The sequence below is a fragment of the Pteropus medius genome, unplaced genomic scaffold, assembly GCF_902729225.1.
Source record: "Pteropus medius unplaced genomic scaffold, Ma_sr-lr_union100, whole genome shotgun sequence".
NCBI classification, from domain to species: Eukaryota; Metazoa; Chordata; class Mammalia; order Chiroptera; family Pteropodidae; genus Pteropus; species Pteropus medius.
The window spans coordinates 21,403,757-21,475,845 of NW_024351730.1; the positions used below are offsets into that span (position 1 = coordinate 21,403,757).

The 72,089-nt window shown below is 33.7% G+C and overlaps 1 protein-coding gene across 1 annotated transcript; it reads right to left on the minus strand.

Moving 5' to 3' along the window:
- Nucleotides 1-8,720: 8,720 nt before the first annotated feature.
- Nucleotides 8,721-46,487, minus strand: GC (GC vitamin D binding protein). Its single transcript, XM_039845405.1, has 13 exons — nt 46,329-46,487; nt 33,589-33,658; nt 32,879-33,011; nt 30,562-30,773; nt 29,271-29,403; nt 28,865-28,959; nt 25,459-25,588; nt 24,206-24,408; nt 23,299-23,428; nt 22,802-22,899; nt 20,787-20,919; nt 13,957-14,011; nt 8,721-8,859 (listed from the first exon to the last, which is right to left on the minus strand). Exons 1-12 carry the CDS (start codon nt 46,384-46,386, stop codon nt 13,976-13,978), a joined length of 1,431 nt encoding a protein of 476 aa, XP_039701339.1. The 5' UTR covers nt 46,387-46,487; the 3' UTR covers nt 8,721-8,859; nt 13,957-13,975.
- Between the last annotated feature and the right edge of the window lie 25,602 nt (nt 46,488-72,089).

The window sequence follows — 72,089 nt, forward strand, 5'->3', positions numbered from 1 at the left end:
ATGCCATTATAGCCATAGCAGTAGAGGAATTTTGTAACACATCTCAAAGATGCTTATTTCAAGAACAGATTTTTATTTGTACTTTTGGTAAATTTATTTTCCATATCAGGTAGTATACAAAATCCACCACAATAAATTTAAATATTCTTTAAGAACTGGTTTGTTGAATCTGTGCATGAAATGGACAATAAGTTAAAGTGGTGGAGGCTTTACTCTTTGTCATATTTGCTAGTTTGTTTCTTCAGTTCTTTTGTCTAAAACAATGGACTGAATATCTGGGGGTGTAAGAACTGTTTATTTAAAAGAACTGTTGTTGCTTCCATGTCCTGGCCACTGTGAATAATGCTGCTATGAACATCGCTGTGCAAATATCTTTTTGGGTATGAATTTTCAAGTCTTTGGGATAAATATCCAGTAGAGGGGTTGCTGGATCATATGGTAGATCAATTCTTAGTTTTTTGAGGAACCTCCATGCTGTTTTCCATAGTGGCTGTACCAATCTGCAGTCCCACCAGGAGTGTATGAGGGTTCCTTTTTCTCCCCATCCTCTCCAACATTTGTTATTATTTGTCCTGTTGATTATAGCTATTCTAACAGGTGTGAGATGGTATCTCATTGTGGTTTTGATTTGCATTTCCCTAATAGCTAGCGATATTGAGCATCTTTTTATATATTTATTGCCACCTCTTTGATTTTTTGGAAGAGTTTGAGGAGAATAGGTATTAAATCTTCTTTGAATGTGTGGTAGAATTCACTGGTGAAGCCAACTGGTCCTAGACTTTTACTTTTTGGTAGGTTTTTGTTGATTGTTTCAATTTCCATACTGCTGATCGGTCTATTTAGATTTTCTAGTTCTTGGTTCAGTCTAGGAAGATTGTATTTTTCTAAGTACTGGTCCATTTCTTCTAGGTTATTAAATTTGGTGTTATACACTTTTTCATAGTATTCTATAAACTGCATTTTTCATTAAGAGGTTTATTTTTCAGAACATTTTTAGATTTAGAGAATAATTGAGCCGATGGAGAGTTTCCATATTCTCTCCCCCAAACTCGTCTACAATTTTATTATATACTTTCCTAATTCAGGATCCCATTCAGGGCAACACATTACAGTTATTTTTCATGTCTTCTTAGGCTCCTCTTGGCTATGACAGCTTCTCAGACTTTTCTTGTTTTTGATGACTTTAACAGTGTTGAGGAATACTAGTCCAGGTATTTTGTAGAATGTCCCTATATTAGGATTTGTCTGACGTTTTCTCGTTAACAAACTGACTTTATGGATTTTTAGTAGGAATACCACAGTAGTAAAATTTTATTTTCATTTAATCAAATCAAGGGTACCTACCATCTACATACTTTATGACTGTTGATGTTGACTTTGATCACTTGGATGAATGTTTTTTAGGTTTCTCCACTATAAAGTTTCTTTGTTTTCTCCTCCTTTTTTATATTGTTCTCTTTGGGAAGAGGTCACCATGCTCCCTTCCATTAGCGGGGGAATATTTATATAACTCATTTGTAATGCTTCTGCAGGAAAGTTTTGTCTCTTCTCCCTCATTTATTATTTTATGCAATCATTTATTTACATTAGTATGGACTAATTTATAGACATTTGTTTTATACTTTATGTTATAATCCAATACTTCTAAATCTATTCTGTTTCAACTTTGACCACTGGGAACTCTTTACATTGGCTCCCATGTCCCTTCAACTTACCTCAACCTTTTTTTTTTTCTTTCTTCTTTTGAGCACTTCCATTTTTTCTTGTACTACAAGATTCTCTAGGCTCATTTTGAATATTTACTTCCCTAGTCCTAGCATACCCATTTCTCCAAGGATCCCCAGTTTCTCTTATTGGGGAACAGTATTAGAAACCAAGATCTGGGTGCTAAGCATGGTCATTGCTCCTGGGTTACGGTTTCACTTAGGTCATCTCAGGCGATAAAGCAAACAATATTTGTATATTGTTTGCTTTATCGCCTGAGATGACCTAAGTGAAACCGTAACCCAGGAGCAATGATATATATATCGATATCGATAAAGCAAACAATATTGTTTATACTAACTCCTTTACATGCACACATCTATAAATATATCTATGGGTAATCATCTATACTATCTTAAATTAAAAGTCAGTCCTCACAGATGTCTCCAACTGTAATCCATTACCACATGAGTCATTTTAGCCTCATGAGTCATTTTAGCCTCCTCCCTTCACTTATTTGTTCATTTCTATTCCAGTGGTGAGAAACCTGGCTTCTACTATCTTCTATCACTTATTTAATTGTTCAATCCCAGTATATATGCATATATCAAAATTGGTAACATGTAACCCCATGGGAAATAACTTTATTGGCTGCAGTACAGTACTTACCTGCAGTTCCTTTTGCTTTTAGTCTTACAGACTTCATTTATTTCTAAAGTTATGTAAGTCGACACCTTCTTCCCCAACCCCTTCAGTGAGGTTGTCTCATACAATAGTAACACAGTTAGATTCTCTTGTTATGGTCTGCATTCTTTCCTGGGATCCTCAGCCTCTGAAGTGATGTTTTTTAAAGTTGCATACATTAAAGCTCATTATTTGTGTTGTAGAGTTCTATGGGTTTTGGCAAGTACACCTCATTTATCTACCATTACAATATCATACAGAGTAGTTTTACCACCCTGAAAATTCTCTGTGCTTCACCTATTCATTTGATTAATAATTTTTTTTTTTAGAGTTTGTTATATTTTCTACTTTTTAAGGATTTGCTATTTTTAGAATCAAATCTATTTTTTTCTGCACGTGTTTGTGAACTTTACCTATGGTCTCCTTTGTTGAACAGAATTCCTTAACCTTGTTGTAATAATATTCATCAGTATTTTGCCTATAATTTGTCCTTTTTGAATTTTTCTTGAGTAATCTATTTCTGACCCCATGTGATGAATATACTTACCTACATTTTTTCCCCATTAATTCAAAGAATTATCTTTTACTTTAGCCTTTAATCCTTTCGTAGTGTACCTTTGCATATTCTGTTCGATAGGGTTCAAATTTAATTTTTCTATGCATGGTAAAAAATTGGACACCACATCTATGAAATAACCCAATATTTTTACATTGTTTCTGGTGCCATTTCTATAGTATTTTAAGTTCCCATATATAGCTAGATTTCTATTCTATTCTGTTTAATTTGTATGTTATTACATTGTTTATTTGTATGGCTTTGTATTATGTCTTAATATCTGGTTATACACATTTCCACATATTACTTTTTTTATGCTTCTATGTTGTAGATGTTTATATGTCTGCATATACTTTGAAATAAGGATTCTGAGTGACTGATAAAAAAATTCATCTGGAATTTTAATGGGGGATGGTATTTAATATATAGATAAATTTGAAGAGAATTAATATTTTTATGATAGTAAGACATTCACTTCAAGAGCATGGACTATATTTTCACTTATTCAGAATATCTTTTATGATTTTTTTAGAGTTTCATACTTTTCTTAAAGCAAGAGCAAATTTTTGAAGCTTTTGTTAGGAGACAGTTTTCAACAATTTCACTGTATTGAAATAGGGTTTATTTAAAATATTTCTTTGTTTAAAAACACAGAAATTTTAAAAGTTTGGCTTTCAGCACTTATTTAAGCCACTGTAACGGCCTTCAGAAATCTTAGAATGGTAAACATCAATGAACACTAAATCTTCCTTTAGCATAGTATGACAAGTTCCAGTCTAGTACTCTTTAGGGCAAAGTTGTGTCAATTTCATTATTTTGACTTTTTTGCAGTGTTTATAATTTAAAAGATCAGTGTAACATTCCCCTAAAAAGCTATTGGTAAGCATCATCATTACTTAAAAACTGTATATGTAATACTGTATACCAGGAAGAGAAATAAGGATAGAGTTCTGTCGATTCTGCATTGCAAAGAAATAAAACGCTATTAAGATAAAACTCGAAAAAATTATACTAAAAGCCTTTTCATAAAAAAAGTAACAACTTTCTGCTTTAGTGTCCATAAAACCAAGAAACTAGTCTCAAAATTTGAAGCCTCACATCATCATGCCTCAAATTCTAGGTTATTCTTTTGAATTACACCAATTTTGTCTAAGGCTGATTTGTCCCATTTTAAGAATGATCTGAATATAGTGATTTTATTTTTTAAAATAATTATTCAACTGGAAAATCCCTAGGTAAGGCCTAACTCATTGATATGTTAATACTGAAGGCTTTAACATTTAAAATAATATTATCTGAGCAGAAAATTCCCTTTTGCCTTGAAGATTTAACTCCCTAAGTTTCAGAACAAAAGCTCTCATTGCAATGGGATGAAATTGAGAGCTGTGCAGTGAGGACTTTATTTCCCACCTTGATAAAATCAGACTTCTGCAGATCCTGTAGCTCTGTCCTATTGGTGTGGTCTCTTTCAGAGTTTTACCACTTTCTGTTGTAGTTTTCCAGGCAATTTTTTAACAGAACTTTTAATACACCGCCTATTACAAAAGAAGTTGGCAGGAGAAAATTTCAAATCTTTTGCTCATAAATTACACAACTGTATTATTGTTGAAATATTTGTCTCAAGTATAAATCTATTATCAGGAAGTGTTGTCACCCAATATATATGTTCTAAAAAAATCAAATGTTTCTGAGAAACGGAATACCAAATTAAATCAGCTGAAAGTATTAGCTTAATTTTGAGACTAGATAAACATAACAAATAAAATAATAAAAACAAAAATGCATTGAAAATAGCTGAAAAAATATCTTAGCAACCTCAGTGTATATCTATATCTATATCTATATCTATATCTATATCTATATCTATATCTATATCTATATCTATATCTATATCTATATCTATATCTATCTATATCTATATCTATATCTATATATTTTTTCCTTATTAAATTGAGAACTTTTACTTTTTCACTTAAAAGGAGCTCTTTACAGCTTCTCTTTGGCATGTCTAAATTGCCAGCACCAGTAGTCTTGAGCTTTGGGTCATTATTAAGTTAAATGAAGGTTACTTGTGCACGAGCGCTGTGATACCAAGCCAATAAATCTGATAACCTAAATGGCTACTAGGAGACTAAGGGGTGGGGTGTATATACAGTGTAGATATGCTGGACAAAGGGATGATTTACTTCTAGTAAAGGATGGAGCAGGATGGCATGAGATTTCATCATGATACTCAGAACAGTGCACATAAAACTTACAAATTGTTTATTTGATAATTTCCAGCTAATAATTTTGGACCACAGGTCACTGAAACTACGGAAAGCAAAACTTTGGATAAGGGGTAACTGCTGTTGTATATCATAGGAAACTGTGTGAAAACCTTCAGCCACCATATGAAAAGTCTGACTGCCCTGAGGCTGTGATTTGGAGACCACCCAAATGGAAGCACCTTTTGAGAGATGCCCAAGGAGCTCTACCTATTCCAGACCTCAGCTGTTTGGTTCCTCTGAGCCTAGGCCAATGCCTAGACAGATGAGTAAAAGAGGTTTCAAGATGGCCCCGGCCCCAACCACAGCCTGACTACAACTGCATGAATCCCTGAGCCCTGTGAACCCCCAGATTCATTAGCAAATTCGTTTTAAGCTTCTCTTCAGGGTGGTGTGTTACTAAGCAATAGATAAGTGTGCTTGCTATTGTTAAAATGGTCTTTGCTGTTAGTTTTTTAGTGTGATCATCTCACTGAACCTATTTTATGTGTAAATTAGATATATTAGGATCTGGATTATTTGCTTCATGTGACTGTGATGAAGATTAGATAATAATGTACAAAAGTCCTTTGAAAAGTAATACAGTGTGTAAAAAGTATTTTACTATTTTTTTTTTTTTTTTTACATTTTTTATCTTACCTAATCTTAGGTAAGATAAAATTGAGGATATTCATACTCCATTACTAATGCTATCATTACTAATGCTATATTCATACTCCATTACTAATGCTATCATTTAAGAGGTAAAATGAGTCAAATATTTTCTCACATTTTAAAACAGTATCAAGAACTAAATAAAAAATTTAGATGAGTCATTTGGTCTACATGTACAAAGTTGACAAATTGACACAGTTGTTAAAATCTCTGAGAATAGAAGTTGAAAATTCTCTATCTTGTTAACATGGCTTCAAGTTTTTCATGTTGTTCTAAATAGAACTGTAGCACAAAGTAAGCATATTCCAGATATTACACACTCAATTCTATTAAGACCTAGTTTCAGAATAAATTTCTGCACAACTACCTGTGCTGAGACCTGCCAACCACAAGATGGAGGCAGAGATTTTTATTGTAAGCAGCCATGCCATCCTGATGCTTTTCATAGTGCAGTTGATACAATGAATGCAAAGATTCATACTTCTGATATTGAGCGTGAAGACACAGACACCTAATAGTTCATTGTTAGAAACTTTCTTACTTGGGTAGTTGCAATATAGGAATCCCAAAATCCTGATCTATGGATGGGTAAGTAGGTACTATTTTTAATTGCAAACTAGACTTTACCAAAAAGCTTAAGTTATGGGCTGTGATAGAAGGAACAATTAGATACTTTCCTGGTCTAACGGGGGAGAGAATATTTCAGACCCTGCAAGAAAAGGACAAAGATGATGTAGCCTCTGGGAAAGGCCATCTTTTGACTTGATTATCCGTGACTAGGTGACTAGGTTTTCTTTAATGGGAGACGTAAATTTCATTCTATAATCGACACAATTCTCATAGTGCAATGGCACACTGAGGTAAAGCTGTGTTAGAAATTTACCCTTGCGTAATAATCAGTCACTTAGCCAATGGGTGCTTAATTGGTTGATCTTAGATGCTTTTCTTTTTTAATTTGGGTGAGGGTGCCAAGTTTCTAAAGCAGTGATTAGCAGGCTTGGTTGCACAGCAGTTTCCACTCAAGACTGATTAAGTCCAAATCTCCCAGGAGGGGTCCTGGGCACTGTTCTTTTTTTTTTTTTCCTCCTTCAGAATTCTTCAGATTATTTTAATGTGTGGCTAGGTTTGAGAATCACTGGTTTGTAGCTTGGATGAGTATGAGACTTACGTGGTGGGAAGATGTGCCCAAAAGGAAGACCAAAGGCATAAAAAGACAGCCTTCTAAGCCTTCTTATTTATTTTTAGCTATTTATCTCCAAATGGAAATCGAGTAAATTGTCAAGTTGATCAAATTCTTGCTTTATTAGAGCATAATGCTGTTAAATTAAATGAGAAAATAGGAATGATTTTCTCTTGTTATGTTTTTAAATTCAAATCTCCATAAAAAGGAGGTTTGCTTTTTAAGGATTTCCAGGTGAAGTATTGATTAATACACTAACCCTGTGTAGACCATTTAAGGGAATAGTTCTCAGGTGAAGGTTTAAGAATCACCTGTGGGATGACTTAGGAATCAAAAAAAAAAAAAAAACAAGTTAGTTCTGCAACTTGAAAGACTTTAAACTTTGTAAAGGAACAATAAAAACAACAAGGTTTGTGTGATTAAATTTTGAATAAATTTTATGTGTCAACTTGGTTAGGCTCTGGTACCCATTTGTTTAGTCAAACATTCGTCTGGACGTTGTTCTGAAGGTATGTTGTAGGTGTGATTAATATCTACCACCAGCTGACTTTAAGTAAAGATTACCTTCATGATGTGCGTGGGTCTCATCCAATCAGTAGAAGGCCTTAAAAGCAAAAAGTGATGCTTCTCAGAGAATTCTTCCACAAGACTGTAACGTAGAAGCTCTGTGTGAGTTTCCAGACTGTCAGCCTACCTTGTGGACTTTAGACTTGCCAGCTCCACAATTGGGTAAGGCAGTTCCTTAAAATAAATCTGTCCATATCTCTCTACTTCTACTCTATTTTATTGGAGAACCTTGACTGATAGAGATTGTAAATGTCATTCTTATAAAGTAGAGTTTTGTTTGTTTCCATTATGGTGAGGACCCAGGTTTTTGAATGAAGGTGATATGTAAGGTATAAAAAAACTGAGGACTGCTCATATAATAGACGTTAAACAGTCAAATCAGCTATGGTTGGTAGGAGATGGAAATTCAAAAGTGTGTGTGTGTGTGTGTGTGTGTGTATATATACATATATATACACACACACACATATATGTGTGTGTGTGTATATATATCTCATTTATTCTAAAAACACCATGATTTTAACTTTTATATATATATTATATATATATATACACACACACACACATACACACACACACATATATATGTATAATTAAGTTAAAATTATGATGTTTTTAGAATAAATTGTTCTTAGGAGTTATCTGTAGCAAAATTAAACTTGGCCAGGCCATAAGGGTTTTCTTTTCGCAAGGCAGATACTACCTAATTAATGCCATACAACTTGCAGCTGGGAGCAAGAAGGTATTCTCAGAAGTGTGTGTGTGTGTGTATGTGTGTGTGTTTAAGTGAACTGTCTTAGGCCATTTATGGTAGAAGGCTGGCTAACTCTTCCTTAATAGTACTTAAGCCTTAGAAGCAATCCAGGAATGGAGCTTAGTATGTAGGGAATTGTAAAGTAGATGCTTAATGTTGTGAATCTTTTCGAGAGATGCAGCAGAGATCTAGAAGAAAAGCAGGGGCTTGTGATGTTGAAGCTGCCTACTGTAGTATCTGTAAAAAATCACAGGAATAGTGCTGAAGATCAGCATGGCAACATCATCCTCAGAAGCATTTATGGTTTACATTATGTTTCAATTTATTTTGATAGCAAATCATCATACTTATTGTATGAAGATATTATAGCTGGAAAAAAAAAAAAAAGAAATAAAGAAAATCCAGCGATTATCCTAGTTGTTTCCCCAGGAGCTCTGGTTTTGGCTAGATTAGGCCATCAGATGTCATTCCCAGGATGGTTACAGCTCTAGGTCTATGAGAATAATAAAAATAAATGTTAGAAAAACAGAGCTAATTGGCAACAATCATAATATTGTTCAACAGATGCCTATAAAGTCATTATTTGTATGGTTAAAGATAAACCTGTCTAGCAAGACCCATATATCCATTACTGCCCACCCTGATGGGTCCAGAATAAAAATTTAAGAATTTCCCAAGACATACATATAAAGGAAACACTGTCGTTATGCCAAGGTACATCATATACTTTTTTCCCTTGAACTAATGATGTATGTAACTTTCTGTGTTAGGGTGAATGCTCACTGTTGGGGAGGGGGAAAGCAGCAACCAATGGCATGTAAGCCTCTCCTCCCCAGCTCCTGCCCCTCACTCCCTGTCATGAGACTGAGATGATAGTTCAGCAGTTGTATTTTAGTAAAACACTGAGTGAGAGTTTTTATCACATCACCTTCTACTTTGTAATGAGGCAAATGTGTCTCTCCTTTGATTTTTCCCATTTTCTAAGACAGTATAGTCATATACTTCTATTTGCACAGTGCAAGATATTCCGCCTTTCATTGCTCTCAATGAGTTTGTGCCTTGTTTTTTTTTTTAAATTAAATTTATTGGGTGACATTGGTTAATAAAATTATATAGGTTTCGTGGATTCAATAGTACATCACCTGTGTACTGCATTATGTGTTCACCACCCAAAGTCAAATCTCCTTCTGTCACCATACATTTGACCCCCTTTACCCTTATCTACCTGCCCCCTCCCCCTTTCCTTCTGGTAACCACTTAATTGTTGTTTGTGTCCATGAGTCTCTGTGTGTTTGTCTTGTTTGTTGCTTTCAGTTTTATATCCCACATATGAGTGAAATCATATGGTTCTCAACTTTTTCTGTCTGACATTTCATTTAGCATCATTATCTCAAGATCCATCCATGTTGCAAAAGCGGGTATTTCATCTTATGGCTGAGTAATATTCCACTGTATATATGTACTGCATCTTCATCTAATCATCTATCAAAGGGCACTTTGGTTGTTGCCATGTCTTGGCTAATGTGACTAATGCTGCAATGAATATCAGGGTAGATATATCTTTATGGATAAATGTTTTCAATTTTGGGAGGTAGATATATAGAAGAGGGATTGCTGTGTCATGTGATGATGCTATTAATTTTTTGAGGACTCTCCTCAATGTTTTCCGTAGTGGCTGTACCATTACATTCCCACCAGCAGTGTATGAGGGTTTGTTTTTCCTCACAACCTCTCCAATACGTCACTTGTCTTGTTGATAATAGCCATTCTGACAGGTGTGAGGTGGCATCTCATTATGGTTTTGATTTGTATTTCCCTAATAGCTAATGAAATTGAGCATCTTTTCATGTGTGTTGGCTGTATGTCGTCTTGGGAGAAGTGTCTATTCAGTCCTCTGCCCATTTTTTTATTGGAGTGGTTTTTTTTAAATGAGTTCTTTATATATTTTAGATATTAGCCCCTTATTGAAGGCATATGAGCTGCCTCATACAGATTTGCAAATATCTTCTCCCATTTGGATGGTTGCTCCTTTGTTTTGTTGATGATTTCTTTTGCTGTGTAGAAGCTTTTTAGTTTGATATAGTTCCATTTATTTTTGCTTTTACTTCTCTTGCCTTTGGGGTCAAATTCATAAAATCCTCTCTAAAATCAAGGTCCATGAGTTTAGTACTTGTTCTATGTAAATTGTTTCAGGTCTTATATTTAGGTCTTTGATCCATTTTGAGTTAACTTTGGTGAATGACAGAAAGCAGTCTAGTTTCATTCTTTTGCAACTGGCTTTCCAATTTTTCCAGCCCTATTGAAGAGGCTTTCTTTATTCCATTGCATATTTTTGGCTCCTTTGTCAAAAATTATTTGCCTTTATGTATATAAGTTTATTTCTGGGCTCTCAATTCTGTTCCATTGGTCTGTGTGCCTGTTTTTTTTTTTTTGTTTGTTTTTTGTTTTTTGTTTTTGCCAGTACCATGTGGTTTTGATTATTGTAGCTGTGTAGTGTAATTTGAATTCAAGGAGTGTGATACCTCTTGTCTTGTTCTTTTTTCTCATGGTTGCTTTGGTTAGGCAGAGTTTTTTTGTGATTCCATACAAGTCTGACTGTTTTGTTCTATTTCTTTAAAAATGCCACTGGGATTTTGATGGGGATTGCACAAACTCTGTATATTGCTTTGGGTAATATGGCCATTTTAACTGAGATGGAAGACACACACATCTGTGCTTCTCCCACTTATATATCTCTCATAGAGATGCATTTGGCTATGCTAAGTGTGATTCTGGTATTTAAAGTATTTTCCATACAACCTGATTCTGCAATGTGAGCCAACTTCTTTGTCTGTTGACAACCCGGGGAACACAAATTTTCTAAAGCTGAAGGAAAAAATGATAACTGGCTTTGTGGGACTTATTAAGAGATAGTAATTCTTTTCCAATGGACATGCAAATGTGGCCACAATCAACTTTGGGACATGAAGAAAAAAATTGATCAAGGGGACCAATAACTGTCAGGATGACAACTCAGATTTATAGTTACTTTAGTTAAGAATGAAATAGCATCAAACTTTTGACTAGAAGGCATGAATTGTAGATGTATCTAAGCATGGGAACACCTGACACAAAAGCTTCAGCTTCTATAAGCTGTTCAGATCTCTAAAGAGGGTAGGCGTTCAATTATAAGAAATCTATAACCAGCCAAAGTTGGTTTAATAGTTTTAGGAACTGCTTCACACTAAACAACATATGCCACTTCTGCCATTGGGGATCCTACCTGTTATAGTAAGAGAAAAATCATAGAAGAAAGTGGAAATATTCTAAATCAATTTAAACTATGACAAAAGGTCTGGTTTATCTGGGAGGAAAGTTCTCACCACTTAGAGTGGAATCATTAAGTCAAGTCTTGGGTTCAGAGCAGCTTAAGACTGGGACTGCATTGTTTTGGGGGCAATGCTACAGGTAATTGAATGGATTTAGGGTTATCCAATAGAGCAACAAAATTCTCCCTATAGTCCAAGAACCACAGTCTGATGGCTGTGTTCTGGAAACATGACAAAACATTTAGGTTGTGGCATCATTATTTCTGGATATTAAGTGCCCCAGATCCTACAACCTGGTAAGCGAGGTTTAATGTGCTCTTTCAAAGCCACAAAACTACTCCTAATATAACAATGTAAGTACCCCTTTACCACTGCAGATTGTCATAATAATAAAAAGGTATTGGATAAAATTGAGTTCAAGAGTCATTGTGTACTGTTGGAAGTCTATGGAAGGAATGTGTGAGTTATTTTAGGGAGGATTCCTTCCAGTTGATCAAAATGAATTTGAGTGGCCAAACAATTAGGAGATATAGAAATTGAAAGACTAAATAATGGTCATAGAAAAATACTAACATAGAATAAATGATAATGCATTTCTATGGAAGAGTAAAATTATGTTAACCAGAAGAATCAATATAGTAGAATCATTAATCTGTCACTGAAAAAACTGTGTTCACCTATTATAGCATTAAAAGTATTTCTGAAAGTTGTTAATTAAAAAAAATCTTTTTAAATCCATAAAATTTGCGTTGCCTCTCCTTTTCTTAGGATATCTTCTATTTCAGTTTATGCTCCTAGAGTCTGAAACACTACACATGAGACACCAAGAAAATGCACTCTGAATTCCTAAAGAATAACAGTCCAATGAAAACAAACCAAAGGCAAAATTATTATATAGCTTTCCAAACAAATATAATTCTTATTAAAGCTTGAGATATCTTTAAGGGTGGGAAGTGAGCTGTTGTATATTGAGATTTTCACTCTATAGGGATTACATGTAGATTGAAATAAAGGGACACTGGAATAATTAAGTAAAGAATAGCTTAGCAACAGAGACCAGATACTATTTTAACTCTAAAATAATTACACTGCAAGTAACTGGCTTTCAATTTCCCCCCCCAAATTATTGAGATAATTTACTTTTCCTTTAGAATTAATAACTATGAAAAGCACAAATATATAGGCAGGGAAACTTGTTTTAGTTTAGATTCATATCAATCGTCGTCGAAGCAGCAACAGCAGGAACAATTTTGCTGGCTAGTATTACTGCTACTATTTTCTAGGCATTTTATATGCATCATCACCTCAATCAAATAATGCTGAGAGGTAGATATTATAATTTCCTTTTTACAAAAAGTCTTGTGCTTTAGGAAATATAATTTGTTCACATTCACACAGATAGTTGGAGTATGGATTCTAATCCAGACTAATTCCCCAAATGAGTGATTCCCATTGTATTGATGCTTAGAGTGATAATTTTCTTTTTTACTGTTTCTGATGATTCAAATAGTCAATAATTGAAGACTGAAAATAGTTTAATTATTTAATTTCATTAGTCAATGGCTTTTGTTTCCATATCATTTTGGGGAAAGTTGTCAGTAAATTAGCAAAACAAAATTTTTGCGTCATTCAAAAGCCTCAACTCAATAACCTGAGCTAAACAAAAACCATTGTTTTCATCATTTTTTAATCTCAGAAGTAATATCTTTAAAACTAATACAATTAAATCTGGAGAGAAATATTTTTTTTGAAATGTGCAGAGTTGAGGTCATCTTCAGTTTAAGGTATGGAATTCCATCTAAACTACTTTATGCTCCTAATAACTTTAAGCATTAAAAATGGGTGAAAATGTAATATCCGAAAGAAGCAAGTGATAATATTTCAACAGTAGTGCTTTAATTTGAATAATGCCTCTTTCTTCCTAAGAACACTATGGTATTATTTGTTAGATTTCATGAACTCTGTTTTTAAACACATTTTTAAAAAATTTCTATTAAATGCATCAAAATTCTTGAAATAATCTCTAGGCTGTAATTATCTTAGATGTGAAATGATGAATATAGTGCCAGGTCAGGGACACAGATTCTAGTCCTAAATGTGTCAGAAGTTGGTTGTGTATACTTGCGTAAGCTCCTTAAATTTTCCAGATGCTTAATATTCTCATCTGTAAAATGAGTTTGAATAGACAATAGAATAAATAAAAATCTCCTTTCCATTCTATAATTTTAAAAATACGTTGCACAAAGCTAGGTTTTTTTGCTGCCTTTAACAACAATACTTACCTAAGATAATACACATGCATCAAGACTGCAGGGTGTTTTTCATTTCGGCATCAATCTGGCAAAAAAAAAAAAAAGTTATCTAATTATTTGTGATGTATTTTATTAGTAGACTATCAGATCCTGAAGAAAGTATACAAAATCTGAACCTTGATTAGAGGGAAAAATTCTTATCAAAAGGTAGTTTGATATTAAACTTTTTATTGACCATCCTTCACATTTAGGTTTACACTGTCCCTGCCCTTAAAGAGTTTACAATAGTCTAGGAAAAATAGACACAAAAAATGACAATAGAGTTAAAATAAATGCTAATTATTGGGTGTGCACAGAATGTTAAGGGGTAACGGAAGAGCTCGAGTGCCAGGGAAAAATTCTCAGGGGTGATATTTAAATTGAATCCTGAAACTTGATGAAAAATATAGCCAGGCCAAAGAGTCTAGATGGGACAATCATGATGAGTCATTGTGTGCAAAAGCCTTAAGGTAAGAGCAAGTTTAACGTACTTGGGAAAATGACAAAGAGTTCAGGAGAAGCAAAGGAGGAGGAATAAGAAGCAGTGATAGATCAGGCTGGAGAGGAAATCAAGGATCCAAACTCTCTTTATTGAAAGAAAGAAAAATGGACTTCAGTTTAGATGCAATGGAGAGCATTAGAGAAATGAATTCACGATTTTGTGTTTTGCAAAGGTTATTTTAACATCATTATAGAGATGAGATTGGGTGTGAGGCACTGGAGGACTGGAGATAAGAGACCAAGTGGGAGGCTGTAATCCAAGTAAAAGATTGCGTAAATTTAAGTACCAATAATATAGAAAAAGGTAGGGGGTGGGACTGAGTTATACTGAGGAGTTAGAATTGATAGGATTTGGAATTTGATTGGTGTATACAGAAAAGGAAGGAGAAATTAAGGATTGCTGTTTTTTAACTTGGACAATGGGTGAATGGTGTTGATAGTCATAAACTTAGGAAATAATAGAGGAAGTTTTAGGATGAAGATTTTGGACATGTTGAGTTTCAATTTCTTGTGGGACAAGAAAGCCCTTAATACTTTGAATAAAAAGCTTGGTGCTGAAGGGAGAGATGCTGGCTGACAGTAGAGATTTGGAGATTAAAGGCATGTCCATGAATGAGACAACTCAGGGAAAATGTAATGTCATAGAAATTGAGGAAGAACATAAAAAAACTCTGGAAAACATAAAAATTTAAGAGGTGGCTAGAAGAAGACAATATGAAATAGAATGAAAAGCAAAGAATCATAGAAGAATAAAAGGTAGACTATGATAATGGAATTCAGTGACACTACTGATCTGGTGTCATTTTTGCTATTTTAACAATTTTGAACTTTCAATTAATAGTTAATAGTCTTTTGATATCAATTTTTTTTGTTACTAGCTAAATTAGGTCTGAAGTCTAACAACGACATGGAGAATAACAGGCTCATATGGAATAAACTTATGATTTTCCTAACATGTAACCTCTGTGTATCTCATTCAACCCATATGTAAAATAGAAATTAAACTGGTATCTAACGTTTAGAATTGTTTTTATATTATTCTATAAACATATAGACATAGATGTATTTATATAAAAGAATATTCTGCTTAACAAATAGTATTGGCTTAATAAATGCTAGCTATACATTGATCATAAAATTTAGTTATACTGAGATACATAACAAACTATAGTGAATATGCCAGCTTTTCCTGAAACATGAGAAAGGAAGAAAGTGGGGGCACTCAGAGGGGATGAGAGAGGAGAGAGTCAGTCTTCACTTTTCCCAGCTCCTACTTCGCTATTTGCCTTTGTCTTTGTTTTCAGGACTTTAATAATCAATCCCAGCATATAACAATGGCCCTGTGAATACTTTGAGAAATCATAGCTGATGCCTAGCACTCTGTTGGGACATCTTAGAGGAAGCATAACAATGAGTTCTCAGAAGAATGCATAGGGATGATATGCCTGAATGACGGTGGAGAGAAAAATAATTTTAAGTCTAATTTTGCAGCTTAGTTTTTCTGCAGTCAATGGACCTCAATGGCATGATAAAATGAATCAATTCTGAGAGTGCCACAGTGAAGCCAAAAGAAAGTTACACTGGTTGTTCTATTTTCTGGTTATTTCAAGATCAGGGTGAAGGTAAGGCTATGTACAATACCACATAATGAAACAAGAGTATGGTTCAGAAGCCCCTTTTGCCACTCTTTCAGAGACTATGCCGAGTATATGTAGAATGGCAGATAGAGGAAGGGAGCATGTGTTTTGTGTGTAAAGGATCCCAGGATATAAATGACTTCAAATGAATGTAGTGAAGGGACATTACTTTCAAGAAAAAATTTGTCCAACTATAGGACAAGGAGATTTAACAATAAATTATAATCCAAATACTATAAGGTAAGTAAGACAAATATACTAAGCATTGGGGAGAAAAGTGAATGCTATTCTAACAGATTTTGCCCTTACATGAAATCAGAAAACAGGTGAGCTGACTTACCTAGGTATGAGATCAATATAGAAGACAATCAAAAAAGCTGTTAGAAACACCAGAGGGTCTAATCTCTGAGTACTCTGTCTAAATAATCAAATTTGCACAAGTATCTCAACTCTACTCATCTCTCTCTTCTTTAGCAATTACTGAAAGAGTGGCTACTTGGCACTTCTATAAATTTACTGGACATAAAGCAAGAAAAGAGAAAGTCATAAATCTGCCTTCTCATCACTGTAGTTGTAAATAAGTTATTAAATGGCTATATGTTATAGTGAAAAATTGAAAAGGAACTCAAAGAAATGAAGAGACTTGAAAGAAGGGAGCATGTGTTTTGTGTTTAAAGCTCAGTTTGTCTTGTATGATGTCAAAAAGGAAAGTGTATATGTAGATAGAGATAACAAAAGGACTGGGGAAGGGTTACAAAAGTTATTTTGACAGAATGTAAAAAAGTATTTTAGACTTTTCCCCTTTTTTTTAATGACTGAATTAGATACTCAGAGCAAATTCTAATAGCAAACAACTTCTATGTGAGATGATTTTATTTTTCTGGGATAAGGCAACCTAAATTCAGCTGTTGTATTACCAAAGTAAATTAATAGTAAAGGAAGGAACTGCTCAGTTTAATTGTTTAATGCTAAATACTTTAATGGTGTTAATAACCCCAAAATCTCAATACTCCATTTTTAGAAGCTTGGTTTGAATTTTAATAAAAGATAAATATATTTCTCAGTAGCATTTAAAGAATAGGCATTTATTCTACTGTACTCATTTCAGCTGCAATTCTGACTTTACGTATTGTTACAAACAAGATTAGCAATTAGGTTTGGTCTAAAGTGTAAATGTAAATTGGAAGAGAAATCAGAATCTCTAAAAGTATAAAAGAAAAATGAAGAAAGATGATATAGTTCAATTTGTCCAACTAAGACTTTGTTAGGCACTATCCAGTAAAACAACAACAACAAAACTCATTAAAATAATAAGGGAATTGGTATATATAGCTCAAGAAATTAAAAAAAAAAATTTCACTCAGCCTAATTTTTAAAAAGTATAAAAAAGCTGTTATTGAGAACTGAGAATAGACATTTTCTAGTTGAAAGAAAGCAAAACTTGACTCAGCAGAAATTATGAGGGAGAATATTATGTCTTAAATTATAGAAAAATAGGCTTATAAGTGAAGCTACCTGGCAGTGAAATAGACTACTTCTAAGAGAAAATGAATTGACTATAGATATTTAAATGGAAGCTGAATGATCTCTGGAATGAATTGAGTGAAAAAAATTGGATATTTTCAATGTGCTCTAATAGAATAATATAAACAGAAAAAAAATAGAATAAAATGAAATCAGGCTTTGTTGCTTTTATGGTTTGATAAATAAAAATTTGAATTCTTGGAAAAACATTCTTTAACTTAAAAGACTTAACTGGCATTAAATCATTTGGTGGTATTGTCTTTTACATTATAGTTAAATTATTTTATGCGTAAAAATAATGAGTCAAAAAATGTATTATAAGAGATAAAAAAATACATAGAAAGGAATGATAATGATACTACAACATTTCAAAATTTTGGGACATGGCAAAAACGTTAATAAGAGGAAAGTCCATGTTATTACAGGCCTACCTCCAAAAACAAGAATGAGCCCAAATAAACAACCTAATGCTTCATCTTAAACTAGAAAAGGAAGAAGAAATGAAGCCTAAAGTTAGCAGAAGGAAAGAAATAATCAAAATTAGAGTAGAAATAAATGAAATTGAAAACAACCAAAAAATAGAAAAAATAAATGCAACAAAGAGCTGGTTCTTTGAGAAGGTTAATAAAATTGACAAGCCCCTGGCTAGACTCACTAAAGAAAAAAGAGAAAGGACACAAAATCAGGGATGAAAGGAGGAATTATGACACACTGCAGAAATACAAAGGATCATACAAGAATACTATGAAAAAGTGTGTAACACCAAATTTAATAACCTAGAAGAAATGGACCAGTACTTAGAAAAATACAATCTTCCTAGACTGAACCAAGAAGAACTGGAAAATCTAAATAGACTGATCAGCAGTATGGAAATCGAAACAATCATCAAAAACCTACCAAAAAGTAAAAGTCTAGGACCGATGGCTTCACCAGTGAATTCTACCAAACATTCAAAGAAGATTTAATACCTATTCTCCTCAAACTCTTCCAAAAAATCAAAGAGGTGGCAACAAATATATAAAAAGATGCTCAATATCGCTAGCTATTAGGGAAATGCAAATCAAAACCACAATGAGATACCATCTCACCTGTTAGACTAGCTATAATCAACAGGACAAATAACAAGTGCTGGAGAGGATGTGGAGAAATAGGAGCCCTCATACACTCCTGGTGGGACTGCAGATTGGTACGGCCACTATGGAAAACAGTATTGACGTTCCTCAAAAAACTAAGAATTGATTTACCATATGATCCAGCAATCTCTCTACTGGTATTTATTCCAAAGACTTGAAAACTCATATCTGAAAAGATATATGTGATATTCATAGCAGCATTATTTGCAGTGGCCAGGACATGGAAGCAACTGAAGTATCCTATGATAGATGATTGGCTAAATAAGCTGTGGCATATATATATATATATATATATATATATATATATATATATATATACACAATGGAATATTGCTCAGCCATAAGAAGAGATGAAATACTGCCTTTTGTAACAACATGGATGAACCTTGAAATAATACTAAGTGAAATAAGCCAGACAGAAAAGGCTGAAAATCACATGCTATCACTTATACACGGGATATAATCCTAAAAGCAACAAGTGAATAGGACAAACAAGCAGAGATGCATGGACATGGACAATGGACTAGTGGTTACCAGAGGGGAGGGGAGAGCAGTGGGGAAAAATAAATAAAATGTTAAAAATAAAATGAATTCCAGAAAAAATATAAAAAAAGTATTATAAATGGTTCTTCCTCAACACATGACAAACAATAATAAAACCTGGTGAAAAACTCTCAGCTACCACCAGAGAAGGGAAGAATATATCTTAATATCATGAATTTCAGAAAGCAGTGGGCAAAGGAAGAAAATACTTCAGTATGGCAGATTTGGTCTTAACCCTGCTTCTCTATTCCATAAATGGAATGAGTGAGACAGCAACGTTCTTGGTATTGTCATTAATATCTCCAAATTAGTAGTAAAGTGAGATAAAGTGTTATCCTTATCTCTTGACTCTTCCAAATAATTGAATTGACTCCTGGACAGTTACAGGTCAAATGCACGATGTGAACAAATGGACTGAAGGTATCTGAAAAAGGCTAACATGCTATATGATAGATATTGACTTGGAGGAGGAAACCCTAGTATAACACAATTAACAAAATGTTAGAGAAAGCATAAATTAAGTCTGCTCACAGTGGATCTACACAGCTGAAACTGGGCTCTCCTCCCCTTTCACACCTTCAGTCTACATAAAGATGAAACACTACCAGCCTCACACTCTTGTTTATAGAAGAAAACTAACTAGCTCAGATGCAGTGAAAGGGATACACTAATTCACCTACTATCAGAGAAAAGAAAAGATCCTACTGGAATTGCACAAGGTAAAAAAAAATCTGACAACTATACAACTACATTTAAGGGAGAAGGGAATAAAGAAGGAGAAAGGAGACAGGAATGAGAGGGAGCGAGGGGCTAAAAGAGAGGTTGGTCATAATTAAAGAAATATGAGCCCAAGAACTAATAAATTAGGAAGAGTAGGGAGGGAAATTAGAAAATATGAGTTCTAATTTCTTTATCTTTCACAGTTGGAAGCCAACTGATAGTGTCTAAAAGAATGTGTGTAATTGAAAATTAATCCAACATTTTAATATCGATATTTTTTAACTTTTAGAAAATAATTTATGGTAAGAAATATTTGTGTGACTTTTAATAATTGTATTTTTTGTTACATTAAAGCTAAAGTATTCCTTTATCAATCTATCTACTGATACCTGTATACATATATGTGAAATAAAACTTTCACAAAATATTTACCCTCGCTATGTTAGATGGACTAATTTCTACTTTATTCTTTTTTTCTCTTCTTTCATTTCAAAAAGCCATTAATAGGTTACGACCTATAGTTTGAAAAACACTGTACTATACTGTCTGTGTTCACAACTTTTTCTTTAAAAGTGTAAAATTTCATAAGTTTTGAAACTGCCTAATTTGCTTTTAAATTAGCATAGCATGGACACATTTCCCTTTCACTGTAAAGACAACAAAGTTATAATAGCACCAGGAAAAGACTGCCAATAATGAGTAAATCTAAGTGTGTAAGTTTTTAAAAATACTGTGCAGTGATCAGTGGATGGCTAAATCTTACCTCAGAATCACAGTAGAGGGGAGGTGAGTTTAAGGAACAGCACTTGGAGGCAAAGTCTGAGCGCTTGTCAACCAGCCCTTCAAGTTCTGTGGCTGTGGCATCAGGCAATTTTGCTTTTAATCGCTCTGCCAGTCTGAAAGACCATTTTTGTAAGATATTACTTGATGTGTTTTATAAACATTTCTAAGGGAAAATGATAGCCATTTCAGCTATTTTACAATAAAAAAAGGAAAATAGAAATACTTGCACCTTAAGAAATTCTACATATCTGTGCAATTATTTTTAGTGACTCAGTTTGAGATTAGAAAGTGAAATCTATGCCTCTTTTAAGATCATGAAAGTAAATATACAAATTGCTGCTTGAATTTAAGTTCTAGTCTTTCCTCTTTCATTTGCTCAATTATATCAACTTGGATAACTTCCTGTTCTATTTTCCTTGATCTTTCATCTTCTCTCCAGTTCTAAGTTTCAAGATCCTTAAAGAATATTTCCCATATTGGAATTCATGCCACTGTAATGCCTTTTCTTTTCTCTCATATTTTGTACAGTTTTCCCTTCAGTTTGCTTACTTCTCAACTAGCTCTGCTGGAAAATGATGAAACAAAGTCAGAGAACTTTGGTTCTTGTTTTTAGCTCTACTGTTAACCAGCTCTCCAGCTCACTTTCAGGGTGCTGCCAGGATTTGAATTCATTGGATCCTTTTCCAGTTTGAATTGTCTATTATCTTAGTAACTCTCTAGCCTTGTGGTAAACAACTCAGCTTGGTTTTATCACTTTCTTTAAGCATAGTCGCCAGCCAAGTAAAAGGCAATGGGAGGTGGATGCTGGGAAGGGACAAGAAGGTTAGGGGGACAAGGTAACTCTTAAAAGCATTCAAATGAGTTGGTTCCAGCTGGGGGAGGATGCAAGTGACTAGAAGGAACTCAGAGGATGGAAAAATTAAGGGATGGTGGGATTAGTCTTCATCTTCTCTAATTTCATAATCATAAATGTCAGTTCTACTACATATTTATCTGGAATAGAGATCATCTAAATTATCACTTATTTACCTCATGCAATTCGGGAGTTTAAAACTCTGGTAGAGAGCTTAATCTTGCATTATCTGTTTTATATTAATCTATATTATCTCCATAATCTATTAATTATGCAATTTTCTGGTAACTGGTAAATAACAATTTTTAACTTAAGGCTTTCATGGTTTTTCATTTTCTTTCACAGCATTGTTAAGGTTGACTTCATAGGGGTCATTTAAGGAAGTGTCCAACTTTGGGGCTCTTTGGGTATTCTTTAGAGAAGTCTTATGGAGTTCTATTTGTGCTTAATTGAGCTCTGTGTTCAAGATAATTCGAAATGAATTTAAGAAGTCTGCTTAATGAAATTGAGAATGACATGGTCTTAATAGACATTTTTCAGGAACCCAGTAAAACTGTTTTTTTTTATTACCTATTTTAATGTTAACACCTATTTGTAAAGAAAATTTTCTCTTAATTGAGAAAAATGACTGTTGTAAAACACTATGTATGATTAATTAAAATTTATTTTCCAATTTATAGAGAATACATCCTGGTGATAGGTGATACTATACTTAGTTGAAAGTTTGGGTCCTCTTGTTAGACAATATGCCATTAAGTTAGGTAACATTTTCCAGCAGTTTTATAGTATCTCAGTTATGTATAGAGACATCTACTGATTGTTTTAGGACAAGAATATTGATAAACTATGGACTAATTTTTTAAAAATCGAGTCTCTGCAGATCTTGTAATTTATGTTTGTGGCTGTGTTCTAATTGACTCCTCACCTGATATACATGATTTCTTTCTCCTCCCAGAAAAGAACTGTTAATATCTTTTTTACACAGATATTAAATTCTAACTACTTTTTAAAAATTCTTTTAATTAAATCTCCTCTTTTTATTGCTCACTTAGCACATCTTATGTCTTCAACTATACTTTCAAATCACAATATCAGGCTAATATTGATAAATTTGAAAGACATGACCAGGACAAATCCCTTACTTTTTCTTGTACTCAGTAAATGTGTTTTCTGAATAATCTGCACATAGTTCTTGTCCCTTTTCAATGAAAGAAGATAGTTCTTTCTTCAGTTGAGGGACCTGTAAGAAAATAATTATATAAAAATTATTTGTCTTAACACTGTTCCAGGAGACGTTAAATCAGAATTCTAGTATGAGAGTTTATACCATTGACAACTATTTTCTTTATAAGGCCGGATAGTAAATATTTTAAGCTTTGTAGGCCATATATTGTTTCTGTTGTAACTACTGAACTCTGCCATCATGGTACAAAAGCAGCCATAAACAACACATAAACAATTTGAATTTCATATAATTTTAATGTCATGAAATGTTAATCTTTTTTTTAAAAGCCATTTAAAAATTTAAGACCACTTTAGCTCACAGGCCATACAAAAACAGGCATCAGTCCAGATGTGGCCCACAAGCTACAGTTTGCCACCCCTTGATCTAGACCAAGATTGATCTAGAAAATTGTACCTTAGCATTAAAACAGGCAGCAGAATCTTCAGAGTCACAGCAGTCTGCAAGGCTTTTCAGGGTTGGTGCAAGTATTTTACTGAGGAATACTTCTGGAATATGAGTCCTCCTACTTAGTTCAAATGCATACCTGGCATGAGAGAGAGAGGAGATAATACGCTTAATGTGCTTGGGTTTATTTGTGTATATGTATCATGTTTTGAAATTTAACACCTATAAAAAAGGCAGAGTATCTGGTTTCTGCATCTTTAAATAAAAAATAAGATTTAGCTAAAACTAAATTCAAATGAACAGATTTAGGATTAAAAGCACAATTCTCATTGAAATCCAAGTTATTAATAGTTGCTTTGAAGTTATTGTGACTAATAACTGAATTAAAGTTCTGTGTGTACTCTGTATCCATTAGCATACTATATTATACACACACACACACACACACACACACACACATTCAGTTTATGCGATTTTTACCAAATGCATATAGAACTGTCCTTGTGTAATAATAAAATTAACTCTATATAAAGCATCAAGTAGATATTTTACTTGGCTTTTCAGTGAAAATTGATTTATGTAAATTCTTTGATTGTATTATCCTACTACTGTCTATGCATTTACAAAAACAGTATCTAGACAAATATAGTTTCAATGCAGTCTAAATTCTGCTCTCTGATATTGATAAATGATTTTCTGACATGTTAATTTGGGCTACTAGAGAAATATTTTTATGTCATGAGTATGTATATACTATTCATCATGTATGCAACACATGATGTATTTATCTTAATTCTTTTTTTAGTTGGAAGAAACCAGTTACAAGTTTGTTATTTCTTCCCATCTAATTTATTTGTCATTTAACGCTAGTGAATATCAATACTATCAAGAAAAAAATTAGATGAACTCTACTTACTTGTCCATGGCTTTGGTGTTTCCATTACCACACATATCTTTATTTGTGGGCATCTCGACTTCTGGAAGCTCAGGTGGTTGAGCAGCTGGTGTGAAGTATATACACATAAAAATGTCCATGGGTGTTTTTTCTTGACAGCAGTCATTAAACTTACTATTCTTTGTGGATAAGTTGTCACAAATTTTTATTGTGTGTTCAGGCAGCTACAAAAGTAATTGTGGTTTTGTGCACTTAGTCTCCTGGTAGGTCCAATTAAAAATAAGGAAGGTTTACACAGGCTTATTGGCCTCAGCATGATGGATATAAAAGTCAGTGTGAATGCTCTTAGGGAGTAAATTGGTAGAATATTTTTGGAGGGCAATTTGTCACTATACTAAAAGCCTTAGAATGTACAATTCGACTTCTAAGAATTTATCCTCAGAAAATAATTATGGTGAAGAGAAGATTTAGCTACAAGGCTATTAAGGGCAGCATTGTTTAAAATATAAAAACTGAAACAACCTAGACCCAGTGATAGAGGACTGTTAAATAAAATATAGTATATTAGTTAGACAGCTGTAGTACATGCAATAGATACATAGTGGTAGAGTCCCATTAGCCATTATAAGTCAGGTTATAGAAAAACACCTATTAACAGACATATTCTTAATGGAAAAAGACCAGGACAACATATTTATTCCTAAAGAGGTCCACAGACTTGGAGAATGAACTTTGTCTAAAGTAACTGTTCAAATTTGTATTACTTGAAAGATTATATAAACAAAAAATAATGGAAAAATCAAGACGAAGATCAAACTACAACAGATACAATAAAAACATTAGTAGCTCCTAATAGCATAATGGTTGCGATGTGGTCTCACAGACCTTTACTAGGTGATGATGAAAATTATCTATATCTGTACTAATACTATTGAGCATTTGAAATGTGGCTAGTGTGACTTAAATTTTAAGTTTAATTATAATTAAGTAAACATGTACAGCTAATGGATACTGTATTGGGCTCTACAGGTTGACTAAGTTCTTGGGAATCAGATAATGTTTTCTTTGTGTGTGGACTTTGCCACTTACTAGTCGTGTGACTTCAAATTATTGAACCTTGCTAATCTGTTTCCTCGTCTGCAAAATGGAGTTAACAAGATATTTTTTTCCTCAGCTACATGTGAAGATCACTGAGATGATGCATGTAAAAAGCAGCTTAAAAGAATGCCTGCTACTTAGTAAATGGCACATGATGATGGCGATGATTCTCTTACCTCTTTGGCCATGCAATCCTCAGAGGTAGACTCACAGCACTTAGAGAGAATTGTGGTAACATCTTCAGCTAGTGGCAAAACATCCTCCAGATCAGCAGTAGGTACTTTTTGTGCTAATTTTATGAGATGGCTAAACAGTTAAAAAAGAATTTGTTAGCTTACCAGATTCTCAGTCTTCTTGGTTTCATTATGAATACAGTCTGGAGGAATGATACCATAGTTTCAATTCTTTGTTCCCAACAGCTACATGGAGCACATCTGCTATGTGATGGATCCTATGTGCTGAAGCTGCTACGCAAAATTCAATCATCCCCAATGAATCTTTTCAGATTTTCAGTACTCATATGCAGCTTCTCTTCTGGCCAGATCTACATAATTGAAGATTGACTTTAAAATGTTAGATCTTAAAAAGGCAATAAAGAAAGCACTAATGTCTTTCTATTCATAAGGCCAATGTTGTGTTTTTGGGCCCCCCTCATAGTCATCTTAAATGTTTTTATAAATTCACTAAGAAACTATAGTGCAGATAAAAGAAGTAATAAAGATCTATAGCCCTAAACCGCAGTTAATAGATGTTGATGTTTTGGTGTGAAACCCGTAGTATTTTAAAATGTTTACAATGTATTAAATATTTTATAAGGATTATGCTGATATACTATTGACATGTTTACCTATTAACATATCAGGAATATGTTCTATATCATTAAATATTCTTTATTTTGGTAAAAATCATGTAACATTAAAGTTACCATCTAAACTATTTTTAAGTGTACAGTTCAGTAATGTTAAGTAAATTCAAATTGTTGTAACAGATCTCTAGAATTTTTTCGTCTTGAAAAATTGAAACCCTATACCCAATAAACACTGATCCTCCCACCTTGGCAACTACATTTTTACTTTGTTTCTACAATTTTGACTACTTTAGATATTCCATATGGCTGGAATTATATAGTATGTGTCCTTTTGTGACTGCTTATTTTGTTTTGCATAATGTCCTCCAGGTTTATCCATATTGTAATATGTGACAGGATTTTCTTCAAGGCTGTATAATATTCCTTTGTATGTATATACATTTTCTTTATCCATTCATCTATAAATGGACATTTGGATTGCTTTCACCTCTTGGCTGTTGTGAATAATGCTGCAATGAACATGGGTGTGCAAATATATCTGATATCTTACTTTGAATTCCTAGGAATATATATGCAGAAATGAGATTGTGAGATCCTATGGTAATTTCACTAATTTTTTGAGGAGGCTTTGTATTTTTCATAATGTCTGTACCATCCTGCATTTCTACCAACAGTGCACAAGGATTTCAGTTTCTCCACATTATCACTAACACTGTTTTCTGTTCTTTTGGTAGTAGCTATCCTAATGAGTGTGAACTGGCATTGTGGTTTTGTATTTCTCTTGTATTTGTATTTCATTGTATTTTTGATTGATGATGTTGAGCATCATTTCATATGTTTGTTGGCCATTTCTTTATCTTCTTTGGAGAATTCTGTTCAGTTTTTATAAATTGGGTTACTTGGGTTTTTTGTTGAGTCGAAGTTCTTTATATATTCTGAACATTAAACTCTTATTAAATATATAATTTGCAAATATTTTCTCCCATAGGTTGCCTTTTACTCTATCGATTATTTCCTTTAATGCATAGAAGTTTAAGTTTAATATAGTCTCATCTATTTTTGCTTTCATTGCCTATGCTTTGTTAATTCCGAGAAATCATTGCCAAATCCAATGTCCTGAAGCTTTACCCCTATGTTTTCTTGAAGTTTTATAGTTTTAGGTCTTATGTTTAGGTCTTTAATTCATTTGCATAATATAAGTTCATTTTAATATATAGTGTAGGTAAAGATTCAACTTCATTTTTTTGCAACTGGATATCAATTTTCCCAGCACCATTTGTTGAAGAGACTGTCCTTTTTCCATTGTGTAGTCTCATCACCCTAGTCAAAAAGGGTTTTTTTCTGAGCTCTCTATTCTGTTTCATTGGTCTGTATATTATTTTATGCCAGTACCACAGCAACTTAATTATTGTTGCTTTGTAGTATGTTTTGAAATCAGAGAATGAGGTCTCTAACTTTGCTCTTTTTCAGGATCATTTTAGGTATATGATTTTAAGATGCTTTTTCTTTATATTTCTGAAAAAAAAATGCCATTGAGTTATTCATAGGAATTGCAATGAATCTGTAGATTGCTTTGGATGGTACAGACATTTTAACAATACTAATTTTTCCAATCCGTGAGCATGGGATGTCTTATTTATTTTGTATCTTTAATTTCGTTGTTAACATTTTGTAGTTTTTGTTATATATTTCTTTACAATATAATAAACTGTATGGTGTTCTCATATAAATATATCATAATTGATTTAAGTATGCTTTCTAGAGACATTTAGTAAGTCTCTAATTTTTTCATATTGAAAAAAGGAACAGCAATATTTGTAGCTAAGTCTTTGTTCATACTCAATGCTATTTTCTTGGGGTAATTCTTAGAGACTAATGGACGTATAAATTAATGATTAATATGTAAATATATCCATGGTTTTATATTATAAACTTCTATGCGCTACTTGCCAACTGCACCATCTTAATGCAAAAGGAAAACTAAAATGAAGGTTTAGAGAAAATGCCATTTAGTGTTACAACTACTCAAATGGAAGATTATTTTTAAAGGCCTAATGAGAGTAGTTTTTATTCCCATTAGGGAAGCTTAAGATCTGGTGCCAACATGAAATAAATTCTTTATTTCCATTAAAGGAAAAGTTTGTGGATTGGAGTAGAAGGAATTAAAGAGACTGTAAATACTGAAAAGATAAAGCTGACAAATCCTAGATGTCTGAGGAGATATGAGAGAAGTATAAACATAGATGCTGTCAAAATTAAAATATGGAATTAACAGTAACCATACAAAAATCAACACAAAGGTTACAAAGAAAGTAGCTAAGTAATTAGTATAAATTCATAAAGCTTAAATAAATATTATATAGCACATAGCTTCATATAATAAGAATCCAGGAATTCTCATTCCAAGAAGAAAATGGGCAAAGCAAATAACAGGTGATGAACAAAAAAGAATTTATTACTTTTGTATTTGTAATATATGCTAATATAAATTTTGAAGAAATTATTCCTAATGGTCTATCAGTTTTTCTGTGTGAGTACATGGAATAGGTTGATTAAAAGCAAGTCTCATGTTTTACTACACAGCTTTGTTCCTTATTGTTCATATTCTGTGTAGAGAAAAGAACTAGACCATATTTTTGAGAATTATTAGAACATGAGACTTGAGACTATAGTCTATATCTTCTATTACAAACATTTTCTTAGATAATCCTAATATTAAGAATAGATAGTGCAGAATCAAAGAGGTAAACATACTAATGGTGCTTAATCTTTACCTGAGCCTTGATTTCTCCTTTCTATAAGCAGCATATTGTGAACAGATTCGATTTGACATAATGGTGAGAAGTGATAAATGTTTAATCTGGAGTCTCTAGAAAATAAGTTAGAGAATCTCATTAGATGGTTAAGATCCATTGAAATCAAAGTGTAGGAATGGCAAAAAGAGACCAAGTATCATGACTTTTTTTGATACTACAAAACTGAATTCTGACCAAAGAAATGTATTGCTATTTCTTTCTCAGAGGTGGTGGTTTGTTTGTTTTCCCAATTTACAAAATGCAAAAGAAGCATGTTAGAAACTTATTGATTCCAGAATCTGAACTTCTACAATTAAAAAAAAAAAAAAAAAAAGGAATAACATTAATAAAAGGGGGAAAGAGCTACGTAATAAATGACACCTACCTCTTTCAAAAAGCATACGGTTGGGCTTGATGAGGTACAGCAGGACCCTACCATAGAAAGATAACTCTTGGTGTAACCGACTAAAAGTGGCAGAGGAGCTTGGCCATAATTAATGGAATAGTCATACATAAATCTGGGGGGGAAAATAGCATCGGTCAAAATGTTTGTAGGAAACAAAATCCACTTTTTCATAAGTATGTTGATAGAGAAAAGATGCATGTTAAGTTAGTTTATAGTTTTAATATCTAAAAATCACTAAGTATTTACAGAAAGAGTCATAATACCAGTCACCTTTAATCATTTTCATTAAACAAAAATAGATTATTTCCTAAATTCTCATGCAGGCTGCTTGAGAGGAAGCATTATTTGTCCCTTTATTAACTTAGTGTCTCAGGTGCATGGCCCACAGTAGCTGCTTATTAAGACTGATTAAACTAATTAAAATGAATGTAATTAATGGGTTTACCTTTCATTATTTATCTTTACTGTTTCAGATAATTGTTATGTGTAGGTTTGCTCATTTATTGAAATCTTTTTAATTTTTAGGAGCATAAGCCCCTATGGGCCTAAAAGAGACTCTGAAATCTAGGGCAAAATTCTCTCTGAAAACTTACAGGGATGGGCAAGTCAATCGATTATTGTAAAATTGTGACCTAATTTCAGCCAGTTTAAATAACATTGCTTTTGATTTTTTGTATATATATTTTCAATTATTATTGATTTCTCTCCCTTTTTTTTTTCATTTTTGATGAGTAGAGGCTAACATAAAGAATCAATGTATAATCTGGCATCTTATTAATGTTAAACAACAAGAAGGTCAAAGTAATTTGTTCACTTATATAATACATGTGTCATATCACAACTGTTTCTGGGGATGTATTTTTGGAGTAAAGAAAAACATGTTTTACTGACAATTAAGTATTAAAAATGTGCACAGCAATAAAATTCTATCAGATAGATTTTGCAAAAACCTCTAGCTTAAGAGGAGTCACACTACTGCTGTCAAATATTTGAAAATATGTCATGAGGTCAGGTGATCCAAGTGGTTCTGCTTCAGAGAACAGGATAAGTTGAGTGGGAGTTTGGAAAAGTTGATTTCATCTCTGTCTGAAAAAGGCATTTATAATAATCACCACTGAAAGATGGACTGCCTTGGGTGAAAGTCAAGTCCTTGTTACTAGAAGCTGTCCAAGTGGCTGTAGAAGAGGAATTTGTATAAAATAGGGGTTAGATTAGATACATTTCTGAGATTTTATGCCCTCATGTTCTACTTCTGATGAAAACAGCTTACTGGTTAGCAAATCCCTTGGGATCTTTCCTGAACGCCTCACAGATTTCATCATTAGTTGGCTCTACGTAGGTAGGAAATTCTTGTGGCCGGTGCTTCAGGGAAGCCATACAGAGTTTCCTTTCGAGGCCCTCCTGGGTACAGCACTCAGCAGTTCCTGGGTGGACTGGGAATGGAGCATCACTTTCACAGGACTTAGCAGACAGTGCTGAGGTCTAGAATGAGAGAAGAATAAAAACAAGCAAACTCATATATGTTTCCAGGCTTGCAGTTCTCCATTTAGTGTAACGTCTTTAGCCTTAAGTTTTAAAATTCTCATTAGTATCAAACTGTTCATCCCAAAGGCTTCATGAGATGATTTGTCAACATGGTAAGTTGCATAATCGTAGTTATAGGCACATACAAGATCTTATTTATGTTAATGACTTTCTTCAGAGGATAACAAAAATAGAACCTTCATTAGTAAGTGAACTATGTTTAATTGCAGCCATTAAAAGCTTTATCCTATAGCCCAGTGTTTCTCCATGGGGATATTAATGTCTCTGAGGATAAGGGAGGTCATTTCGAAAAGCTCTGATATGATCTTCTACCTGCTTTTTTGCTGCAAATGCCCAATGAGAATGAGGACCTCCCTCTGCCCTTCTCCCCTCCCTTTATTACATGATCAGACTCTTAATTCTTGACTGCTTCAGTCCTTTACATTGATTTGCATTCTCCTACCCAATTGTTCTTGAGCCTGATTTTGCATCAGAATCTCTCATAGCATGTATAAAAATAGAAATGCCTAGGCTGCACAATACAGAAATTCTGATTCAATAGGTCAAAGATGAAGCATGACGATTTGTTTTTCCCCAAACTCCAAATTCTAATATGTAGCATGAGTTGAAAACCACTAGTAGAACTTAATCTACTGCCTCAATACTTATACACGTGGACAAACTAAGTCCATAATAAGAGTACAACCAACACAATTGTCACAACAAAAGGTTCTCTTTGGAAAGAATTTGAAATAAAAATATAGACTAGAAATAGTCATCATGGAAAAATAGTTTTACATGGGAAAAAATACTTTGACATCCTTACATTTATTTTACATGTTAGTTATCTAACATGTAAGGAAAAACTTCTAAAAATCTTCCTATCAATGAAGAAAAGCAACATGATAAATTAAGTTTGTAAACCAAAGAATAACATCTTGTCTCCCACATTTACCTTTGTCAGACTCTCAGGAATCTTAGAACTCTATATCTCTTTTTAGTGAATCTCCTTTTCCTTTCCATTTCTTTCCCTGATAATTTTCTTGTTTCTCCTGTTTTATTCCTTCCTTTCAAATAAAGATGTTTAAAAAGTGTCGACACATTATAAAAAATCTGCTTTGAACTAGCAGGAAGAGGAGGAAGGTGATGTGCAAAAAATGTGTGTCAACTCTGTTCTTTTGTAATCTGTTATTACAGTCCTACACTTATCTCTAATCAATGGATGGGTTTGCAAATATATAAAATAAAAATATGTTCTGTTATTTTTATCATGGTTGGTAGTTTAATGTTTGTTTATTTTAAGAAAGTCAGGTATGAAATGGCAGTTTTATCAACTTGGATGATGGGAGAATATGATTATAAAATTGTTAGAAAGTAGATGAGAATCAGATAAAGCAATTAATGAGTGAGAGTAATCATTGCCTAGAATATATTCTAGTCAGATCTTCAGAGCATTCTTTCTGCAGGCTAATTGCTGCAGGCTCCAACAGGAAATACTTGTCTGTAGAGGTCTCTGTCAAGATGCATTTAAAAGTCATTTGCATCAGGCCTGATGACTACATTAGTAAATGGCTAGAAACACCTGTCATTTTACTTTCTTCAGCTACATTTAAGTCTGTATTTTGAACCCTGTCATTGCAGCATTTTAATTTCTGCATACTTCAGGGGTGAAAACATAGAACCTAGTAGTGTGTATATGTAGGGAAACTTTCGAACCCCAAATTAGTTTGAGGCCAACATTAAATTGTTCTGTGGCAGTCAGTAACAGGCTTGGCATGATAAAGGTATGGGAAGACTTTTAAGATACATGGAATACATTAGAATTATTTTAAGAGGTTTATGAGTCAGTATATGTCCCAGTTTTCTCATTTGAACCAGTAGGACTAATGGGCAAAATTAATTGTGCTAGAAAACATCTGGGCTCTAGGAATAATAAGGCTCATATTTCCTCCAAAATTAGACTAGGTTGAGTTGCTGTCTAGGATTTCCCCAAAAGATGGCATGAAGGCCTATCTGGGCTTCCTTCTGTGGACCACTAAACAGGCCAGGCCACATAAACCTACCCTGTTGTCATAGCAGTCAGGGTCAGCCTCTTCAGCACAGCAGGCTTCCGTCAAGGAGACAACTTCCTTCACGAGATGACTGACCTGCTCAAATGTGCCACTCGGAAATTTTCTGCTGTATAGGACCATGGATCTGCGGAGAAATATAAAGTCAATACGTTAATTAGAATGAAATATTTTTCACGTGTTCACGTTAAAATATAAAATCTGTTCAGTTTTTTAAAGGAATATTTCACTCATTTTCTTGACTAATGAAAAGAATATGAAATTGCCTTTTAAAATCAGTTTTTGTCATAGGTAAATTTACCTTGTGAAGTAGAAATTAGACTTGAGGCTGATTTGATGGAACCCTCGTGTTTTTCCCTCTCTTGAGCCTCTCCAAATGAATCTGTTCTGTACCTTGTTGCTTTGCCAGTCTTAGCACGTACTACTTACATTTTAATTTTCCTTTGAAAACGATACTTACTTATTCTCTTTTAACTCATTACTAAATACACTGATGGATTCTTAGAGCATAGTAACAACAGTTCAACTGGAATCTTTGGATGTCCTCCATTTGCCTGACATCTCGGCCCACGTTGACCCTGGGCTCTGTCCTCTTAATCTTAGCAGAGATCAGTTCAGACCTTAATGCTGAATTGAATTTACCTCAAATGCAGTTTCATTCAAGGTCAGGTAACCAAGAGAGTGAGTAAATACCTCATACTTACAAAGATGTGAAGTCATCTTTTCCCAGATTGGAGAGTTCCTTGCAGACTTTATCCTTCTCATAATCTCGGCCTAGGAACCAAAAATGGAAATTTTGTATCTATTCCCTTTTAATAAATATTACATTAACTGCACATTTAAAGGAGTGCTTCATACAACCTATATATAGTGAAATGGGCATTTTCTCACTGTTTATATGCAATTTCATTTTTTGATGACTTTATAGCTGTTTTGTCAAAATGAATCAGAATTTTAATGTAAACAATAGATTGTAATGGATAGGAGAAAAAAGTGAACTAATAAAGTAGATAAGTCAAATGGTATATACCAACTAGTGAATCAGAACCTATTGAGATGACAATTATTCTTAGATCCTATCTTTATAATAATGCTAAAGTAGGACATTTTATTCCTCCTTTCTTTATATCAGTTTTACCCAAGGTCTTGAAAGAAACAAGAACAAAAAATAAATGGAGAGTATGTCTAATTCCAAAGTGAAGAGCTAGCCCCACTAATGTAGGACCTTAAAGGAGGTGTGTGAGAGTGTTGCCACCTTTACGCCATTACCCACCCCCACACTCTGTAAGGGAAAGCTAGGAATTCAGCTGAGGAAAAATATGAAAATTAGGCAAAATATTTTTTGGAGAAAGTTGGCATTGTGGTGGGTTTGGAGGAATGGTGGGGAATGCTTAGTTTCACTTAACGCGTGCTGACAGGGCTTCACAAAAGACATTCGGACCTCAATAGGTGACGCATGGAGTATAGGGTACAAGGACAGATGTCTGATTCAAACTAGAGAAATCTAAAGAGTGAGAGGGCTTATTCAGTGGCCTGGGGTAACAAAAGAGAGGGCTGTGAGTGGGAAACTGTGCTGTGGCTTTTGGACCGGATGTAGAAAAAGCAGGAGAGCAAACCGACCTGACGATGTCTTAACCATTCCCCTCCATTTTCCCTCCCCCTAAAAAAAGAGAGATGTCTAGAGGGCTGTGGGCTGCCAACAGTGGGACACCTCTGTACAAAGGCAGAAAGTTTGAAAATCAGAGGGCTAAAGGAAAGTTTTAAGGTGCTAGCTGGATGTGAAAGATCCCCAGGCATAATGGAAAAGAGATCTCCGAAGAAGCCACGAAGAGAAAATGTCAACATGGAACATCTCCCATAGCCAGAGGAAACTGCATAGCTCACAAACTGCCCCCTGAACAAGTTTTTTCACCTCTCCTTCCCTGTGTTTGATGAGGCAAAAGCAGCCTAGCAAGTGGGAGGAAGGAGAGGCAAGCAGGTAGAGAAAGAGAGGAAAGTATACATGTCTTCCTTTCCCACCACAGGCAATGGCCTGAAACCAGTAGCTTCAACTTCAAGCAAATTTACAAAGTTTTGACTATTAAACACAAGCTGTTAGTCCCATGACTATTATGAAGTAGTTATTTCAACATTTACAAGACCAAAGGACCTTTTATTTGAGAGTGAACAGAAAAATCATAGGAAAAATCATAGAACCTATTCAGAGCTAGTTTGTATAGAAGATAAATTTTCTATTGGTGAAATCCACTTGTTCAACACACCTATTGCAGATATAATGGGGGTGGACACGTGGAAGGTAGTCAATTTTTTTTCCTCCGATACGTCATTTATGCAAATAAGTCTAAGAAATTTTCTAATCTTTTATGATGCTATAGCTTTTTTAAAAAATGTAAGAAGTATATTATTGGTTCAGTTTCTTTTCTAAAAGTGGTTTTAACCTTTAGTAACTTCCTAGCTTCAAATATTAGAAAATCCATCTCGGGTAATGGTAATTGCTATTATTCCTTTTTATTCCCAAAATATTTTCATCTCCCTCATAGTTACAATTCTGTGGAAGAATGACTATACATAAGCCAGGGTAGAATTTTTTGTTTTATGGTTTGGAGTGAAGCGTGGGGGTGATCGGATACAGGCTAGGGAAGAATTTCTTTTTAGAAAGATTCTCTTTAGGATTTATTAGATTTAATGGTGAAATGCCTAATACTGGTATAAACTGCCCATAGAGAAAGCTGTGGCACTCTGTGTCTTTCATGTGGACAACTCAAAGTATATTACTGAGGCGAGAAGGGTTGGAATTGAGGGACAAAGTCATTTTTTAAGCAACATTTTGTAATAAGGGACCTACTCAAACGCTATCAAAATCACATAGAAGAAGCCACATGTTCAAATCTCACATTATCTTGGAAACAAGGACAAACACAGCAGGATTGATAAAGCTAATAGTTGATGGAGTACAAAAAGCTGTTATATCTGAGAACCTTCACGTCTAGAACACTTTCTGGAATTTATTGACTCGTTTACAAAGCTGTATATTGTCACAGTTTCAAAAGGTCAAAATGGGGCCGAAAATTTCTATTAATCATTAATGGTATTCTGTAGGACTGGCGATTAGAACATAAAGGGGAAGAATTTAAGGTAGATCTGTCCTCTTGTAATAAAAAGCTGTAGAATTAAGGTGTCAATAGAATTGCCTTATGTTGCTCCTAAAATAGAGCTAGGAAAAATAGCTGGCAGTGGATTTTGGTTCAATATGAGAACTTTACTATAACTGTGTCTAATAACTGAAATGATGAACAACTTCTTGAAGAAGTGAGTTTGTTTCATCACTGGAAATATTCAAATGGAGTGTAATCATATATATTTAAGATTCCCAATTTTAGTACAAGATTATATCCTTTTAATTTTTAGGATAACTTTCAGAGGATTGTAGAATAATTCCTTTTAAGAGTAGTTAAACTATATGGAATCTTTTTCCCCCTAAGCTTACTGTGTTTATAAAAAAAAAAAAAAGTAGCTTTAATGAGAATGTCTTTCTCTTTTTAATGCATAGGAGCTAACTTTAATAAAATCTCTCTGTGAAACTGCAGAGATTATTTTTGTAAATACTTTTTATATTGACAACTCAATAATATTCAAAGAAAAGGGCTGTATTTAAATGGAGCACCTCTGGTAAACATTTTTTGAAATATTTTGTTTCTAGCCTTCCAGGTTTAGATTTTTCACTTCACCAAAAATGTAATTTTCATTCAGTGTGTTATAAGAATGTGTGAGTACATGTGAATGTTGTGTAAATGGCCACTACAGATTATCTCTTGTTAAATAGCTTTAAGTAAATCAACTACTTGTGTTTGCACAGAAGTACATTAGAATCCACAGGTGTTATACACTGCTTTAGTTAGAATGCAAAATTATTAGAGAAAAGTGGAAAACTAGATTGATTACACAAGACAAAATGGTTATGGAACCATTTTTGCTGGAACATTCAGCCTTGGGAATGGCAGAAGCAAGGAGGACCCCCAAGGGAAGGCATTGAGAAAATTCAGAGCACACAATAGAATATACAGATGTCAAAATATAATCTATACCTGAAAATTCTGTAATTGTATTAACCAATGTTATCCCAATAAACTTAATTTTTAAAAAGTTAATATATATATATATATAAAAGGGTAAAACTGCTCTTAGAAAACTGACCTGTAGAGGAAGCTGTTGTATCATGTATCCTTTAGGTAGACTACTCAAAATATGTTTCAGATTAAAAAATTCACTTATTTATCCACAGAGAGGATATACATCTTATAAGCCTAGGCAAATATGTTAGTCATTTTCTCATCTTTTAAAAAACAACAAATACTGAAGATAATTTGCAGTATGGTTGTTACAAATTGCATTCTCATTCCATGGAGTACTGCTTAATAAATGTTTTTTTCCATACTAGCTGAGCCACTTTGATTTATATAATTAAATTCTATCTTGAATGAATTGCAAATGACATACTCCATTCTTTAATGTGCCATGTGGTTATAAAGAAGGCAATCTGGACTTTGACATGGCCCCAGTAAATATTACATAATCTAAGTGACACTGGTGAAATCTTCTTCACACAGTGACCTCTCAGCACTAAATGTTTACACATTTCATTAGCAGAACTCTGGCTTTTTTTAATAGCATGTCTCATTTCTATCTGTATTGTGAAACATTCTGGGAAGTCACGTCTCATTCTGGACTTTTGTTTTGAAAACAAATTTAATTTACTTTTGGGAAATCTTTAGTGTTCTCTCAACACAGCTGAGAATATTCATTCATACATGCAACATAGATGTTTTGAAGACTTGCTTTGTGCTGAGCACTGGATTCAGTATTAAATATACAATGGAGAGCAAAATAGAAACATCCCTACCCTCATGGAATTTTCAATCTGGTGGGAATAGACAATAAGATACTCACTGTCTTGGTACAGACTTTACTAAAAAAGTATTTTAAATGCTTTAACTATTGTTATAATCTTTCTCTAAAACCAATTTGGTCACCTAGAGAAGCTGTTTGTATACCAGGAGCAACTGATGGACCCTAAATAATACCGAATTGCATACATGCTTATACAGAATGCTAAGAACTGTCTTAAATTGCTATTTTCCTCTTGTGTTCTGAAGAATCATGGAGGTTCAGAGCTCTGTTGGGCATTTTATATTTTTGCAATTTTATTTCTTTGGCACTTTTATTTCTATTCTATGTTAATAGGTTCATCTGTGTCAGAAAGATCAGTATGTTTGTTTTTGCTTAAAAAAAACTTTGCATTTTAAGAATATATTTTGTAGTGCTTATTCAGTCAGGCTAGATATTGGTGACTTCAAAGCAGTGGTTTGACTTGATAAATTAAACATTGCTGGGCTGGTTTAGGAAGCTGACCTGATTATTGGAGCTAAAGAAAATGATATATCACTAGAAACACTGTCAATGAAGAAATGTCAATTGAATTAAAATTTATTTTATTTTCAGGCTTTAAAAAATTTCATTCCTATGGATATTTTTAAACCACTATATATATAAAGCATTAATCTGGTTTTTCATATTAATATTGATGTATGCAGGCAGGAGTGCAGTTTTTTGAGTTTGAATCAATGGAAAGAAATTCAATTCTTTTAATACTAAATGTAGAGCTCTACATTACATCTATAGATTAACCTAGAGGAAATTAAAGGCCCCTGTTGGGATGCTGTCAGTGGAACAAGTGAAGCTTTGTTTCAAATCTTGAAAATTCAAAAACAGAAGACATAAGGTTGATGAGTCAGTTGCCCAGAAACTGCAGTTGCAATAGAGGTGGACTGATTGATAGTCACTCAAACTAATTGTCTGGGTTTACCACGGGTGGTAGACTATATAGATGCTACATTCACCAAGTTCCCAAAGGAGGACCTTTGCATTCTTTCTTCATGCATCTCATTCCACTTCCCCTTTTCTTCATAGATTGGCTACCTTGTCATCTGCAAATGTTTTCGCAGGGGTGAAAATAGGAACAAGTTTCCCTCTCCTGCCTTTGAATGGATGAGGGTGATGTCCCCTACATCCTTACTTGGAAACTTAGGATGCATTGCAGGGCTTAGTTTTTAAAGCAATATAAGAATAATATTATGATAATGCTTCACATTGAGTGCCAGCAATTTGGCAGATAGTGTTCCAAATATTTTACATATTATCTCATATAATCATAAAAATCTTATGAGATTTGTAGTTGTCACATTTTACCTCCAATCTTACATATTTTTGTGAGTCACTTTAAGAACCTCATTTCTGTATAAATTGTTTCTATGGAAAAATGTTAACATTCAAATAATCAAATAACATTAATTTTTTGAGCATATTTTATCTGCAAGTTTGAGAATTATTCTTAAAATTTAGTAATAGTCTGTTTATTGTACTGAAAGATTTGTATTATTTCTGCCCTTGTGAAGTCTTAATTTATAACTACCAGTACTGGAAAAGTTCATTCTTCCTCTCCATATTCTGTCCCCAGTCCCTTTTTTAAAAAAATAAGCTTGCAAGTTTTGTTAAACCTTGCAAATAGAAAGGTGAACAGATTGGCTGAAAGTCTCAGTCCGGTGCTTTGGTCTTTGTATAGATGATCATATAGTATTACTCTCTAGGCATTTGCTAATCTTAGAAAGGACAATACTAATCATGTTCTGTTTAAGCAAAATTGTATTATTTTCTATGAAAGTTCTTTCAATACAAAGATCATATTTTTAGGTCTTGAGTACCTGGCACAATTCTGAATAGACACAAGTGTTCAAAAAGCCAATTCGCTAAGCATTTATTATGAAATCTCAGAAAGTATCTAATAATGGCAAAGCCATATTGTCATATTACATTCCTTTGAGCTGATACAGAAGTGGTGATGATTCTGCTTCATTAGCTAGCAATGCACTCTATCTCTTGATTAAAATAATTCAGAAAATATTGGACACAGATGATTTTCTTTCATTGTTTCCTATCCACACATCTTAATGGCTATTAAAATGATGCATAATTTCTATTTATACAGTTAATCCAATGACAAGGCTATATTAAACATATTTATCACTATCTGTCTCCATCAACATACAGGGTTTTTGTCAAACAGAACTTTTGAGCCATTTAAATACATTTTTAAGTCCAACAGATGCCCATACATGGCATTATTTTATATGTGGAAAATTCCTTTTCGAAGGTTGGTGATCACTCTTTTTTATTATAAAAACTATTTGTATAAACTTCTTACAAGGCCACAACAATTCTATAACATATAATTGTTATGCTAAAGTGCTAACAACTTTTTTCCCCCTTAATGGAATATAAATTTCTAATTATCAAATTTCTATGAGAAACTGAAGACTCATTGTTGGAGACCATCCAAGACACTGAGGATAGCAAATTCAAATACCCTTAGGATCTAGGAACCGTGTAACTTAACACTTGATCCAGGTGACGAAAGGAAAATTCCGTGTTGGTTCCATGGTTCTAGTCAAAAGGAGGCAGCTGTAATTTAGCTCCAAGTCGTTGCTGCCATGTGAAAATTTGACCCTTTTGCCACATCTTCTCATGCTTCTAGAAAAGCTGAAAACCTGGAATTTTATGTGAAGTCTTCAGATTTTAAAATGTTGACAATGTCAAGTTAAACCGTAAAGACACTTTGCTGGCCCAAACCATAAAACCCAAAGAAAACACACATGGGAGGCCACATTTTGTCATGGTTTAGGGAAGAGATTCTGGATCCAGACCACACGGATTTGAATTCCTGCTAATAAACCAAGGGCAAATTCCTTATCCTCTCTGTTCCTCCTTGGTCTTCTCATTAGTAAAATGGAGACAATTGTATCTCATAGGATTGTCATAGTGGTTATATTAGTTAATATATATAAAATACTCAGAACTGGCCTGACCCCTCCATAAACAGTGTGTACTTGTCAGTTATTAGTTAAATCAAGTTGCTTTGTGATCATCATCATACATATGCGTGAGGCAAATTTCTGTTGACCATATACCAAGAGCAAGGTACCATGCCAAAGAAAACTTTAAAGCCATCAATACTTAAAGAAAGGAATTCTGAGAGTAGAGATAAGTATACAACATAATAGTGATCATCGCCATAGGAGAGATTGAAATAAAGCTTTATGAAATTTTAGAATGGAAGAAGGCTTTGAGAGAACTTCATGAAAGGAACAATTACTTGAAGTGGACCGTGAATGACAGACAGGTAGAATTTCAACAGGACTAAATGAGTTAAAGGAATTTTAAGTGGAGAGGACAACATGAAAATATATCTGAATTTGGAAAATCACAATTCATATCTGGAGAATAATGAGTAGTCCAATAAGGCATCTGGAGTATGGGGACTTAAACACAGAAAGACTTGATAGTCAAAGTGTTACTTAATTTTTTAAGGTAATGGGTTATCTATTGACATATGTTCCTGTAGGGGAATGACCAATTCAGCTGCATTCAAGGAATAGTAATCTTAAATTTAGGATAAATAGTACCTTCTTTATAAGGCTGTTCTATGAAACATGTTAATCTATATAAAAATGCTTAGCACATCTGCTGCCTAACATGTATAAACACTTAATGGATATTAGCATTTCTTACAGTAAAGTCCAGTGATAATATATAGTATCAGATTTTACATAACTTAGATATGGATATGTGATTCTCCCTTGTCCTTCTCTCAGGGGATGGCTAAATTATTTCTGGTCAGAGGAATGTGGACTAGAAGGTAAAAAATGAAAAAATCCCAGGAAGCAGGGAAGTTAATTAACATGTACCCTGTTCATCTCCTGGCCAACTATCTTGGAGCTGGCCAATAAAATGGTAGTCTGTCAACAGTGAGAGGCCTTGGCTCAGTGCTCCTTTCCTTCAGGAAGACCCAGCTGTATTACATTTCTATTGCTGCTGTAAGAAACTACCACAATTTTAGTGGCTTAAGCAACACAAATTTTAGTACCTTAAAGTTCAGTTGGGTAGTCTGACACAGGTCTCAGTGGGCTAAAGTAAGTGTGTCAGCAGAGCTGTGTTCCTCCTGAGGGCTCTGGGGGAGAATGCATTTCTTTGCCTTTTCTAGCTTTTAGAGGTGGCCTACATTTCTTGGCTCTAGGCCTCCTTCCTCCATCTTCTAAACCAGCAATTTTGAATCTTTCTGTGTCCCCATCTCTTTTTAAATAACCTCTTCCTCTTTTGCTTCTCTCTTCTACCTTAAAGACCCTTGTGATTACATTGACTTATCCAGATAATTCTGATTATTTTTTCACTTTAAGGTTAGCTGATTAGCAAACTTTCTTCCACCTGCAACCTTAATTCTTCTTTGCGATATAACTTAATCTATTCATTTAAGGGCATTAGGATGTGAATATTTTTGGAGGGCCCTTGTTCTACTAACCACACTCTCATTAATATTTAAGCCTGATACCACATCCATCATCAGGTGACTCTGAACACAGACTAGAATTGGAGTGGGTTTGTATCAGACGGCCTGATCCCTGGAATTCTACCAGCTAGCTACACATGCTCAATCCCATCATTTCATTAACCTCACAGTAGTAATCCTGATTTTTTAATGTAATCAATTCATTTTGGATTCCATTCATCATATCATGACAAGTTTTATATTGCATTTTAATAATATGAATTGATTAGGCAAGGAAAGGGAGGTAGAGATTTGGTCAGGAAGGCATTACAGTAGCCAAGTAAAAGACAACAAAGGCTTGGACAAAGAGTGTTTAGAAATTAAGAGGAACAGTAGGTTTGAGAGGTGGTGTTCACAGATCTGGAGAACCAGGCCTATGCAAGAGATAAAGAGGAGACAAAAGGAATACTGAGGAGGTTTTTACAGTAGAATGCTTCATATAAGGCTGATCTATTTCAAGGCTGAAATTTATAAAATGTAGAAATGATTGAATATAGATAATAAAAGTAAGGAAAGCCAAGAAAGCTCTACATGATTAAAGATAAATGATCCAGATATGATGGTGCCAGGAAAATAGGGAAGTTAGAAGACAGAACTAATTTCATGGGATTGGACTAAACTGGCATTTGGACTAGTTATGGATGATTCATAGTAGGCAGCATGAGTTTGATTTAGTTCCCTCTACATTGGTGTTAGTGCCTAGTTATTTCTATTTTCTACTTGGTCTTAGATTACTAAAATATTTTATTTGAGGTATCTCAAAGGCAATAATGAAGTGATAGCTTTGTCTTTGTAAACCCAATTAATTGGCATGAAATTCTGATTCTGCCAGAATTCTACATTTTACTTTCTACATTTTAATTCATTACAATAAATGAACAGCTGGTGATAAGGTAAAGTGATAGGTGCTTAAAAAAAAAAGCATGGTTAAGGAATAGAGGAAAATGGAATGGTAGGTGCTATTTGAGATAGATTAGTCAATGAAGGCTTCTCTATACATGAACCTGGAGCAAACATCAGAAGGAGATCAGGAAGGGAGCTATGTGGCTATTAGGGATCAGTGTTCTAAGAGGACGGAAGAGCTAGCACAAAGCCCCGAGGTGCAGAGTACATAGAATATGGGACAGTGTGGAGATCCGCGGTGGATGCAGCAGAGTGAATGGGGACTTGGGCAGGGATAGGAGAAAGAAGGGTCATAGTGGTAGAATAAAGAAGTTAGGTGACCATAGATACTGGAGAACAGGATAATCATTTCCTTTTTAGGATTTTTTCATCTCCTTCCTATATAGATTAATCTTGTGGTCTTTGAAAAAATGTGCACCCTGATCTCTATACCACACATGTGATGGTGAGTATGTAGCAGGCATTGTACCTCACACTAATGAAGTGTGATATTGCTCCTGTTGTCCAGGAAGGTTAATATTGCTTTCGATGATGTAGTTAGCTTCAGCCCATTTTCCTTTCTCCTCTTGGCTAATCCTCTTTTATACTTTTACTCTGGCTTCTTTGTGAACTTGGATCAGACCATGCTTATTCCTAGCTCAGGAGTTTTGCACCTGTGTTCCTTCTGCTTGAAATTAACTTCTAGATCTTTACATGGATGTCTTTTCATCATGTAGTTTTCACATTCTATGTCACCTTCTCAATAATCATTATGTAGGTTTTGTGGAAAGTTTATAAAGTTATTTGGGAAAATAGAATATCTCTTATCCTAAGTTACTTCTCTTTGGAATTCTGTATAGCTATGTTCCTGAATCAAACTTAGGACCACTTTGTTTTTCAAGTGTTTGCTGACGAAGGGACAGGCAACTTATAGAAAAGAGAAACAGTGATTCAGTGGTGGTTTGCAAAATTAGAATAACCCACATTGTCTAAGGCTATTTTGACAGGCAAGTGGAAGAAAGAAAAAATTAGTTCATCTATCAACCCAAAGGGGACTTTCTTGCTGTTGGATATTTAGAAAAATATGTATTCTGAGAATGAAGTGCTTAAAGCAAAAATGAGAATACTCATAGTAAATATCCTGTTCTTGCCAACAGCTCTTAACAACTACAACAGGTTTATTTCCTGTTAGCATTATTTCTTTGGTAATTATATAACTGTATCAGCAACCTTTGCCTTCATTGTTTTTGGGAGGGAAGGGAGATGGGGGAAGATACCTTGTAGATTAGTGCTACATCCGTTTCAGTCCTGGGGAAAGAAGCCAAGTGTAGTCAACTGGCAAACACTGCCTTTTTGCCTTTCAAGGGGTAGCTAAAGTGAGTTTTTTCTTATGACACCATCTAGATTTGGCATAGTTGGTAAGCCTTTCTCTCCCCAGATGCACTGAAGGCCCTGTGAACTGGATCCTCAAGGCCATTTGATGGAAGAGGACTGGCCTAACTGAAGATGATGGTCATGTTGAGTGACAGCAGTATCCATTTTAGAACTGAAGTTTTCCAAAGAATACTTCCATGGGGTATAGGCATTTTAGGGAAAAGCCAATATGTTTGGAAATACTTAAAAATGTATTGTATGTCTCAGGAATATCATCAGACCTAGGGCACCTGGGTAATTTAAAGTTCACTGTGAAGTTTAGACCTTCAAGAGAGCTGACCTGAGGTTTTTAGCATTCATTCGATCAAAGCCAGAGAATGCTGAAGGATGTTGAAATAGAGGTTGCAGAATTCTCTGTTCTTCAAAAGATACTGTAACTCTTGTAGGTGAAGACAATGTACACTTACGGAGTTAGCAGTCCAAAATCGTGACTCATGTCCCACGTTATGATGTCCACATATGATTCCAGAACCTAGCCTTTACTAGATCTTGTGTGTTTTGAACATCCTGAACTAAATCTGCTTTAGTGGGATTTTTTCAGGTGCATATCTGCTCCAGGAAAACCTTGGACAAAGGAGTAAGCTTTTAGAGTTTCTTGGGTCTTGGCCTATTCAGAGGTCTTAAAAGGGATGCAACTTATTTATTTATACCCCAATATATCTCATACTTTGTAGTCTTACATGAAGACTTATAGCTTACTTAAGAATCTGTGGGTGAACAATACAAAATTTTAAATAATTTGAATGACAAAAGTAAGATCAAGGGAAAGCGAATGTAAAAAGAATATGTTAGGAGTAAGATTATTCATGTCATAGTTAATACCAATAATTCCAGGGATATACACATTTTCTTCTACTGGTGAAATATATTATTAATATGAATACTAATGTATGACTTGAGTGAGACCATTAACTGACAACACTAAGTGAAAATTAAATTTTCAGAGCAGGTGAATGCAGATTCCCTTAGAAGCATTAAAGAATCAGCCAGAAAAGTAAATTGAAACTGATTACAAATTTTGCAGCTTGGAAACTTTCCATAAAGTTATATACTTCACATAATTTCAGCTCATACCATTTCGAAAAGTTTTTAAACATTGCTAAAAGAATGATGAAGACATCATTTGAAGAATAATCGTAATAAAAAATATAGCTGAGTTATCTTTGAATAGTCATGTTTTACAGCTATTGAATTATTTTACATGGGCTATTTTACAAACTAAAATGCATTTTCAAATATAACACATACAGAATTCCTTGAAGAGGATCTAAGGAATCTCAATTAACCTCATACCTCATTGATATGGTACATTGTGCTCTCAATGGCAGTAAACATTTGAAGTCTGATAAAAAAGCTCGGTGATGTTTCACAGCCTCCATATGCATTATCTTTTAACAACTAAAATATTTCTAATTTCAGAACCATTCTCTCCAGGTCTTGGTTATCAAAAAAGCAAGAAAGGATAATTGACAAATTATATAATTTTTTATTTCATTAGTTTATCTTGATTTCTTGGCTGTCCCAATTGAAAGCTAGATACCACATTTGAGCTCAGTTGTAATTCTCTTTGATCTTCTCTCTCCCCTACATATTCACCAAGTTTTCTGTTTTTAACCTTTTGTATAATTTTTAAAAATAATAAAATTAGACTAGTAAGAGTTCTCATAAATGGTCACACCACTGGAAGTTTACCTCTCTCTAGAGTATGCACAAACGCTGCAGCAAGCAGGAGAACCAGGATCCTCTTCATTTTCTTGCCAGCAGGTCCCGCAGCACTCCTGTTTCCTGCAGGTTACCCAGTAAAAAATGACAGCCCAAAGCAACCAATTCCCTTTTACTAAGTTTCCCAACTGTGAACTAATCAATTATTAATCTCTACGTAGAAGCAAGGGTAGTCATCCTTGGCCCACAGAGATAAAATAATATCAATCAAGGCAAATAAACACCCTGGGGAAAATGTGACAAATCTAGGAGATTTTAATCATTAACTTTGTCAAACATCAAAAGAATCAGGGTATACATAGATTATTTTTCATTGCTACCATTTACTAAAATTGAATGTATTAGTAGGTACATTTCTCATCTCCCCTTTTTATAGGGTTGTATGTCTTTTTTGGCATTCTCTATTTTTATGTATAAATGGAAACTTAAAGATTTTTCTCTTTCTATCTCCCTCTATTCCTCCCTTCCTTTATGTTTAAACCTACTATAAATAATGATTATTTTAAAGTATTGCTGACTAGGTGTTTTAATTAGGGGAAAAACAAGAGTGAGAAGCCAATTTATCACAATTGCTCAAATCCATAATTTTAATGCTATATAATTTATTGATGGGGTAGTACTTCATATTTATGTGCTATATTATACTTTTGAAGCTACAGACATATATATTAAAAATAACTTTTGAAGCAAGGCAAATAATAACCGGAGTTATTGACTTGACCCAAATCACAAAAGTTAGTGGTGAATCTTGGACTTCCTACACCTAATTTAAAGTTCTTTCTACTAATATTTTACAACTAGTGTATTTTAGGATTCTGTAACTTGAGAGCTCACAGTGGCCTTGTGGACCATGGAATGCAACATCTTTATTTTATAGAAGAAGAAACAAAGTCCTAGATAGATTATGGGACATGCCTAGAGAGGCACAGGTAGTTATCATCTGTCGGAATCAGGGCAGTTCCTAGTTCTTACATTAGTCCTCTTTACAGAAAACAGGGTTAGGTAGGGGTTGGGTATAAAGGCTCTAGAATCAAATCTCTTCTCAGCTTTTATCGGCTATGTAACCTTGGGAAATTATTTTGTCTAAATCTCATTTTTTTTCATGCAAAATGGTAATAATTCTTAGTACCTTTGTCACAAGATTGTTATGAGTTTAATTAAGATAATCCCTGTGCAGGGTTCACCATAATATCAAACAAATAGTAGCATGCATTAATGTTATCCATTAGTCTTATTCTAGTTATTACTACTTTCTCCACTGGCTTTCCAAATTTGTATCTGAGAAGATCATTGGAAATAATGAGGCCCGGAACTCAGTGGAAAAATTTAAAGCCAGTTCTAGGTTTAGAATCATCACATTTAAGTGATATAGAATTCCATTATCAATTTAGTAGCTAAGGATTAACTGCATGGGCAAATTCCATCAAAATCTCAGACTGCACTAAGCAGTTACATTTTTAGTCAAATCCTCCATCTATATTGAAAATAACTTGGGTGTTAGGTTCAGAAAGTAGAGTCCAATTAGTTGGAAAAAGATCACTAAACAAGATCAAAGCAGACTAATGGAAACCCATATAGTAAAAGAGATTAGCAGATACTGTAAACATTGCTGGAGGAAATATGAGAAGATAGTCTAGCTGTTCAAAGATCAGCTTCCTATTGCAAACCTAAACTTTTCCTTTGGCTAGATTCCTAGTTTACTTTGCAAGTTAATTAAAAAATGCTTTATTCTTACTGTAAATTATTTGGAAACAAACTCTAGAAGAGTGCCAAATGTTTAAAAATATTTGAGAAATAAGAACTCAGAGAACTGTTAGCACATTGTAGTTAAAAAAAAACTACAAAAGTGTATATGATATATTTTCTTAGATAAAAATGAAAACTATGAAGTATCTCAATCATCTGATGATGATTAATTCATTCGACACACAGCTAATTGTTTCCTATGATTTTGAGACCAGCTCATTCTTTCACTTTTTTTAAAAAATTATAACTTTATCTCTGCTTTTGCAATAACATCTACCACTTTTGTTTAATGATAAACTATGTGTAACAAGAATTGCAACATCTCATTTAGGTGTTCTCTTGAGAAATCTCTGCACCAGCTGCCAACTGCATTCTCTTGACTGAGTTTACCTTTTCTTAACTGAAAACTGCCACTCTCATGCTAGTAGCTAAATACATGAACCTTTTCTCAGCCTTGTTTATGTAACTTTCCTTAATCTTTCAAATGTTGATTGCTTACATTGATTCTAAAACGGGAAAGAAATAATCATAATTGGCCTAAATGAGAAGCCTCATGTTGCAAGGACTACTCTGAGTAAGTCAGGTGTGGGGGAAGAAGGGTGAGAAAGATTGTGCCAAATTTTCTGACACTCTGTTACAGCCGTAGTTACAGCAACTCATATTCATTACGGAAATAGATTTTTTAAAAATAATTATTCATTAAATATTTAAGCAATGGAATTTTACAGGAGTCGTTTTGTCCTTAGTGAACTGATTAGAAGTAGTCTCTCTCATCTTTTTCTATCTTGCCATTGGCTTCAGAAGAAATTTAGGTTTCTCTCTAAACAAAGTTGTAAGACAAAGCCCATCTTTAGTTCTTTCTATTATCACATTTTTCTCTTTCTAGCAAGAGTCCTTGGAAACTCTTACATTATGGTGTTGTTATCCTGTATGCAGTGTGTCTTTTTCTCTGATTGCATCCAAGATAATTGTTTTACCTTTGGTTTTCAGTAATAATCCTCTGTACATAGTGATGTTCTTTTTCATATCTGTCTCTATAAGGGTTCATTGAACTTCTTGTATCTTTAAGTCAATGTTTTTATTAAATTTATTGGGGTGATGTTGCTTAATAAAATTATACAGGTTTCAAGTGTACAATTCAGTAATACATCATTCGTATACTGCATTGGGTGTTCATCGCCCAAAGTTAAATTCCTTCTTTCACCATATATTTCATCCCCTTTACTCTCATCCACCTCCCCGCTTTCCCTCTGGTAACTAGTAAACTGGTTTTTGTTTGAGTTTTTGTTTGTCTTCTTTGTTTGTTGCTTTCAGTTTTATATTTCACATATAAGTGAAATCATATTTATCAACTTTTTCTGTCTGGGTTATTTCACTTAACGTGATTATCTCGAGGTCTATCCGTGTTGTTGCAAATGGCATTATTCCATCTTATGGCTGAGTAATATTCCATTGTATGTATGTACCACATCTTTATTCAATCATCTATTGAAGAACACTTTGATCATTTCCATGTTTTGGCCACTGTTAATACTGCAATTAATCTTGGGGTTCACATATCCTTATGGATAAATATTTTCCATTTTGGGGGGTAGATACCCAGAAGAGAGATTGCTGGGTCACATGGTAATTCTACTTTTGATTTTTTGAGCAACCTCCATACTGTTTTTTTATAGTGACCAGCTATTATTTTTGAAGGATTTTTCTGCCCCATTCTCACTTTCTTCTCTTTGGGACTTCAATAATACACGCTCCCAGTGGCGTATTTGACTATTTGATATCCTATACTTTTCTGAGTTTCTATTCACTTTCTTTAACTTTTGTTCTCTCTGTTCTTCAGTTTTGATCATTCCTATTCATTAGTCTCAAGTTCATTATTCTTCTATCTCTAATCACATTCAATAAATTCAGCATTTTTCAGTTTGAAAATTTATTTTCTTTTAACAGATTCTATTTTTGCTGCTGATATTCTGTTTACTCATTAAGACCATATTTACTTTCAGTTCTTCAAAATATTACCCTTTAAATCTTTTTCCAAATTAATAAGAGCTTCTTTGTAGTCTTTGTCTTCTCCATACTATGTTTGGGCCCTCTCAAAGCTGGTTTCTATTGACTTATTTTTATCTGGATTATGGGTAACATTTTTCTGTTCCTTTGCATATGTAGTAATTTTTTTCACTATAAACTGGACAAGCAATGTGAAAACAATTCGATATTTTACACGGTTTAATTTTTTTTTAATTTCATGTAACATAAGTTATTTTCATATTATTTTTCTCATTCTTGATATTCCAGAGTTTAGTGCTATTCAGACATCCTTTTGATTGAATTAATTGAATAGCAGTCGAATTGCTATCCAGTTCAGTCAGACTACCATCTGGAATACTCAAATGTGTGAGAAAGATATAAAGGGAACTGAATAACTCAGTTTTATGTCACACCTAAACTTTTATTTGGTTGTGCTTTAAAAAAAAATTACCTTCATTCCATTTCTAATCTAGTTTCTTAAGAAAAAAAGAATCTCTGCTTATCTACTAGAAAGTTCACTTCTAATTTTTACTTCAAATGTGGAGATTTCACACAGAAGGTTAATGCATTATCAAGATGATAGATAATTTCACATACTTCTCCCTTTTTTGTTTTATTCAAGTTACTGCCATGTGAATTCCGTATGAGGATGCACTCTGAAAAAGGAGTCCAGTTAAACATAAAAGAATAGAGTGCAATGCAAACAGTGGCTATTTCTGTTATTCTAGTTACTTTTTTTGGTCATCATTCTTCAGATATCTGGGACTCTTGCATTCTCACAAAGTTTTGTATCATAGTTCTTTAAAAAATGTCTTTTGACAATATGAATGGATAGAGATGAGTATTAAAACCACCTACAATATCATATTTTAATATTGCTTCATAGTTTATATTTACTTTCCTATACTTATTCATTTGCTCTGGACAGCAATTTATGCATTGATAGGTAGAACATTATAAATTTTACAAATAAGGAAGCTGAGGCTCAGAGTATCAATGGTACTTGAAATTCTTTGAGGTTAGAATACAGAATCTGACTTTAAGACCAGAAATATTTCTAATTAATTGTATTTGTCCATATCATCACCATTGGTAGCTAAGGTAGATGACTTTCTCCTGGTGGAACAGCAATCTCTTAGAGCAGTAAAAAGAGCATGAACTTTGGTTATAAATATTTTTACACAGGCTTTACTAATTAACCTTGATTAATTCAATAATACAATGAGTTTAATAATATCAGTTTAAATAGAAAATTTTACTTAAAGCATCTAGCCAAACACAAGCATTTAATTCAAATGCATACACATAATATAACTTCTGTTTTTTGAAAATAAATTGTTTTTTATAACTATAACTAATTCATGAGTAGTATGTTAAATTTTTTGATTCTATAAATGACGATAAGTCAGAGGAAGAAATAAAATAAAAACATAACTCTAATCTGTAGTCTTGTGACATAAGTATAGTAACACATTGTTAATGACATATTTTTTATTATATTATTTATTATATTTGTTATATTTTGTTATATTATTTATTATAGTAATTTGATTAGCATTAATAACAGTCAAACATTTTATTGGTTCATTCATTCAAACATTTTTATTGATTCAGGCACTGTTCTAAGTTTTGGGAGTAAGGTAATAAAAATGCAGACACAAATATTTATCCTCATGGAGCATAATTCTAGTGGGATAAAATAGATGATAATTACATTTTAATAGTTATATGTTAAGTAGTGATAATTGCTTTGTGATGTAAGTTTTAATGGACCCTCTTCATACGGATAATTTACACCACAAGAAACCTGATAAGCCATGTGCTTCTAAATTGTGTGAGGCATATTTATTCAGACTCTCACGGTCCTCTAGTAGATACAATTATATAATTTTTAATTTTAAGGAGAATTGAGCCACTGTCACCCAAGAAAAATTGTTTTATAATGAGTAGTCCATCCCAGCACAACTTGTTTTTTTAAGTTTTGTACCTTTTTTATTAAAAATAAAAGTCACTGAAGTACCAAGGAGAATTAGACCTGTGATTCTGCTGTACTTGTTTTTACCCCTCAAGTCAATAAAAAATATTTCTAACTTAATCACAAAAGTAAAAGATATAACAACTGTGGGCAATAAAAATAAAAGCATGCATGGATTTAGCAAGTATATCGAACAACAGAAATAGCCCCACGAAAAGTATGTAAACGTTAGGTGAAGTATCTTTTTTGGTGGAGAGGGTAGAGAGAAAACAGTTGTGATTTTCCCATCACCTTTTATTTCAACTTTTGTATTACCTTTATGACATATTATGTAAGACATGTACGGTGCTTAAGAATTTAAATTAACTTTTCCAAAGTTATCTAAAAGAAGCATTGTTGTTTTTCTTATATATGCACTGGTAGGCAGATTATTATAAATTTTACAAATAAAGAATCTTGAACTTTTACTATGGTTACTGATTTATAGTATAACCAAAGAAATGGTGAGCGTTATGTTCCAAGAGAATTTTTCTGTTAATGATCAACTCATATTTTGGCTCATTCCTAAATTTACTTCAAGGTTGTCAAATTCCAATAAAATCAACTGACTTTTAAATAAAATTCTCAATAAACTAGCCAAAAATTTCCCAATGCAGCATACACATTAGTAACATCTCTATTTCTACATTACGGCTATTGTTATCTAAATGTTCTTTGCTCAGCAACCTGGACTGGATAAACTAATGAATGAAACTGTTTTTCCCCATTTTTTTGGTGGGGGCAGTGGGAGAAAGGGGATCAGCGTTATTGCAAATAGGCAGTAGGTCCATATGTACACTACCAGAAGACATTAACATGGAGTGAGACCTTAACATTTGCTGTGGACTATGCTGAACATTTTCCACGTATTTCCTCATTTAATCTTTATAACAGCACATGAAGTAGGTGATATAACCATCTTCTTTTTTAATAGATGAGGAAACTGAGCCTTAGAGAGTTTTCTATTAGTCTGAATTTTAAAATCAAGCATTTTGATCCAGAGCCACTGTGAAACCAGTGCTCTATCAGCAACTAAGCAATGACTGTAAATGAAAAATTTATTTTCCATAAGACTATTTTCAATTCTATTTAATACCCACCTGATTATTGAAATGCAAGTTCATTTAAAAGAACAGAATTAAGAGTAGTTCTCGTGGGTGGGAGATGTTGATATATTTTTTGATAGTAAAAAAGGAACTGCATATTTGAAAAAGTTGAAAGCCATACAATTAGAGGGCAATATCAAGCTTGTCATTGGCACAGAATTTAAGTCAATTAACACTATTCTCATCAAAAACACTCTATGGCTATAGTTTCAGCATAATTGACCATCTTAGATATGCAAGCTTTTTGTCTTACAAGGGACTGAAAAATTAGAGCACTATAATGGAAATGTCAACTCAAGTCATTTGCAAATGAAGTGAGCTAATTCTGAAATTTTTCCATGTAATAGAGGCAACTCTATAATTGGTTGAGAGTAAGCTGAAATATTTTCTTATTTTGTTGTCTCCTTCATTCTGTTTGCCTGTTGTTCTCTCTATAAATACATAACAGACAAAAATATACATATTAGGTAGAATCTGGAGAAGCTAAATAAGCTTTGTGATTATGCTAGACTTGAGTGTTGCTTTACTTTTGAACAGAACATATTTTTCAAAACCAACATAAAAAATTGACTACATTTGCAAAGGTTTCTGAGCTACCTTAAGCTCCATTTCAAATATCTTTCAGGTAAATTTGCATTAAAGTACAATCACAGGTGTGTCCTGTGAATACTAATTTAGCCAAATATTACTAGGCGTTACATGAACAGTGTGCTCTGGGGTCTAATGTTTGGGGAATTCTGGTTTAAATAAAGTTAAATGTATATTTAAAACTTTTAATATTTTAATGCATTTGTAAATCTCTGAGACAGAGGTGTCTTAGCTAGCATTCTCCTTTATATAAAAATTGATATTTGGAAGGGCCATTCCTGGGTTGGTCAAATGCACATCCCACTTCCTAGTATTTTTTTATAGACAAAATTAAATAATCATCTATTCATTCAAATATATATATGCATTCTCTATGTATGTGTGTAATTAGAGAGAGGCAGCTCCACCAACTTTCGTTTGGTTTATGGGATGATTGGGGGTCATTTGTAACACCAGCTCAGTAGTACCACTGGCTTCTTCTCTTTGGTTGTTCCTTTGGGTCATGAATCATTTACTTTTTAATAGCACAGAATCTTCAAGTCTAGAGCTAAGGGTAATTTTTCAGATTCAGTGTATCCTAGAACGGTAGGTTCCAAATGTCAATCCAAACGTATATATTTTTTCAGTTTTATTTTCTTAATTTTTATTTGTAGATAAGTTGCAGCCAGTGTTTCAAATATTCACAATATATTGAAACCTTTAATACTCAAAGTGTTCAGTATTCATAAATGTTTCATGTGTGTTTGGAAAGATGCGTGTTGTCTACCGATCGCTATGTTCTGTGTATGATCATTTGACCAAAATTTTAGTTGGATTGTTCAAATCTCTTACCTTTACTGTCTTCTTTATTGTTCTATCAGTGAGAGAAATGAGTTAAAATTCTCCCATTATGCTGGTTGATTTGGTAAGTTCTTTATTCAATCTTATTAATTTTTGCTTTATATAATTTGAATTTGTACGGAACATACAATTTAATATTTATGTCTTGGTGAAATAAAACCTATACCATGAACATTTTACTTCTAAGAAAGCTTTCACTTAAAATCTCATTACATGATATTAGTATAGTGTCAATGCTTTCCTGGTATACATTTCTTCGTAAATCTACTCTCAAATTTTCTGTGTTCTAATATCACATATAAACAGTATATTGCTAAATTTTGGGGGGCTAATATTACTTTTAATTGCCAAGTTTAATCCATATATAATTTACTGTGGTTTCTGGTAATTTTAATTTTAACCTTATTTGTGTTTTCTATTTAGCCTATCATTTTGTTGACACTCTATAAATTTTGTAATAGCTTATTGAGGCATAATTGAAATTCAATAAACTGAACATATTTAAAATGTATAATTTAATAAGTATTAACTTATGTATGTACTCACGAAACCATAACCAAAATTATAAACATCTCTCTCCCAAAAGTTTCTATTAGCTGTTCTGTAATACTTTCTACACCCTTTTCATATGCAACCTACTGATCTGATTTCTATAACTATAGATTAGTAGGCATGTTCTAGATTTATAGAGTATGTCTTTTCTTTTGCTTTTTTCATTCAGCATAATTAGTTTGAGATGCATCTATATTGCAACAGTTTATTCCATTATAATGCTGATCACTATTTCATTGTGTGAGAATACCATGATTTGTACATTCATTTATCTATTGATAGACATTTGGGTTTGTTTCAAGTTTCGGACACTTACAGATAAGGTGGCTATAAATATTCTTGGTATGGATGTATGCTTACATTTTTCTTGGGCAAATACCTAGAAGTCTAATGGTTGCATCATATGGTAGGTGTATATTTCACTTTTTAGGAAACTGCCCAACTGCTTTCCAAACTGCTTTACATTCTGTTTCCACCAGCAGTGCATGAGAGTTCCTACACTCTCACCAACATTTGTATGGCTAGCGTTTTAAATTTTAAACATTCTGAGGCGTATGGCAATATCTCATTGTGGGTTTAAATTGCATTCCCCTAATGATTGAGCTTACATGCATTTTCATGTGTTTATTTGACACCTATATCTTTGGTGAAATGTCTATTCAAATCTTTTGCCCATTGTAATGGATTTGAGTTAATTTATATATTCTGGATACAAGTTCTTATATATATTTTCAATCTTTTCTCCTAGTCTGTGACTTGTCTTTTAATTCCCGTAGTAGTGTCTTTCAAAAAGCAGGCATCTTTAATTTTGATGAGGGCTACTTTTCTTTTATGAATCATACTTTTGAAGTTGTAGCTAAGAAATCTTCGCATAATCCAAGGTGACAAAAGCTTTCTCTTAAAAGTCATATAGTTTTAGGTTTTACATTTAGTTCTATGATTAGAGTTATTTTTTATATAGGCTATGACATACCATTGAAGTTGTTTTGCACATGGATATTGAATGGCTTAAGGACAACTTATTGAAAACATTGTCCTCTTCCTATTCAATTGGTTTTGCATTTTTGTCAAAAATCAATTGACTGTGTACATGTGGCTCTATTTCTGTCTTCTCTGTTGTGTTCCATCAATTGTCCATGTTGACAGCAATACCACACTGTCTTCATTCCCGGTTCTCCTCCTTCGTGCTTTTTGAAAGTTGTTTTGGCTATTTTGGCTCCTTTGCATTTCTGTTTTAATTTTAGAATTAGTATGTTAATTTCTTCAAAAAAAAAAATCCCCCACTCCCCACAAAGGGAATTTGATTGAGGTTGCATAGACTCTACAGGTCATTTGGAAGGAATCGATATTCTTTACTATATTTTCTTTTAATTCATTAATACAAAGTATGTCTTGTTTATTTTGTCATTTTTTAATATACAGGTCTAATAATATTTTAATTCTAATAATGTTTTGTCATTTTTTAATATACAGGTCCATCTTGAATATTTTTGTTAGATTTATCATTCAGTATTTCATATTTTTGATACTGTTAATGGCATTGCTATTTAAATCTCAATATCTGATTATTAATATAGAGAATTAAAATGGATTTTTAAAATATTCATCTCATAGCTTGGAAATTTGATGAGCTCCATTATTAACTCTAGTAGTATTTTCAAATATTCTATGGAATTTTCTATATAGTCATTTTGCCTACAAATATAGTTTTACTTCTTCCTTTCTAGTCTGAAGTCCTTTTCTTTTTTTTTCTTTTTTCATTGCCTTTTGCACTGACTAAAGCTGTCAGTACAAAGTTAAGTAGAAGTGACAGGAAGGAACATTCTGACATTGTCAGATCATAGAGAAAAAACATCCTTTTATCGTGGAGCAAGTTTGTTGCTTTTTTTTTTGGTAGATGTAGATGCTTTTATCAAATGAAGCAAGTTAAATTCTATTTCAAGTTTGCGAGTTTTTTTTTTTGGTGGCGAGGTAGTGGGCGGGGCAGTGGAGGGTACAGAAATAGATGTTGGATTTGTCAAAAGTTCTGAATCTATTGAAATGATCACGTTTTTCTTTTCTAGTCTGTTAATAAGGTGAATATGCCCGATTGAAATTTTAATGTCAAGCTAACCTTGCATTTCTGGGATAAACCTGACTTAGTCATGAGGTACTATTCTTTTTATAGATTTTAGATTCAATTTTGTAAAATCTTAAGTGTTTTTCTATCTATATTCATGAGGGATATTTTTCTGTGTTTTTCCTGGTCTTAATATCAGTATAATAATGCTGGCTTAAAAAATGAGTCAGTAAGTTTCCCCTCCTTTTCCATTTTCTAAAAGAATCTGTATAGTATTGGTAATATTTCTTCCTTAAATGTTTGGTAGTGAGGCCCAGTTAAGATCTGCACATCTTAAGAGCTCTCTCTGTATGCAATTGTTTTCTTTCTTGTTCTCTTTACTGTCAAGTCTAGCTGCTTTGATCGCCCTATGTTAAGTTTAGGTAATTATTAGATGAGGTCTAGAATCAAGTTACATGATTAGCTTGAGATATAAAGTTTGGCATTGTGAGCATATATAGGATATTTAAAGCTATGGGACAGCATGACATTACCTAAAGAGTTAGTGTTGATAGGGAAGAGAAGATGACTAAGATATTGAGTCCTGTGGGACTCCAACATTAGGAGGCTGGAGTGTAAAGAGAAGACAGAGAGATGCAATTATTTTGGTTTCTTAATGCTTTCCACACTTTCTTATATTCGTCTTATATCCACAAAAAACAAATATGTCTGTTACCTAGAATTTTTAGACATCCTATAAAATAAGGTGTTTCTTGACATGTAGTGTATCACATTGCCAGCAATATGTCTTCCTTCACATTAAATTTCATTGATTTTTTTTAGACTGAGAATCCTCTATAATAAATGGTCAATTAATGGCATGTCCTATTTAGGTCTTTTTATTATTATTATTATTTTAATTTCAGGTTTGCATTAGGGCTGCTCCTAGGAAAGTATATTCATGATATCATCTAGGTGTTATCTCTACCTGTATCAAAATTACTCAGAGTTGCTTGTTAAAAATGATGACTACTGGGACCTATCCAAGATTTAGAGAATCTATAAATTTTAATTTTTATCAAGATCTTCAACTGATTCTTAGGTATACTCTGGTTGGAGAACCTGTGTCTCATTCTGTCAGTTGTTCTGAACTCTCACTGTACACTAAAATCTTCTGGAGGTTTTAAAAAAATTACTGATACACGGGCCTTATGTTTAGAGATTTTGATTGAATTGGTTTGAGGCTTGGGCATTTGTATTTTTAGGATTTTCAAGTAATTCTAATGTGCAGCTAGAATTGAGAACTATCATGTTAGGGTAGAATCTGAGGAAATGTAAGTGGATGTTTAAGTATAGGGAAATCTGGAACTTTCTTTTAAATAGGCAATGTAGCTGTGTGCAAAGAAAATGCATGAAAGAGAATCTGGTTATTATCATAGATCAGGCAGGTTATAGGTCAAATACAGAAAGTTAGGTATGAAATTATTAGAGAATCATGTTAGCTAAAGTAATGTTAATAGTGAACTTGAGGCAGAAATATGCTCATATAGTCTCAAGGGATTCTGCATGTGGGTTCTAAATCTGAAATGTCAAGAGTCAGTATCCTAGTGAATAGAAAAGTAAAACATTGCTGATCTTAAGTGAATAGAAAAGTAAAACATTGCTGATCTTAAGTTTTTTGTTTGTTTTGTTTTGTTTTGTTTTTATCCTGCATTACAATATTTTCTATGTGTTTGGCTTAGGGCTCAGAGATTTGTTTTGATACCAGAGAATGCCAAAGCTCTATGCACCTTAATTAAGACAGTGGCAAATGTGCATCTATTTATGTCAATGAGCTCAGTTTTTTGATTCTTCCAATTTTGTCTTTTTTCTCTCTCTAACATGTTTCTTGACTTTGACTATACACCTGTCATGTACTGAAGTTTTTAAAGCTTTTTCGGGAAAGGTTTTGATTCAGAAGAAGGCTCACTTCTTTAATATTTTCACTTTAACAAGAGACTTTTTAATTGAATAAGCACCTTCCTAATAGCTAGAGGATCAGGTGTTTTAAGAGCATTCAATTTTTCCCTGGTGTTCCTGAAATCATATTACAATTATCTGCTATAGACAGTGTTTGTATCCCTGTCAAAATTCATGTTGAAATCTTAACACCCCAGGTGATAGTTATAGGAAGTGGGGCCTTTGGGAGGTGATTAGGTCGACAGGGTAGAGTTGACCTAATTCCTCGTGAATGGGATTCATGCCCTCATAAGGGTCATAAGAGAGGTTATTTCTCTTCTCTGTTGTCTACCATTTGAGGATACAATGAGAAGTTGGTGGTCTGAAAGTTGGAAGAGGGCTCTCACCAGAACCTGACTGTGCTGGCACCCTGAGCTTGAATTTATAGCCTCCAAAACTGTGAGAAATAAGATTGTTTATAAGATATATCTAGTCTATGGTAATTTGTTATAGCAGCCCAAAGAGACTAAGACAGCATCCATCTACTTTGATTACATGCATGACCATCTCTTTATCCACTCACTGTACGTACGTACGTACGTACACACACTACCTACACACACACACACACACACACACACACAGAGTATATTTAGCTTTGCGGGAGTGTTAATCTGATACGCAAATAGTATTGACCTTCCTCTGAGTCTGTTTCTGCTTGCCACTGTGGCATTTTCACTACTTACCTCTGAGCTCAAAAGTCTGAGGTACAGTTTATTTCAATAAAGAACTCTCATGTCTGACAGCTTTGGCTGTAGTCAGCCTATGCTTTGATTATGCCTTATGTTCTGAATTGTCTTTTTGTGGGGTCCTTGTTTAAGGGGTAAATTCAATTTCATATTTTATCTTGAAGATGTCAATTCTTGTGCATAAATTTAATCTTACTATGCAATACTCCATTGTCATGGAAGCCATTGCACTTCAGAAACTGATTCCAGATTATCTGAGTCTACCAGTTGGAAAGGATGTTAACAAGTAGGCAGATTTGATTAAATTGTTTCACAGAAATAAATACAATGTATAAAACTGAAAGCATTTCATGTTGGACTTCATTTATGCTAGGACAATTTGAAAAAGAAGACCCCCATTGGTAAATGACTACCTTGTTTTCCAGAAAATATAGCAATGTCTCGGGTAAGGATTTTAAAAACAAAGCTGTAAAAATAATCGATGTGAGATTCAAAGAAGAATACAGCACTGTGATACTCAATTATATTGCAGGTACAAGGTCAGATTTTTACTTAATTGCTTCAAAGAGATAGGGGTAAACTTTTTTATATACTTAATTTTTTTTTACTTTCTTTTACAATTTACATTTCACATATTTTTAAGTTTATTATTATTCATTAGATAATTAATAATACTTTCCTAAAGACAATTTGAAAAAAACAAAGGATAAATGTTACCTAACATTAATGCTTTAGTGTATTTGCTTCACTTATTCTCCTATGCAAATTTGTTTCTTTTTCAATATTGCTATTTACATTTGCAAATTTGGTTACATCTCTTTTATTTCTACAAAGTAAGTTGATGCTCTTTTAAGAATCAATGTGCTATTTGATTTGGTTTATTCAGTTTATAAGAAAGTGCATATGAAAGTGCATACAATTCCATGGTATGTACGTACCACAGTCTATTTAGCCATTCATCCATCAAAAGAAATCAGTGTTTTCAGTTTTGAGCTATTATGAGTAAAACTGCTATCAATATTTATGTACACATTTCTCGGGGGAACATTAGTCATTTATCCAAGAAACATACCTAGGAGTACAATGTTTGGGTCATATTATAATACCATAAGAACTTAAAATTGAAAGAATTTATCAGTGTAGGAGGCCACTGATGACTTTGTCAAGAATTGTTTTGGTGGAAAATTGGTGATAGAAACCCAGTTGGGTAAGTTCAATAAAGATTGGAAAGAGAGGAAATAGAGTAAATGTAGTAACTCTTTTGAGGGGCTTTGCTATTAGAGAACTTAGATATGAGACAGTAGTGGGAGAGGCATGAGAAAATAATAGCATATTGATATGCTGATGTAAATAAATGAGTAAGAGGGAACCAATGATGTTGGAGGGATGGGGACTTAGAGATATAGAGAAGAATGTTGGCCTTTTACTCGATGAGATAAAATAGGAGGCATGCCAAAATGAGCTTTATCCATAGTAATGGGAGGCTCTGAAAAATTTTCCCATAATGTTGGTTTAATAATTTCTTGTATTCTGTTTCTCTGTTCTGTTTGAACTCCCATTAGGTACGTGTTGGATCTCCTTTATTGATCTTCTAACTTCTGGCTTTGCTGTAATTCTTTTATTTTGTTCTTTGCTCTGTGAGAATTCCTTAACTTTATTTTTAAAACTTGTCTACTGATTTTTTTATTTCTGTGATCTTTTTGGTTTTTCATAACATTTTATAATTCTTTTAAAGTTTTTTTTTTAATTTTCATCCACTTCTATTGTCATTTATACAGTATATTCTGACTTCTCTGTAATATTAATTATAGTGTTTACTTGTGATGGTTAATTTCATATTCAACTTGACTGGTCTAAGAGATGCCAACATAGCTGGTAAAAACATTTCTGGGTGTGTCTATAAGGATGTTTCTAGAAGAGATTAGCGTTTGATTCAGGAGCCTGAGTAAAGATCCACCCCACCATGAGAGTGGGACCATCCAATCTAAGAGCTCAGATAGAACAAAAAGGTGAAGGAAGTTAGATTCCCACTCTTCTTGAGCTGGAATATTTATTTTTCCTGTCTTTGAACATGGGAGCTCCTGGTACTTGGGCCTTCAGACTCAATCTAAGTTATACCATTGCCAGTTTTCCTACTCTTCCAGATTGCAGACGGCAGATTGTGGGACTTCTCAGCCTCCATAACTATGCAAGCCAATTCCTACTTTATACATATGTATAATTACATGTACACACACAGATATGCACACATGTACATATACATATGTGTGCTTGTACTTACGCACACACATACACACACAAACACATCTATACTCCTATAAGTTCTGTTTCTCTGGAGAACCCTAACATTACTGAAAGTATTTTATTTTCCTTCCATTGTTTCTGTTTTACTGTACATTTCTTTTTTTTTCTTTTTGAAATTCTCTAAATTATATTGGAGGCTTCTCCAATGGTCCACGATCTATGGCTATTTATATTTAAGAACCAGGAACTGAAAAGCTATATGGATATTCTGAATATATGTGCAAGTAGTGCTCTCTCATGGACTTCAATATTCATAAGAACTGCAAAGTATCTATATAAGTTATTGCTCTTGGGAAAATCTGCTTCTGCAGGTAGAATTTTTTCAATTTTTTTGTTTGGATGTTATAGACCTGACTACTAGTATTTTGGTTGCTGAGAGGGGAAAGCATTGAAATGATTAGAATCCTCTTAATCTTCCTCTTTTGACTGGTGATTGACTTCTGCTCTCTGCAGTGTCTGATAGCCCTGATTCCAGAATCTCACTGTTGCTGGGAAGGGAGGATCAGTTGCCTGTCTGCACAGGCTGGCGAGGGGATCCAGAGGTCCACTTGCCCCTTATATCAAATTCAGACAATTCTGTTTTCAGCCAATCTTGCATCCTGTCTTCAGATACACATGGTGCTTTCAATTTGAGTATTTCCAGAGATCGGCCTGTTGCTGCTGGTTTCCCCTCAGCAGGAAGGGAAATTTCAGCTATTTCTGCCTTGCAAAGTGAGGTTGGAAGTCACCCACCTACTTTTCCATTGGCAAAAATTGTTTCCGTCTTTATCTCATGTTACCTTCTCTCCTAGTGTATTTGTTCTTTGATATTTAAAACTTTTTAAAAAAATCTCATTATTGGTGAATAAAGAGTGAATCACTACCATGGTGATTCATGAGGTCAATCTATGTGTCCAGCCTCTTATAACTGGAAAACATTATTCAAACAGATCAGTGCACCATAGCAACTAGAGCTGTTTAATAAAATAAGAGCATAACTTCATCAAACAGCAACCTATTCAGGGGTATTTTTATAAAATATTTAAGGCTATAATTAGACTTACTTAAATTCTATAATGTGAGCTGCTAGCAATGAAGCCTAAGTTTTTTTTTTTTTTTTAAACTTTCCCTCCAGTATGCCAAAGCAATAGAGTCTTATGGGGTTGTGTCTTCATATAGAAGAGATATGACACTTTGTTTAATTATCTGAAGCTGTAACATAGCTTTAAAAAATTAGTGAACAAAACACGAAAGATACTTAATTGCCAGATACTTTAGATTTTATTAACTCAGATATATCTCCAAGGCAGGTACAATTGATATCCCTATTTCACAGATAAAGAGTCTATATTAGTCAATTTGGGCTTCCAATACCAACACTTTGTCATGGTATTCCATAACAAAATACCACAGACTGGGTATTTATTTTCTCAGTTCTGGAGGTGGAAGTTACAGATCGAGGTGCTAGCAAATTCAGTTTCGGGTGAGAATCTTGTTGGCTTGCAGGTGGCCACCTTCTCACTGTGTTGTCACATGACTTTTCCTCCGTTCAAACATGGAGAGAAGTCTCTTCCTTTTACAGAGACATCAGCCCTATGCAATTAGGTCCTTATCTTCTATGACTTCATATAAACCCTAATTACCTTTCTAAAGGCTTATTTTTCAAATACAAACACATTGGGGGTTAGTGCTTCAATATATGAATTTTAGGGGGATACAATTCAGCCCATAAAAGAGGCTGAAGGAAAGAGGAGGGCCCCATAGAGTATAATGTGGCAGAGGGCAGTTTGGCTTCAGAGTTCATGTTTAAATGTTAGCTATAGTACCTTAATAAAGAGTTAATTGGTCAAATATTTTCTCATTTTTTTTTTAACGTGTAGAGGTAATGATCAACTCATTATCATGGTATTTTCCTACCTCAGTGTGTGGTCTGTGAAGGAAGTATCTTCAACTAACACTACAATTTTCCAATTTGGTCAATTAGAATAGATCATATCTATGAAGGCCTTTTCTCATAGCAATAAAAAAATCTGCATTGACTTTTGGCAGCAAGCTTTATTAAGCAGGAAGACTTGGCATAAGACAAATCTTTCCTGTGTTTTATATATCTGTTGTGAAATCAAGTATTTGAATTGAATTAATTACTTTAATACTATTTAATATTTTAGGAGGATAGAATATTTTTATTTTTTTTACAGTGTTATAAATATTAAGAGTATTGTTGATATCAGGAAGAGGAATGTTCTGTTTTCAAGTTGAATCTTTAAAATTTATCTTTTAAAATAAAATCACCATTTTTTGAATAGGTGATATATGTCCATAATGAAAAATTCAAAATAATGTAAAAGAGTGTATAGTGAAAAGCAAGATTGGATCTTATCTCTTCCCCAGTTAGCAAATTTCGCTCTCCAGAAACAAAATTATAGTTTCTTATTAATTAGTCTAATTTTAAATAGTATACTTAGTCAAGCTATTATAGTTCTAATTTTTGAAATGTGAATCTAGCCAAATGGAATGCAAAAAAGAAGAGTGTGATTACTCTATCTCTATTAGGAAATGCTTGGTAAAGTACTAATGACCATTAAACTAAAAATACATAAGCCCTTAGTACTTAGGATGAATACTCATTGAATGATTGATTACAGCTGTTAGGTTCCTTGATATGATTATCTCCTGGACTATATAAAGACCTTAATGTATTAGAACATATGCTTTTTTAATATGTAAAAACACAAATGCTTAAGGCTTGCTACTTTCACAGTGAATGATTTAAATGTTTCTAATAAGAAAAGGTAACTTAATGTGAGTGAGGGAACATTAAATAACTTCATGTCACCATTTTTGTTCATATGAGTCTTTTATTTAACAGTCTTTGATGGCAAGTAATAGAACTTAAATCAAAACTGACTTATGCAGATATGTAACTAAAAAGTCCCAAAAATGTGCTCATTAGGTAAGGCTCCACACTGTAGCTCAACAAGGTCTCCAAAGATCTGTTCTTCAAAGACAGCTGAAGTATTGTTACTGTTATTTAGAGGAAATCAATGCTGGCTATTAAATAATATATGCTTACGATAGGTCAAATAGGATATTTAACAGTTTTCGTATTTAGCCTTGAGTAAGCTAGACTAAGTATAATATAATATAGAAGTATTTTAGATGAGAGACTTATAGGTTCAAAGCTGCTAACATTCTGTGCCTTTCCGTCATTTATTATAAATTATCTGGGTCCAAATTTAAGCAACTATTATCTAAATAATTACATGCAAAAAGTGAATTTTTATGCTGTTTTCTATAGTTGATGTGATATTAAATGAGATATAAGATGTAAAGTGTTAACATAAAATATAATTCATATTAAACTCTCATAACTAATACAAATATTATTATAATCCATATCATTAATTTACTTTTGTGACATGCCACAGGACCCTGCCCTCAAATCTCTTCTCTTCTCGTACTCATTTGCTAGGTGATCTGCTTAGTGAAGTTCAAGTTTATATCTTCAGCTTAGAACTGTCCGCTGTTCTCTAAATTTTCTTTCTCATGCTAAAAACTTTGACATTTTCCTTAACTTTTTTTTTTTTATTACAACTCATTTCAGTCCATCAGCAAATATTATTGCTTCTACCTTCAAAATATATCCAGAATCTAACCTGTTTCTCAAACTTCCACTGCTATCACCATGGACAAGCCAGCATCATCTTGTAATAAGCTGGTTGCCATAGACTTCTGTTTCTCAGGTCTCCCTCCTTTTATACTTGTACCACTATAGGTTAATCTTTACTCCTGTGGTTCTAATCTTCCAACAGCTTTCCATTTCACTCAGTCCTTCTAGGCCAATGTCATCCCTGACTCATCTATTCTGATGGCTCCCCTCACTCCACTACACGCCAATCTCCCTACTGTTCTTCAAACTCAGTAAGCATACTTCCACTCTAGGGTTTCTATACTTGCTCTTCTTCTTGTTTGGGACACTATTTTTCTGGTTTATTGTCCCAGTTCTTATAGTTCTCTGCTAAAATATCACCTTAACAGAGTAGCCTTTATGTCTCTCTATTGAAAATAACCCCCTTTCAGTTCTTGCTATCTATGATCCTACTTTGTCTGTTTCTTCATAACATTACCACCATTTGATAGACTATACATTTATGCGAATACTTTATAACTTGTATTTTCCATTATATGCAAGCTGTATAAAAGGACTTTTTTGTCTATTGCTGTTTAGCAAATATGTAGAATTATCCCCTCAACATGGTAGATGCTCATAAAATAAATGCATAAGAATATTTGGGGCCCATGTATACCTCTAGCCTTTAGCCTGTAGAGAGAGGTCAATTGGCTCTGCAAGAAGAGTCAGGTCCTTCTATAGCTACCCATAGTTGTTTGATTAAAATGAGAATTTAAAATTCTACCCAAGGATACTAGTGTATAAAACAGAGACTATGCAGAGCTGTGCTCAGATTTCCGTGCACTGCCCCACAGTTCATCCTCTACATAAGGGAGGTGGAGAGAGTCTGATGTTTTACAACACAATAAGAATAAAGCCAAAAAAGACCTCTTGGAACTTCATTTCACTCTATTTTTAGGATTCCTCTCTTATCAGGATGTCAATATTTACTTTTAAACTTTTCTTGAGAATTCTAAGAAGACACATACTCTCAAAACAACTTTAAAAACGTTTATACAGAACAAGGTTGTGTAGAAGTGGCTCAACTATTTTGTGAACTGCTTACAGAAGGAACACCTTGTTTTACTTTCTCCCAAGGTCATATACATTGGAAGATGTATATAAGTGTTGCTATGGTCTGAATGTTGTGTCTCCTAAAATTCATATGTAGTAGAGACCTTTGGGAGGTGATTAGGTCATGAGGGCAAGGCCCTCATGAATGAGATTAATGTTCTTATAGAAGAGAATCCACAGAGATTCCTAGTCCCTTTCACCACGTGAGGATAAATTCTGCCACCCGGAAGAGGACCCTTGCCCAACAGGCTGGCACCCTGATCTCAGACTTTCCAACCTCTAGAACTGTGAGAAATAATTTGCTGTTGTTCATAAGTTTCCCAGAGTGTGACATGGTATTACAACAGCCTGAACAGATGAAGACAAGTGTCTAAAATTGTTCTCCAAATTACAATGTAGTGATATGCCACCACCTTTAAAAGGGGCATACTGGTATAGAGGTACAATTAATTATCTTATTTCTCAATGTAATCATTAATTTCAAGTTATTTCTTGAAATTAATTCTGCTCTCATTTTAATTATTGATATTGCTACATGGTCTTTCGTTTCAACTTTTTCATTGCTCTTCAAACAGAGTCTGCAGGCATTTTTTTTCCATCCAGAAGAACCTTGAACTTTCCCCACTGCTTCAGGCAGCCTGCAGACCCCTCCCACTCTGGGGCTGCCCTGATTTCCGAAGCTTCCTTTAACATCCTCTAGCACATTGACTAGTCCTACATTTGTATATTCCTTGACTTAGAGCACAGTTCTAAATGCGGTTTTGTTTCATACATCGCTTACTTACTCTTTTGATATTTTTGTCCCACCTTTTATAACATCTACATTCCAGGCACTTTTAAATAGCTTCTGAATAGTAAATGTTCTTTGCTCTGAATTGTTCTTTTACTAGAAGAAGGCATTGCCTGTCACTCTTACCCGCTCATGGGCCTGTGCACCAATCAATATCCCATAACAACTGATCCATGGTTTTTATTGTCATTAAGAGTATCATGAGTCTCTGGGTCTTTGCTTCTTTGTGATCAAAATGCTCCACTGCTGCCCCATCACTTCTGACCTCCCCTACCCCCATTCTTCCAACCAGTACACAAAATTTACCTTCATGCGGAAAGCAGGGATAGAGTTTATTCTTGATGCCAACACGAGCAGTGTTATCTTATGTCTTAGTCTGTGCAGGCTCTTATAACAAATATAGCATAGACGGCGGGCGGGGGGAGGGGGTGGTTTACACAGAAAATATTTATTTCTTGGTTCTAGAGGCTAGGGAAACTAAGATTAAGGTGCTAGTAGATTTGGTGTCTGGTGAGGGCCCATTTCTTAGTTCTTAGAAGACCATCTTCTTGCTGTGTCTTCACATGGAGGAATCTCTCATCCCATTCATAGTGCTCCACCCTCATGACCTAATCACCTCTCAAAGGCCCCACTCCTAATATCACATCGGGGGTTAGGATTTTAATATATAAATTTTGGGGAGACACAAATATTCAGTCCCTAACATCTTAATTTCTAAGATTCCTGGCTAGTAATATGTTGAGAGACAGAGCAGAATAATGTTTCAGAGTACATATCCACAGAACTAGATTACCAAGTTCAAAAACTGGCTACTAAGTATTTATCTGACCTTGGTCTAGTTATTCTATGCCTCTATGCATCAGTTTTCATCTTGGAATTATTGTAATATCTACTTTATACATTTTTAAGGATTAAGTGAGTTAATATATAACACACTGAAAGATATTCGAACACTCAATATGTTTTAGTTATTAGCATTGCTTGTCATATAGTTCTGATTCAGTTTAAATGTTTTACAGTGTAATCTGTTACTAGCTACCTAGCCAGTTATTCTATCTACTATATGCTGGTGCATCTTTGTTGTCTATACAAAAGTAATTTTAAATAAATATCTTTGTTGATACCTAAGGATCTTAGAAAATGCCTATTCTCTTAATAAGTCATCATTTATTATGTCCTAATAAATGCTTAAAATATAATTGTTTATATTAAAATAAAATTTTACAGCAGTTTAAAAATTTTGTTAATCATTATATTTTGTACCTAATGTTTTGAAAATCATCTTCTGATTATGCTTTTATGATGCTACTCTGTTACTTAACCAACATGTATCAATTTTCAAGGCTCAACTATGCTATTTATTATTAATGACACAATATCATATTTTACACGAAGATTGCAGCCTTGAAAACATGCATAATTAAAATTTTTCAAAATTTGAAATTAATGATAAAGAAGGATAATTGATATTTGTATTTTTCAGTTAAATTGGCACTACCATGTGTCAAGAACATATGTCAAGAACATAGCTAGAAACTGAAATTTCAAGATGCATTTTTCATTTGAGGGAATTAGCATTATTTCAAATCTTATGCATAAAACAAAGTTATATTATTTTCATAGCATATTATATCAGATTTAAAATGTTCAAATAAGTATAAAATGCAAAGAGTATTTTGTTTTAAATACTTTTAAATAATTTTATTGTCACCTAAATTATTTGTCTTCTGTTCTTTTGCTAATGCTTAAAAGCTATCAAAACACAATTCCTAGTTCTTTTTGTTTACCTGTGCACTAGTTCCAACTAGAATTTGTGACTGCAGCCTAGATATGCTTCTGTATATTAATCACAGTTCTCTTTGTAGCTATGACAGAAACCCAACTTGAAATTATTGGGTAACAAGGAGAATTTGTTGAAGGTACATGGGAGTATCGCACATAACTAAGAAAAGGTTTTGGGGCCAGTGGTTTCCAAGGTAAACTAGGAAGCATTAGGACCTCCTCCAAGATCCAAGACTTCATCATTGGTATAGAATATTCTGTGTGAACTTTTTTTTTATACTCTAGATTGCTTCTTCTAGAAGGAAAATAGGAAACAGTTACTCATAGCTCCCATGCCTTCCATTTCATGGCTCTAATAATTTAACTGGCACTGACTCTCATCACTAACTAAAATTACAAAAAAAAAAAAAAAAACAGCCTAAAAAAATAATTGTAATTGAACTGACATGCATCAGGTGCCCATATCAATATTAATTGGCTTGGTCAAGAGAGGAGATTCCTTATATCAAAAAATGCACATGTCCCCAGATATTAAGAGGGAAATCACTTTTTTTTAGGGCCTACTGTGTGTCAGATATTATATAAAAACAATTATATATAATGCATATTATCTATTATTCATATAATAGATATAAAATACTTTATCCTCAAAACAATCCTTTGGGTATATTACAAATGAAAGTGAGATTTATTTAAGTTTGGTGACTATACTATAAAACTATCATTTTCCTGTATTTTGATACAGGTTGCATTATAACTTTGTATTTCCCACCTTCTCTGACTTTGGGATGGTGTGTGACTTACTATGGCCAGCAGAATATGGCAGAAGTGGCATGTGCCAGTTCTGAGTCTGTGTGTACTTCTTGCTCTTTGACCCAAATGGATTCGTTCTCTATTGTATCTCAACTTCGCTATGAGAACATGCCTCTAGCCTGCTTGAGGGATGTGAGAGACACATGGAGTCCAGCTCATAGCCTAGACCTACCTGTGCATCACAGATTTAATCATGTGTCTCAATTCCAGCATAAACTATGAGATGTTAGGCTCAGGGTAATAGCCTTGTGAATCGTAGGTCTCAACCAGGCATTGGTCTCCATTCTGCAGAGTTCTTAGGGAAAAATTTTCACTCTGTATTTGATGTGGACCCTTTGGGTGGCCACTCAGATGTTACCATGTGGCACAGCGAGGTCTGCACTCCTAAGCAGTTGGCTCACTAGGACTTTACAAAATAATTCTGCTACTGTCTATGCTTCTGTTCCCCAAAAAGACTCTGATCCTCAGAGTTATAGGGGAAAATACCCAAACGCTCATGGTATACTCATGGCTCAGCCAAGGGGTTAATTTAAGCCCAATATCTTCAAAACCACCAAAGCTACTATTGCATGAGAGCCTTCTACTCCTGCTGATACTTATTTGAGATTCTGTGGAAAATGAAACATCAATATGAAGAGGGTAGAGAGGACTTCCTCTCCCACACAGGTATATCCAGTAATCACCAAAAACGAAATTAAAAAAATGAAACAAACAAAAACCAAACAATAGCAAAAAACTCAACCCAAATAAGGGAGAAGAAACAAAAACTAAAACAGAGATTTAAAATTTGATTCAATTGGAAAGCCAACAACTACTAAATGAATTTATGCAACAGAAGATAAAAGGGTATAAATGGTCATTGTGCCTCTATATCATATGTTCTGAATTAACTTTAATATCTGCTGAAATGTTCGAAATAGAAAATCTATCAATACTGGGGGTCAAATTGCAGTTATAACTTGGGATTCAACTAAATTTAAACAAGATACTCTCTATGGTTTTAGGAGAATTGCCAAACATAAAATAGAGGGTATAGGTATACCTCACCTTAACTATCAGAACTCTTTCTTTGCCCAAATTATGCATTGTCCTCAACTATCCTGTAGTGGGCATGGAATTTCTGACCCAATGATCTAAAAATTTAAGTCTTTGGTACTTGTAATTGGCTTGACAAATGGGACTCTATGAATCTTCCTCACCAGTTCAAATAGTTAACACAGCTCAATATAAATTGAAAAAAGGCCTTCGAAGATTAAATACCATTATATAAGAGTTATAGAGAAGGCGTGATTATCTCCAGTGCTTCTCTATTTAATAGTCCAATTTGGACTGTTCTTAACCTGAAATCAATGAATGGCATCTCACAGCAGATTATCTCAACCTTAATGCTCTGGTCCCATCTACTTGGGACCAGATACTACCGATATTACTGAAATTAACTGATTTCATCTGATCAGTAGTTGGTAATTATTTTTTAGTTATAGATTTTGGCTAATATAGTCTATTTAGTGTCTATTTCAACAGGCTCTCAGCTGAAGTTTACCTTTTCTTACAAAGGAACACAACATACTTTTACCTGGCTATCCATGAGGTACCTTATTGACCCCATCATCACATAATTTTTGCAGGCAGGATTTTAACCTTGTTCAGCTTTCTCCAGGAGCACAGGTATAGCATCACACTAATATCCTCCTCTGCGGACAGTCATTTGACCCACTCA

What these genes read in the sequence shown, in the direction of transcription:
- GC (XM_039845405.1), bottom strand. Translation starts at nt 46,386, where the DNA reads ATGAAGAGGATCCTGGTTCTCCTGCTTGCTGCAGCGTTTGTGCATACT. An exon ending in AAAGATGACTTCACATCTTT is followed by an intron (nt 33,012 to 33,588) that starts GTAAGTATGAGG and finishes ATTTCTCCGCAG; the next exon opens with ATCCATGGTCCTATACAGCA. An exon ending in CCCAAGGGATTTGCTAACCA is followed by an intron (nt 29,404 to 30,561) that starts GTAAGCTGTTTT and finishes TTTCCCCCCCAG; the next exon opens with ATTTATGTATGACTATTCCA.